This window comes from Saccostrea cucullata, unplaced genomic scaffold, assembly GCF_032062105.1.
Source record: "Saccostrea cucullata isolate Sc308-1 unplaced genomic scaffold, CSIRO_AGI_Scuc_v1 ctg1800, whole genome shotgun sequence".
NCBI classification, from domain to species: Eukaryota; Metazoa; Mollusca; class Bivalvia; order Ostreida; family Ostreidae; genus Saccostrea; species Saccostrea cuccullata.
Genome location: NW_026941139.1, coordinates 1 through 52,500, shown reverse-complemented (window position 1 = coordinate 52,500; position 52,500 = coordinate 1). Strand labels below are relative to the sequence as shown.

The 52,500-nt window shown below is 33.3% G+C and overlaps 2 protein-coding genes and 2 long non-coding RNA genes across 5 annotated transcripts; 1 reads left to right on the top strand and 3 right to left on the bottom strand.

The window, feature by feature from the left end:
- Positions 1–27,788: 27,788 nt before the first annotated feature.
- On the bottom strand, positions 27,789–47,591 carry LOC134257277 (uncharacterized). Its single transcript, XM_062739916.1, has 4 exons — positions 47,484–47,591; positions 29,338–29,473; positions 28,987–29,033; positions 27,789–28,399 (listed from the first exon to the last, which is right to left on the bottom strand). The coding sequence occupies exons 2-4, from the start codon at positions 29,418–29,420 to the stop codon at positions 27,789–27,791; spliced, it is 741 nt and encodes a 246-aa protein (XP_062595900.1). The 5' UTR covers positions 29,421–29,473; positions 47,484–47,591.
- On the bottom strand, positions 36,439–37,673 carry LOC134257274 (uncharacterized). The gene is made up of 3 exons (XR_009989889.1): positions 37,565–37,673; positions 37,179–37,240; positions 36,439–36,785 (listed from the first exon to the last, which is right to left on the bottom strand). It is a non-coding gene; the product is annotated as an uncharacterized LOC134257274 (long non-coding RNA).
- LOC134257275 (uncharacterized) lies at positions 40,959–44,718 on the top strand. 2 transcript variants are annotated; one of them, XM_062739915.1, is made up of 10 exons: positions 40,959–41,247; positions 41,603–41,695; positions 41,784–41,987; positions 42,173–42,280; positions 42,397–42,568; positions 42,652–42,737; positions 42,873–42,942; positions 43,209–43,930; positions 44,083–44,232; positions 44,377–44,718. In XM_062739915.1, the coding sequence occupies exons 1-8, from the start codon at positions 41,226–41,228 to the stop codon at positions 43,459–43,461; spliced, it is 1,008 nt and encodes a 335-aa protein (XP_062595899.1). In that variant the 5' UTR covers positions 40,959–41,225; the 3' UTR covers positions 43,462–43,930; positions 44,083–44,232; positions 44,377–44,718. The 2 variants fall into 2 exon arrangements, with proteins under 2 accessions (XP_062595899.1, XP_062595898.1); XM_062739914.1 differs by having other exon boundaries at positions 40,960–41,271.
- Positions 47,592–47,615: 24 nt separating the features above from the next.
- Positions 47,616–47,988, bottom strand: LOC134257276 (uncharacterized). The gene is made up of 3 exons (XR_009989890.1): positions 47,973–47,988; positions 47,720–47,781; positions 47,616–47,629 (listed from the first exon to the last, which is right to left on the bottom strand). It is a non-coding gene; the product is annotated as an uncharacterized LOC134257276 (long non-coding RNA).
- Between the last annotated feature and the right edge of the window lie 4,512 nt (positions 47,989–52,500).

Below are 52,500 nucleotides of genomic sequence, written 5' to 3'. Positions count from 1 at the left end.
ATCTTTTAAATCTCACTCAAATTGACCTCTGAGAAATCATTATTTTAGTATAAAAATCTCAATCAAAAACTTATCTCATTTGAACAGCAATTTAAACCCACTTTTTTGCAAAGAAATACATAATGTAGTTACATAGGTTTCTTTTCCATATTTTTATTAAGGTCTTCCGTCTTCAGCGGAAGACCTTTTTTGTTCTTAGGTTTCTTTTCCACTATTTTTGCTTTCCGCCTTCGCGGATGTATCATATATAATATTTTGGTTTCTTTTTCACTTTTATTACTAATGTCTTCAATTTAGCGGAAATGACCTTCTTGATTATAAGTGTGTAAACAAAACAAGTCCAAATTAGTCTTAATTACAGATTATAATAAATATAAATAAATAAATTGTCAAACTTTTGTTTTGACACTTTTATTATTATTAAGGTCTTCGCGTCTTCATCACGAGACCTTATACCGTTTTTCGTTTCCGTTTCTTTTCCACTATTTTTAAAAAAATGTCTTCAAATGGAAAAAAAAAATTATTCTTAAGTTTCTTTTCCACTATTTTTATTATTATTATTAAGGTCTTCCGTCTTCAGCGGAAAAGTCTTATTACGATTTTCTTAAGTTTCTTTTTACACTATTTTTATTATTGTTTTTTTTTCTTACCGATTTTGTGCGCGCGATTTCTCGAGAACGGCTCGATTGATTTTCATGAAACTTTCAGGTCTGATAGAACATAAAAAAATCTAGATATATATTTTTTTATTTTGATGACGTCACTTCCGGTCCGGAGATTTATGCGATTTAGTGATTTTTAAGTCACTTTGTTACAGTTTTCTCAAAAAGCACTTAACACAGAAGCATGAAATTTTCAGTGATGCTAGAGCAACCTTTGGAGATGTGCACTAAGTATATCACAACTACCGGAAGTACGAAGTGTCGACGTTCGCTATGGCCCGAAAATAGTCCTACCAAGAATTTCAAAATTTTAAACACCATTTCAACGATAACTTTTTACCTAGAAATATTTTATTAAAACATGTAGAACAAAAGAAGTGTAGAATTGCATGATCTTTCAAATGATATCCAAAAAAAGGGGCTGGCCCCTAAAAAGAAGGATCCAGAGGGGCCAAAACGTTTTATCTGATATCTCAAAAAGTGTTGACAATTTGTTATGCATCATAGAAGGGAAGTTGTTCAAAATAATAAATAGCAGAGGCAGAGATCATTTAAAGTCGTTAAAATACCGTCAAACTGTACGGTAAGGCCGGAAGGTAAATGGCTCGTTTTTTGCACTCATAACCGTAAATGTCTATCAATCTCGATATCTTCTTCTTCAGAATTAGACGGAAGACTTATTTGTTGCTTTGCAACAAGCTCGTCTAGTTCTTATTATTCTTTTTTTTTCCCTTTTCCTAGACGCCATTTTTGAGGCCTCGTATCTCACTCATTTCTCAACGGATTTTGCTCAAATTTTCAGACGTTATAGACATTAATAAACTCTATCAGAATGTTGTCTAACATTTAAAATATTTAACTTTTGAGTTATTCCCCTTTAAATATATCAAAATTTATAGCTTTCATTTCCAAACAAAGGCTCAGAAACCACAAAATTTTTAGCAGAAATTCTACTGATTTTAGATAACAGAAAAGTATTGAAATTTATATTTAAACCGGTTTTTGTTTTTCATTTCTTTTCAAAATTATAATATAAAGGTAAAAATTAGAACGCCTGGAAATGAGCGAAAATTTACACATATTTTTGTTTAATCTTCTAAATTAAAAATATTTTGTAAAAAAATAGAACAAAATTTGTGCAGAATTACCCTTCCCCTCTTTTCAATTGATATATTCAGGAAAAAGGACTTGACATAATCAACTAGGGTTTCTTGTTTTCGCTATGAAATATTTTTTATATCTGAAAAAGTATTGCGAATTTGTTATACATCAAAGAAGCAAAGTTGTTCAAAATCTCCAGTAGAATCTATTGAGATCATCAAGATACGTCCTGTGACGTGTTTGCGGCCAAACCGGAAGTTGTCAAAAATATATTTTTGCCGTTGGACAAGTTTTTGGGAAATATTATGTCACTGGAAACTAAAACTGTATGATTTACACTTGCATACGTTTTTTCCGGTGAAATGGTAGTAGCAAAAAATGGCTTACTTTTGGAATTTTCAACATAGATTTGGATGATTTAAATCATTGGAGACGTCATTTCTCTGTTTTTAAAAATAAAAGTTACTTCCGGTCTTCAGGACGGAAGACCTAGTATGCTTTGCAACGAAAATCAAAAGCTCTAAAAAAATTATTATTGTTTTTTTTTCTTACCGATTTTGTGCACGCGAGTTCTCGAAAACGGCTCATTCGATTTTCATGAAAGTTTCAGGACTGATAGACCATGGAAAAAACTAGATTTATATTTTTTTTGTTTTGATGACGTCACTTCCGGTTATGAGATTTCCGCGTTTTAGTGATTTTCAAACTTTGTCCGGCAGTTTTCTGAAAAACCACTCAACACAGAAGCTTGAAATTTTCAGTGATGCTAGAAAACCTTTGGAGAAGTGAATTTCTTATATCATAACCACCGGAAGTTAAGTCCAAGTTTTTTCTATGTGTTATAAAAATAGTATATTCAAGAATTTCAAAATTTTTAACACCTTTTCTATCATAACTTTTTACCTAGAAATATTTTGTTAAAACATTAGAACAAAAAAAGGTATGAATTTTTTTAAAAGTTTTCAAATGATACCTTGAATATAAATTTTACCCCTTAATAATATTTAAGGGGGCAAACGTTTATCCTTTATATCTCAAAAAGTATTTCTGGAATTTGTAATACATCAAAGAAGCAAAGTTGTTCAAAATGTCAAGCTTTATTTAATATGGTCGTCAAAGTACGTCTGGCGTCGTCGCTTCCGGCCAAACCGGAAGTAGTCGGAGAACACGTATTTTTGCCTTTCTAGACAAGTTTTTGTGTGTTACATTTGTCTCTGGCAGCATAAAAAGTAATTTTTCCGTGTGCATCACTTCCGGTGAAATTTTAGAAGTAGCAAAAATGACTTTTTTTGAAGGTTTTGATGCAAAATTGAAATTATAAAGTCACTGGAGACTACTTACAGTGGCTTTTAACGTTATTGTTGACAAACCAATTCTTTTTGAATTTTCAGCATCCCTGGTTATGTTGACATTTCCTCACAGAATTGCTCGCTTGATTGCGCATCAGGATGACTTTTTCCCTATATGCTGTTCAAATAAGGTTAATTACCATTCTCCGTGTTTCGCCGTGTAAGTATTTATACAGAGCTTTGGATGACGTTAATTTTTGACAAAAACAATGATATCACTTACAGATTTTTGTGACATGTTATTTGTAAAATAAGCATTTTTCTTGTTTGTTTTTCTTAATTTATTAATTAAAATTCAAATAAAATGAAAAAGCGCAATTTACATAAAAGAATGCAGAACGAACTAATTATCTCCCGTAAACAAGTTTAATATAGGAAATGTTTTCCAATATATAACACTCGTCAAAGCAATGCGATCAATATTGTGATAAAAACCGTACGAGATCTTTAAGGTCTTTTTGAAATATCTGATTTTAATTATTCATTACTTCTTATTGTGGTCAAGATAATCTTGAAATCAATTCATTGAAAAATAATGATTTTTTTTTCACAATCAGAAATATAAAGTATCTAAGTGCTGTAAATATAGTAATAAGGTATTATTATACATGGACACGGCATGATATTCGGGAGTTTTGATTCATCTGTGTTTATCTCTTGAGCCTATTTGTAATTAATTAATTTTAAATTTCTGCAAATAAAAGAGTTCTAATTGTAATAATCATAAATTGCGTCAAATTGTGGAATAATAACCTTGAGATAAGAATGATATGGTACATTTCATAATGGATAAACCTTTTTAGAGAGGTCATGTGTTTGAGTTTACTGTCAGGGGCCTCAAAACGGAAGCCATGGTGATAACACATGAATTAAATCTACGCATATGAAAGAGTGCAGAAATTGTTTAGATCAAAACATAAACATTCTGTATCAAACTGAAGAAAGTGATATGAACCTTTCTCTAACTCAAACTATTAAAGCATTTTGATAATTTAAAACTGAAAATAGTAAATGTAAATCACACTAGTAAACAAAGTATCCTGCGTATTATTATGACTGAATACGCATAATCCATTGTTTACTTCCGGAAAAAATATAAATTCGTACCCGATTAAATTCGGAGCAGTTAAGAAAGGTTTCCAGACTGGGCAATTGTTAAAATTTCTACTTCAAATCAAATTAAATGAAAAATGTGAATGTATATTATTCATAGTTTTGTTTTTAGTATGTTAATGAAAAAATAAAGTTGTTATTAAAACTCTTTAAAAAAAAATCATTTTAATTTTGTGAAATCTAGCATGAAGATTATTTTGACCCCGTCTTTCAGTACTGTCTCAGTACATTGATTGTTCAATCCTCCTTTCTGCATATCATGATATCCAATTCAATCAAATTATACGACCCACATACATGTACATCATCTAATAGAACGAACAAAATCCGTTTTTTTTATTTTTATCGGAGAAGTACCTTAGAAATAAATATTTTTAATCTAAAACATTAAGTCTTGCATATATTTAGTTACAGAAATATCATTTTCCGTTTTTTTCTTCAAAGTCTGTGAAATAATATTGATAATTCTTTGAAATCTTAAATAAGTATTAAGCCGTATTTCGTTTACAAAATATTGATTCCTAAATATTTTGAACTATTTTGAGTGAAGAATCGTGCGTTTGCGTTAACAATCGTGTAAGATCGTGTAACGTGTAGAATCGTGAACGATAAAGATCGTTCGTGTAACAGGTTTAATCGTGCGGAATCGTTCGTGTAACGTGATCGTTCGTGTAAGTTGTCAACAATAACGTTCCAGCCACTGTAGCTAATTGCTTTCTTTTGTTCCGTTACTTCCGGCACTTCCGGTCAAAACCGGACGGAAGACCTACTCGTTGCTTTGCAACGAGCTTTGCTCTAGTTCTTATTATTATTTTTTTTCTTACCGATTTTGTGCACGCGAGTTCTCGGAAACGGCTGGATGGATTTTCATGAAACTTTCAGGTCTGATAGAACATCAAAAAATCTAGAAATAAAATTTTTTATTTTGATGACGTCACTTCCGGTTCGGAGATTTTCGCGATTTTGTCATTTTAGAGGGTCACTTTGTCCGGCAATGTTCTCAAAAACCGTTGAAGATAGAAGTATGAAATTTTCAGTGATGATAGAGCAACCTTTGGAGATGTGAATTGAGTATATTATTATTACTGGAAGTAGGAAGCGCCGACGCTCCCTATGGCGCAAAAATAGTCCTATCAAGAATTTCAAAAATTTGACACCTTTTCAAAGATAACTTTTTACTTAGAAATATTTTGTTAAGACATGTAGAACAAAAGAAGTGTAAAATTACATGATCTTTCAAATGATATCTCGAAAAAAGGGCTGGCCCCTAAAATTAAGGGCCTAGAGGGGCCGAAACTATGTCCTTTATATCTTAAAAAGTATTGAGAATTTGTAATATGTGAAAGAAGCAAAGTTGTTCAAAATGTCAAGCTTTATCTAATGGGGTCGACAAAATACGTCCGGCGACGTCACTTCCGGTCAAACCGGAAGTAGTAAAAAATTGCATATTTTTGCTGTTCTTGACAGGTTTTTGGATATCATATGTCACTGGAAGCTTAAATCTTAATTTTCCGTCCGTCGACGGTACTTCCGGTCAAACCGGAAGTTGCCAAAAATTGCTTAATTTTGCAAAAATTAACATAAATTTGGAGGATTAAACCATTTTTGGACTTCATTTCTTTTTTTTTTAAGGAAAGTTACTTCCGGTCAAACAGGACGGAAGACCTACTCGTTGCTTTGCAACGAGCTCGGCTCTAGTTATTATTATTTTTTTCTTTACACATTTTTGTGCAGACGATTTCTCGTAGATGCTTGAGTAGATTGACTTGAAATTTTCAGGAATGATGTATCATGAACTAAACCTGATACCTTTTTTTTATTTTCCGAAAAATCACTTCCGGTCGGAAGTTATCGCCCTTTAATCGAATTTTTAGTGACCATTTTGTCCGGACAAAAACTCAAGAACGACAAAAGCTACAATGCTGTCATTTTCAGGCCTAATAGACAACATATTGTAGTTTTGTACCTATCCTTTCAAATCTTCCGGAAATGCTCAGTATAGAAGCTCGGTAGGGTCAAAATTTAGGACACGAATCATGACTGAAATTTTGAGACATTTTGCATCATATCTCTTAAAGTATAATTATTTTGTTAAAACATACTGAGCAATATTTGTGCAGAATGACGAGATCTTAAATATGATATCAAGAAAATAGTGCTGACTCATCACGTTAGGGGCCGAGAGGGGCCAAAAGTCTTTATTCGTTCACTCTGTAACAGTCAACATTTTGTTATACATTACTGAAGCAAAAATGTTTATCTCAACAATCTACAACTATATATTATAATTGTAATGTCGTATATTACATAACTAGGGGCCACAAGGGGCCAGAATGCTAAATCTTTGACGCTTTATATCTCAAAAGTGGGAAATATTTTGATAAGTAATATTGAACAAAAGATGTTCAAAATAATGTTCTTAACAATATGCAACCTTTCATTTTTTGCTAAACGTCCCCATTAGGGAGTTGAAGGGTTGGCCCCTAAATATTTCTTTTACAAATAACTCGAAAACGAAAGAGAATCTCTTAATTGTTGTTGAACAAAAAGTGTTCAAAATCTTAAGAGCTTTAAGATGAGATCAAGAAAAAGGGGCTGGGCACTCAAATTAAGGGCCGAGAAGGGCCAAAAGTCTTTATTCGATAACTCTTTAGCAGTCAATATTTTGTAATACATTACTGAAGCAAAAATGTTTATCTCAACAATCTACAACTATATATTATGATTTGAGTGTCCTATGGTGCATAATAAGGGGCAAGAAGGGGGCAGAATGCCAAATCTTTGACGCTTTATATCTAAGAAGTGGGAAATATTTTGATAAGTAATATTGAACTTAAGATGTTCAAAATAATGTTCTGAACAATATGCAACCTTTCATTTTTCGCTATACGTCCCCTTTAAGGAGTTGAAGGGTTGGCCCCTAAATATTTCTTTTGGAAATAACACGAAAACGAAAGTGAATCTCTGAATAGTTGTTGAAAAAAAAGTGTTCAAAAACATGAGAGCATTAAGATAAAATCCAGAAAAAGGGGCTGGGTACTCAAATTAGGGGCCGAGAGGGGCCAAAAGTCTTTAATTGATAACTCTTTATCAGTATATATTTTGTTATACAACACAGAAGCAAAAATGTTTGATTGAATTCTAGAATATTCTTTTCGTATTTGATGGAATTGACTTATGTAAAGTAATATTAGTGTGTTATATGAAATATTTTGTTTAGTATTTGAAGTTCCGTAGAATGTCTCCTTAATTTGTATGTATATGAAAATGGGACTTAAGTGTGTGTTGAGATGTGCCGTGAAAGTGTAATGAGAAGTGTTGTGTAGAGGTTATATATATGTTGGAAATAGTGCCGCGTAGTAATACACTGTTCTGATTGGTCAGTTGTTGTCATGGTAATGATGGCGTCACTTCCGGTGAGGAAGAATTTGAATCTATTAAATGTGTAATATTCGGTGTCTGTGTTTAGTGTGTTGTAGATTGGTTTTTTTGTATGTTTGAGTTGAATTTGTTGGTATTGATTGTTATATGATTTTAGAAAGTGTTTTGGTGCTTCAGAAATGTCATGAGAGCTTTAAGATGATATGAAGAAAAAAGGGCTGATCCCTAATATTAGGGTGCCTGAGGGGCCAAAAGTCGAATGTTCAATATCTGTTTACAGATTATGGAGGCAAAATCGTTCTTCTTCACAATCTTTATCATTATTTTAGAATGAAATTCTCAATCAAAATCTTATCTTATCTTATCAAGAATCGGACGGAAGATCCACTCGTTGCTCGCAACGAGATCGTATCTAGTTATGTCGCCCCGAACGAAGTCGGGGACGACATATTGATATTGTACGCATGTTTTTTTTATCCAGGCTGTTTCTCGGAGATGGCTGGGACAATCTTCCTGAAACTTTCCTCAAAGGACGATCACTGGTTGTAGTTGTGCAGTGAGGTCATTCAGTTCCAATATGTCTACCGTTGCCATGGAAACCTGTAAAAAGCGACAAATTTTGTCCGAGAGTGTTCTCTCTGGTCCCTTAAACACTCGTCATGAAACTTTTCTTATTTTAAGGATTAGTATCTGTAGTTGTGTACTACGCATTTAAAATTTTCAAATAATTGATTATTGCCATGGAAACCAGGTGAGAGTTAAAATTCTTTAATTTCGATTTTCTCAATAACTACTCAGGCAATCGTTTTGAAACTTTCAATGTTTATTTCTTGCAATGTGTCAAAGTGATTTCTACTTTCAAAATAATTGTAATGAGTCGCTCACAGTTGCCATAGAAACGAAACAGAAAAAAAGATTCAGATGTACACATGTGTTCTCCAAGGTCCAGGTCAAAGGGTCAAAGTTCGTCGTATCCAATAAAAGTTCTTTTCACAAGGATTACATATTTGAAATACGAAAGCCCTAGTACTTACCGTTCAAACGTTATGGCTATTTACTATGTTCAAGACGACCCCCCCCCCCTTTTGAAGCACACAGCCAGGTAGAATACACAGATATAACATATACAACTTACAAGTAACTTTTTAAAATCTTCATTCATAAAATTCAGTTCCCGTCATGTGATATTTTGCCATCATTCATTCTCCTCCTGTTTTGTCTCTTGAATTTATAAATATTTTATTTTATCTATATAAAAAAAAAATAACGATTGTCAGCTGCATTTATTATCATTTCGCGTTTTCTTGTATATCTATCACTTGTATATTATTCATTTCATTAGATAGTGCAAGTATAAATTAAAAAATTGGTACGTCATTTTCATAGTTTTTATTCATTCAAAAATCTTTTGATCCGCTCCTGAAGGTTCGCGAAGCCTTGATCACCACTGTATACAAAACATTCATCTCGCCGAAAATGTTCATGATTCCGCTAAACTGAGAAAGTTTACACATGATTTATCATCTCATAACATACATCAGCTCTCTGCAATGCAGAAATACTCGAACTGAAGGGGAAAATTCAGGAGTTATTGATGAGAAAAATTCAGGAGTTATTATGTCGCCCCGAACGAAGTCAGGGACGACATATTGATATTGTACGCATGTTTTTTTTATCCAGGCTGTTTCTTGGAGATGGCTGGGACAATCTTCCCGAAACTTTCCTCAAAGGACGATCACTGGTTGTAGTTGTGCAGTGAGGTCATTCAGTTCCAATATGTCTACCGTTGCCATGGAAACCTGTAAAAAGCGACAAATTTTGTCCGAGAGTGTTCTCTCTGGTCCCTTAAACACTCGTCATGAAACTTTTCTTATTTTAAGGATTAGTATCTGTAGTTGTGTACTACGCATTTAAAATTTTCAAATAATTGATTATTGCCATGGAAACCAGGTGAGAGTTAAAATTCTTTAATTTCGATTTTCTCAATAACTACTCAGGCAATCGTTTTGAAACTTTCAATGTTTATTTCTTGCAATGTGTCAAAGTGATTTCTACTTTCAAAATAATTGTAATGAGTCGCTCACAGTTGCCATAGAAACGAAACAGAAAAAAAGATTCAGATGTACACATGTGTTCTCCAAGGTCCAGGTCAAAGGGTCAAAGTTCGTCGTATCCAATAAAAGTTCTTTTCACAAGGATTACATATTTGAAATACGAAAGCCCTAGTACTTACCGTTCAAACGTTATGGCTATTTACTATGTTCAAGACGACCCCCCCCCCTTTTGAAGCACACAGCCAGGTAGAATACACAGATATAACATATACAACTTACAAGTAACTTTTTAAAATCTTCATTCATAAAATTCAGTTCCCGTCATGTGATATTTTGCCATCATTCATTCTCCTCCTGTTTTGTCTCTTGAATTTATAAATATTTTATTTTATCTATATAAAAAAAAAATAACGATTGTCAGCTGCATTTATTATCATTTCGCGTTTTCTTGTATATCTATCACTTGTATATTATTCATTTCATTAGATAGTGCAAGTATAAATTAAAAAATTGGTACGTCATTTTCATAGTTTTTATTCATTCAAAAATCTTTTGATCCGCTCCTGAAGGTTCGCGAAGCCTTGATCACCACTGTATACAAAACATTCATCTCGCCGAAAATGTTCATGATTCCGCTAAACTGAGAAAGTTTACACATGATTTATCATCTCATAACATACATCAGCTCTCTGCAATGCAGAAATACTCGAATTGATGGTGGCATGTCAGATTCGTTTTTCGGTAGAACCTCTAAAATGAAAGTGAAAGAGGGAAATTTCAGAGTTCTCACTGGCATTACTATACACAAAATAATTCGGCTGATCTTCTTCATAGATTACATTTCCCAAGCTTTTATGATAGGAAAGATACTGCCAATTAACAAGTATGAGGCTCAGTTCAGTACATCTGCCCAATTTCTTTTATGCAATTCTGCAAATTTAGGAACTTGTAATTTTCCTGCACTACTTTCTTCTCCTACCGATTCTAAAAATAAAATGGGATGTACCCAATTAAGGTCTTCCGTTTCCAACGGAAAGGACTAATACGACTCGATGGTTGTCCAAGCTTAGCTAATGGACCATTGTTTTAGTGATGATAGAAATGAAAGTCTTGTCCAGTACGGGGCGACATATGCTATTGCTTGCAATAGCAGACTTTCTAGTTCTTCTTCCTTTTTCTTTACAATTTTTGTGCAGAAGATTTCTCGGAGATGGCTCGACCGATTTACTTGAAAATTTCAGAGATGATATATCTTTATCTAAACCTTATACGTTTTTTTCATTTTTTTGAAAATCACTTCCGGTCGGAAGTTATCGCCCTTTCAGTGATTTTAGAGGGTCTCCTTGTCCGTGAGTAAACTCAAAAACGACATTAGCTAGAGAGCTGAAATTTTCAGCGATAATAGAGGACACATTGCTGAATTGCACAATGGATTTAAAATTTTTCATAAAGGTCAAATATGGAAGCTCTGTAGGGGTCAAAATCTAGGACACGAATCATGAGTGAATTTTCGAGACATTTTGTATCATATCTTTTAAAGTATAATTATTTTGTTCAGACATACTGAACAACATTTGTGTGGAATGCTAAGATCTTTAATATGACACCAAGAAAAAAGTGCTGACTCATCACATTAAGGGCAAAAAGGGGCCAAAAGTATTCATTTAATAACTGTTTAGCAATCAGTTTTTTGTTATACATTACTGAAGCAAAAATGTTTATCTCAACAATCTACAACTGTATATTATGATTTTAATGTCGTATTTTACATGATTAGGGGCCAAAAGGGGCCAGAATGCTAAATCTTTGACGCTTTATATCTCGAAAGTGAGAAATATTTTCAAAAGTAATGTTGAACGAAAGATGTTCAAAATCAAGTTCTATACAATATGCAACTTTTCATTTTTCGCTACACGTCCCCATTAGGGAGTTGAAGGGTTGGCCCCTAAATATTTCTTTTGCAAATAACTAGAAAACGAAAAAGAATCTCTGAATAGTTGCTGAACAAAAAGTGTTCAAAATCCTAAGAGCTTCAAGATGAAATCATGAAAAAGGGGCTGGGCAGACAAATTAGGGACCAAAAGGGGCTAAAAGTCTTTTTTCGATAACTCTTTAACAGTCAATATTTTGTTATACATTAGTGAAGCAAAAATGTTTATCTCGACAATCTACAACTGTATATTATGATTTTAATGTCGTATATTACATAATTAGGGCCCAAAAGGGGCCAGAATGCTAAATCTTTGATGCTTTATATCTCGAAAGTGAGAAATATTTTGACAAATAATATTGAACAAAAGATGTTCAAAATCAGGTTCTGAACAATATGCAACATTTCATTTTTCGCTAAACGTCCCCATTAGGGAGTTGAAGGGTTGGCCCCTAAATATTTTTTTTTGCAAATAACTAGAAAACGAAAATGAATCTCTGAATAGTTGTTGAACAAAAAGTGTTCAGAATCCTAAGAGCCTCAAGATGAAATCAAGAGAAAAGGGCTGGGAATTCAAATAAGGGGCCAAAAGGGGCTAAAAGTCTTCAATTAATAACTATTTAACAATCAATATTTTGTTATACATTACTGAAGCAAAAATGCTTATCTCATCAATCTACAACTGTATATTATGATTTTAATGTCGTAAAATACATGATTAGGGGCCAAAAGGGGCCAGAATGCTAAATCTTAGACGCTTTATATCTCGAAAATGAGAAATATTTTGACAAGTAATATTGAACAAAAGATGTTCAAAATCATGTTCTGAACAATATGCAATCTTTCATTTTTCGCTAAACGTCCCCATTAGGGAGTTGAAGGGTTGGCCCCTAAATATTTCTTTTGCAAATAACTAGAAAACGAAAAAGAATCTCTGAATAGTTATTGAACAAAAAGTGTTCAAAATCCTAAGAGCTTCAAGATGAAATCAAGAGAAAGGGGCTGGGCACTGAAATTAGGGGCCAAAAGGGGCTAAAAGTCTTCAATTGATAACTCCTTTACAGTCAATATTTTGTTATACATTACTGAAGCAAAGATGTTTATCTCAACCATTTTCAACTATATATCATGATTTTTATGTCGTATGGTACGTAATTAGGGGCCAAAAGGGGCCAGAATGCTAAATCTTCGACGCTTTATATCTCGAAAATGTGAAATATATTGATAAGTAATATTGAACTAAAGATGTTCAAAATCAGGTTCTGAACAATATGCCACCTTTTATTTTTCGCTAAGCGTCCCCATTAAGGAGTTAAAGGGTTGTCCCTTAAATATTTCTTATGCAAATAACTAGAAAACGAAAAAGAATCTCTGAATAGTCGTTGAACAAAAAGTCATCAAAATCATGAGAGCTTTCAGATGATATTAAGGAAAAGAGGGCTGATCCCTAGAGTGCGGGGCCATGAGGGGCCAAAAGTCGATTTTTTAAGTCTTTAATGTTCAATGTCTTTTTACAGATTATGGAAAATCATTATTTTAAAATGAAAATCTCAATCAAAATCTTATCTCATCTTATCGAGAATCGGACGGAAGACCCACTTGTTGCTCGGAACGAGATCGTATCTAGTTCTTATTATTTTTTTTCTTACCGATTTTGTGCACGCGATTTCTCGAAAACGGCTCGTTAGATTTTTATGAAACTTTCAGGTCTGATAGAACATTAAAAAATCTCGATACCCTTTTTTTTATTTTGATGACGTCACTTCCGGTTCGGAGATTTTCGCAGTTTTGTGATTTTTAAGGGTCAGTTTGTCCGTCGCTCTTCTTAAAAACCGCTCATCACAGGAAGATGAAACCTTCTCAAGAAGATAGAGCAACATATGTAGATTTGCATTGTGTTGTTAACTTTCACCGGAAGTACTGCACGTTAACGCTCGGCATGGACTGAAAAAAGTCATATTGAGTGTTTCAAAATTTCTAACACTTTTTCTATTATATCATTTTACTTGTAAATATTTTGTTAAAACATATAGAACAAAAGTTGTGAAGAATTCTGAGATCTTTCAATTGATATCTCGAAAAAAGGGCTGACCCCTAAAATAAGGGATCTAGAGGGGCCAAAAGTTTTTAATTGATATCTCAAAAAGTATTGAAAATTTGTAATACGTCAAAGAAGCAAAGTTGTTCAAAATGTCAAGCTTAATCTATTTGTGTCGTCAAAATACGTCCCGCGTCGTCACTTCCGGCCAAACCGGAAGTAGTCAAAAAACGCGTATTTTTGCCGTTTTTGTCAAGTTTTTGGGTAACATATGTCTCTGGGAGCATAAAAATTAATTTTCCGTCCGTCGTCGTCACTTCCGGTTAAACCGGAAGTAGCGAAAATTTGCATATTTTTGCATTAATTAACATAGCTTTAGAGGATTCAAACCATTTTTAGGCGTTATTTCTCATTTTTGTTAAAAATGAAAGCTACTTCCGGTCAAACAGGACGGAAGACCTACTCGTTGCTTTGCAACGAGCTCGGCTCTAGTTATTATTCTTTTTTCTCCTTACCGATTTTGTGCAGAAGATTTCTCGGAGATGGCTCGATCGATTTGGTTCAAATTTTCAGAGTTGATGTGTTTCTATATGAAGTTTGTACCGGCGCTTCGATTTTGAAAAAATCACTTCCGGTCGGAAGTTATCGCCCTTTTATCAAAATTTAGATGACCTCCATGTCTGTGATGGAACTCAAAAACGGCTCTAGCTAGAAAGCTGACATTTTCAGAGATGATAGAGGACATGTTGCCATATTGCACCTGGGTCACAATATTTTCCGGAAGTGCCTAGTATGGAAGCTCGGTAGGGGTCAAAAATTAGGACACGAATCATGACTGATCTTTTGAGACATTTCGCATCATATCTTTTAAAGTATAATTATTTTGTTAGAACATACTGAACATCATTTGTGCAGAACAATGAGATCTTTCATACGATACCAAGAAAAAAGCGCTGACTTATCACATTAGGGGCAGAAAGGGGCCAAAAGTCTTAATTTGATAACTCTTTATCAGTCAATATTTTGTTATACAATACTGAAGCAAAAATGTTTATCTCAACAATCTACAACTTTATATTATGATTTTTATGTTGTATGGTACATAATTAGGGGCCACAAGGGGCCAGAATGCTAAATCTTTGATGCTTTATATCTCGAAAGAGAGAAATATTTTGATAAGTAATATTGAACAAAATATGTTCAAAATCATGTTCTAAACAATATGCAACCTTTCATTTTTCGCTAAACGTCCCTTTTAGGGAGTTAAAGGGTTGGCCCCTAAATATTTCTTTTGCAAATAACTCGAATACAAAAAAGAATCTCTGAATAGTTGTTGAACAAAAACTGTTCAAAATCATAAGAGCTTTAAGACGAAATCAAGAAAAAGGGGCTGGGCACTCAAATTAGGGCCCAAGAGGGGCCAAAAGTCTTTAATCGATAACTCTTTATCAGTTAATATTTTGTAATACATTACTGAAGCAAAAATGTTTATCTCAACCATTTAAAACTATATATTATGATTTTTATGTCGTATAATACATAATAAGGGGTCAAAAGGGGCCAGAATGCTGAATCTTTGACGCTTTATATCTCGAAAAAGAGAAACATTTTGATAAGTAATATTGAACAGAAGATGTTCAAAATAATGTTCTGAACAATATGCAACCTTTCAATTTTCGCTAAATGCCCCCATTAAGGAGTTGAAGGGCTGGCCCCTAAATATTTCTTTTGCAAATAACTCGAAAACGAAAGAGAATCTCTGAATAGTTGTTGAACAAAAAGTGTTTAAAATCCTGAGAGCTTTAAGATGAGATCAAGAAAAAGGGGCTGAACACTCAACTTAGGGGTTGAGAAGGGCCACAAATCTTTAATCGATAACTTTTTAGCAGTCAATATTTTGTTATACATTATTGAAGCAAAAATGTTTATCTCAACAATCTACAACTATATATTACGTTTTGAATGTCGTATGGTGCATAAAAAGGGGCCACAAGGGGCCAAAATGCTAAATTTTTGATGCTGTATATCTCAAAAGTGGGAAATATTTTGATAAGTAATATTGAACAAAAGATGTTCAAAATAGTGTTCTGAACAATATGCAACCTTTCATTTTTCTCTAAACGCCCCCATTAAGGAGTTGAATGGTTGGCCCCCAATTATTTCTTTTGCAAATAACTCGAATACAAAAAAAGAATCTCTGAATAGTTGTTGAACAAAAAGTGTTCAAAATCATTAGAGCTTTAAGACGAAATCAAGAAAAAGGGGCTGGGCACTCAAATTAGGGCCCAAGAGGGGCCAAAAGTCTTGAATCGATAACTCTTTATCAGTTAATATTTTGTAATACATTACTGAAGCAAAAATGTTTATCTCAACCATTTAGAATTATATATTATGATTTTTATGTCGTATAATACATAATAAGGGGTCAAAAGAGGCCAGAATGCTGAATCTTTGACGCTTTATATCTCGAAAAAGAGAAACATTTTGATAAGTAATATTGAACAGAAGATGTTCAAAATAATGTTCTGAACAATATGCAACCTTTCAATTTTCGCTAAATGCCCCCATTAAGGAGTTGAAGGGCTGGCCCCTAAATATTTCTTTTGCAAATAACTCGAAAACGAAAGAGAATCTCTGAATAGTTGTTGAACAAAAAGTGTTCAAAATCCTGAGAGCTTTAAGATGATATGAAGAAAAAAGGGCTGATCCCTAATATTAGGGGGCGTGAGGGGCCAAAAGTCTAATTTTAAGTCTTTAATTACAGATTATGGAGGCAAAATCGTTCTTCTTCACAATCTTTATCATTATTTTAGAATGAAAATCTCAATCAAAATCTTATCTCATCTATTCAAGAATTGGACGGAAGACCCACTCGTTGCTCGCAACGAGATCGTATCTAGTTATTATTAAGGTCTTCCGTCTTCAGCGGAAGACCTTCTTGTTATTCTTAGGTTTCTTTTCCACTATTTTTATTATTATTAAGGTCTTGCGTCTTCAGCGGAAGACCTTCTTGTTATTCGTTTGTTTCTTTTCCACTGTTTTTCTTATTATTTTTTTTTCTTACCGATTTTGTGCACGCGATTTCTCGAAAACGGCTGGTTAGATTTTTATGAAACTTTCAGATCTGATAGAACATAAAAAAATCTTGATGCATTTTTTTTAATTTTGATGACGTCACTTCCGGTTCGAAGATTTTCGCAATTTTGTGATTTTTAAGGGTCAGTTTGTCCGTCGCTCTTCTTAAAAACCGCTCATCACAGGAAGATGAAACCTTTTCTGGAAGATAGAGCAACATATGTAGATTTGCATTGTGTTGTTAACTTTCACCGGAAGTACCGCACGTTAACGCTCGGTATGGTCTGAAAAAAGTCAAATTGAGCGTTTCAAAATTTCTAACACTTTTTCTATTATATCGTTTTACTTGTAAATATTTTGTTAAAACATATAGAACAAAAGTTGTAAAGAATTGTGAGATCTTTTAAATGATATCTCGAAAAAAGGGCTGACCCCTAAAATAAGGGATCTAGAGGGGCCAAATTTTTTTACTTGATATCTCAAAAAGTATTGAGAATTTGTAATACGTCAAAGAAGCAAAGTTGTTCAAAATGTCAAGCTTAAACTACTGAATTCGTCAAAATATGTCCGGCGTCGTCACTTCCGGCCAAACCGGAAGCAGTCAAAAAACGCGTATTTTTGCCGTTTTTGTCAAGTTTTTTGGTAACATATGTCTCTGGGAGCATAAAAATTAATTTTCCGTCCGTCGTCATCACTTCCGGTTAAACCGGAAGTAGCAAAAAATTGCTTATTTTTGCATAAATAAACACAGATTTAGAGGATTCAAACCATTTTTAGGCGTTATTTCTCATTTTTGTTGAAAATGAAAGCTGCTTCCAGTCAAATAGGACGGAAGACCTACTCGTTGCTTTGCAACGAGCTTTGCTCTAGTTATTGTTTTTTTTTCTTACTGATTTTGTACGCACGATTTCTCGAGAACGGCTCGATCGATTTTCATGAAACTTTCAGGTCTGATAGAACATCAAAAAATCTAGATATATATTTTTTTATTTTGATGACGTCACTTCCGGTTCGGAGTTTTCTGCAATTTAGTGATTTTTAGAGGGTCACTTTGTCCGGCAGTTTTCTCAAAAAGCACTTAACACAGAAGTTTGAAATTTTCAGTGATGCTAGAGCAACTTTTGGAGAAGTGCACAAAGTATATCACAACTACCGGAAGTACGAAGCGCCGACGCTCGCTATGGCCCAAAAATAGTCCTATCAAGAATTTCAAAATTTTAAGCACTTTTTCAACGATAACTTTTTACCTAGAAATATTTTGTTAAAGCATGTAGAACAAAAAAGGTGTAGAATTTCAAGATCTTTCAAATGACATCTCGAAAAAAGGGCTGGCCCCTTAAATCAGGGGCCTAGAGGAGCCGAAAGTTTTTCCTTTATATCTCAAAAAGTATTGAGAATTTGTGATACGTCAAAGAAGCAAAATTGTTCAAAATGTCAAGCGCAATCTATTGAAGTCGTCAAAATACGTCCGGCTTCATGACTTCCGGTCAAACCGGAAGTAGTTGGAAAACGCGTATTTTTGCCGTTCTTGACAAGTTTTCTGGTAACATATGTCTCTGGGAGCATTATAATTAATTTTCCGTCCGTCGTCGTCACTTCCGGTCAAACCGGAATTAACAGAAAATGGTTTATTTTTGCAATAATTAACATGGATTTAGAGGAATCAAACCATTTTTGGACGTTATTTCTCATTTCTGTTAAAAATGAAAGCCACTTCCGGTCAGACATGACGGAAGACCTACTCGTTGCTTTGCAACGAGCTTTGCTCTAGTTATTATTAAGGTCTTCCGTCTTCAGCGGAAGACCTTCTTGTTATTCTTCGGTTTCTTTTTCACTTTTTTTCTTCTATATTATTATTCTTTTTTTTCTTACCGATTTTGTGCACGCGATTTCTCGAAAACGGCTAGATGGATTTCAATGAAACTTTCAGGACTTATGTAACATTACTTGAACCTGATACATATTTTTTTGATTTGATGACGTCACTTCCGGTTCGGAGATATTGTCAATTTTACGATTTTTGAAGGGTCAGGTTGTCCGCAGAGTTTCTAACAAATGGCTCTAGATAGAAACATGAAACTTTCAGGTATGATAGACCTAAGTCTATAGATATGCGTAAGGTATTTCATTTTTATCGGAAGTGCCGCACATCGGCGCCAGCTATGGCCCGAAAAATGACACATCGCAAATTTCAAAATTTTTAACATGTTTTGTACGATATCTTTTTACCTGGAAATATTTTGTTAAAACATATAGAACAAAAGAAGTGTAGAATTTTAAGATCTTTCAAATGATATCTCGAAAAAAGGGCTGGACCCTAAATTTAAGGGCCTAGAGGGGCCAAAAGTTTTTCTTTTATATCTCAAAAAGTATTGAGAATTTGTAAGACTTCTAAGAAGCAAAGTTGTTTAAAATGTCAAGCTTAATCTACTGGGGTCGTCAAAATACGTCCGGCGACGTCACTTCCGGCCAAACCGGAAGTAGTCGGAAAACGCGTTCTTTTGCCATTCTTGACAAGTTATTGGGTAACATATGTCACTGGAAGCCTAAAACTTAATTTTCCGTCCGTCGACGTCACTTCCAGTCACACCGGAAGTAGCCTAAAATAGATTATTTTTAAGGTTTTTAACGATAAATTGAAAATATAACGTTACTGGAGACGACTTAGCTCATTGCTTTCTTTTGTTGACGTCACATCCGGCACTTCCGGTCAAAACAGGACGGAAGACCTACTCGTTGCTTTGCAACGAGCTTTGCTCTAGTTATTATTGTTTTTTTTTTCTTACCGATTTTGTGCACGCAATTTCTTCGAAAACAGCTGGATAGATTTTCATGAAACTTTCAGGACTGATAGAACATCAAACAAACCTGATATATAATTTTTTGTTTTGATGACGTCACTTCCGGTTTTGAGATTTCAGCGATTTAGTGATTTTCAGGGGGTCTCATTGTCCATCATTTTTCTCGAAAATGCCTTAAGACAGAAACATGAGATTTTCAGCGATGATAGAGCAATGTGTGCTCCTTTGTCACACACCACTCTCTTTCTCCGGAAGTGTCGCACGTCGGTGCTCGCTATGGCCCGAAAAAAGTCCTATCGCGAATTTCAAAATTTTTGACACCTTTCTACGATATCTTTTTACCTGGAAATATTTTGTTAAAACATGTAGAACAAAAAAAGTATAGAATTTCAAGATCTTTCAACTGATACCTTGGAAAAAGGGCTGGCCCCTTAAACTAGGGGCTGAGAGGGCCGAATTTTTTTTTTTATATCTCAAAAAGTATTTAGAATTTGTAATACGTCAAAAAAGCAAAGTTGTTCAAAATTTCAAGCTTAATCTATTGCATTCGTCAAAATACGTCCGGCGACGTCACTTCCGGCCAAACCGGAAGTAGTCAGAAAACGCGTTTTTTTGCCGTTCTTGACAAGATTTTGGGTTACATTTGTCTCCGGGAGCATAAAAAGTAATTTTTCCGTCCGTCGTCGTCACTTCCAGTCAAACCGGAAGTAGCACAAAATGGCTTTTTTAAGGTTTTGATGCAAAATTGACATTATAAAGTCACTGGAGACTACTTAGCTCATTGCTTTCTTTTCTTCCGGCACTTCCGGTCAAAACCGGACGGAAGACCTACTCGTTGCTTTGCAATGAGCTTTGCTCTAGTTATTATTATTATTGTTTTTTTTTCTTACCGATTTTGTGTACACGATTTCTCGGAAACGGCTGGATAGAATTTAATGAAACTTTCAGGACTGATAAAACATCAAACAAAGCTGATATATAATTTTTTGTTTTGATGACGTCACTTCCGGTTTTGAGATTTTCGCGATTTAGTGATTTTCAGGGGGTCTCATAGTCCATCATTTTTCTCGAAAATGCCTTTAGACTAAAACTTGAGATTTTCAGCGATTATAGAGCAATATGTGCTGATGTGACACACACCTCTCTTTTTCTCCGGAAGTGCCGCACATCGGCGCTCGCTATGGCCCAAAAATAGTCCTCTCGTGAATTTCAAAATTTTAAACACATTTTCCACGATATCTTTTTACCTGAAAATATTTTGTAAAAACATATAGAACAAAAGAAGTGTAGAATTTCAAGATCTTTCAAATAATATCTCCAAAAAAGGGCTGGCCCCTAAAATTAGGGGCCTAGAGGGGCCAAAAGCTTTTCCTTAATATCTCAAAAAGTATTGAGAATTTGTAATACATCAAAGAAGCAAATTTGTTCAAAATGTCAAGCTTAATCTATTGGGATCATCAAAATACGTCATATCGTCACTTCCGGTCAAACCGGAAGTAGTCGGAAAACGCGTATTTTTGCCGTTCTTGACAAGTTTTTGGGTAATATATATCTCTGGGAGCATTAAAATTAATTCTCCGTCCGTCGTCGTCACTTCCGGTCAAACCGGAAGTAGCAAAAAATGGCTTATTTTTGCATTAATTAACATGGATTTAGAGGATTCCATCCATTTTTACGCGTTATTTCTCATTTTTGTTAAAAATGAAAGCTTCTTCCGGTCAAACAGGACGGAAGACCTACTCGTTGCTTTGCAACGAGCTTTGCTCTAGTTCTTTCTATTTTTCTTGTAGGGACAATGTATTTTTTGTGTGTTTAAACCAATTAATGAAAATAATATTAATAATAAAATTGACCTTTTGTAAACTTGTAATAAAAAAAATAATTAGATTAGCTTGAAATATTATGAATTAATTTAAATTACCATTCAAATAAAAAAAAATGTTTGTCATTACAAGTTTCATCTTTTTTTGTTTTAATTTAAAGTACCTGATAATGTCTTTGCCTCTGATTTTAATTCATTAAACTTATATAGGTAAATCAATAAAACTGCTATTTTTAAAAATTGATTTCATGAATGAAAAAATTATATATTATACCTCTGTAACATTAACCTTCATTTATTAGTTACATGTAAATATTGGTTACAAAGCATCCATGCATTAAATATTGATATGTGAATAGATTAGTTATTGCTTAAGTTTTATTTGTAATATTGGTATTTTTTTCTTACTAAAATCTTAATTACATTGAATATGATAATTTTTATATTACTCGAAAAATATTTTTTTCAAAATCGCATGCTTGTTTCTTTCTTTTTACATTAATAAATTATTTCCTTCTTTCATATATAAAGAAAATCTTATGCAAATGTACATACACTGTACAAGTAAACCCCCGCCTTCCATAATTAAAGACAAAACGTTCATGCATAATATATATTTGTAGTATTTTAATTTTATCATTTATATTTTAATTGTAGAAGGCCTGGAAATGGTCCAAAACAATATCCTGTTACTGGAGCTGTTACTGGTTGGTATTGTAAGTGACGTGATGGAGCCAGAGTTGTTGGGGCATGTGGGGTATTGTGATTTCTTGGCTACGAAAGACACACAAACTTTGCATTTAGTCGTACATGTACTACAAGACTGGGCTGACTACCTTGAAGATGCAGCTGTGCTTCCTGCAGTAATGGATGGCTCATCAGAAAGTGAAATGAGTGCAATGGAAGAGTGACATGAATTGCGACATTAGTTTATTGAGAGTGGACATTCTGCAGGTTATGATATCCACTGCATCAGACTCCCATTTTTGTTTTCAACAATATGCATCACAAAATGTTTCTCAGATAATAGTAACTACAGTGGAGTTATGTTTATCCATATGCTTTGGTTCCTAGTTAATTTGTCCGGATATGTGAAGCTTCCAGATACCTGAATCACCAGTTAAACAAGACAAAATAACGTTTAAAAAATTCCGTTCTGATGAAAAATTGTCCAGATACTGAAGCATCCGGACATCTGGCGTCCGGATATCTAAAGGTCAACTGTACATGTATTAAAGTTTATTATGCAATGTGTTGATTCACATATTGAACTTAAGCTTGTCAATTTTACATGACTATATACAAGTACTTGTTATTTTTTGTAGTACAATGTAATTACAAAACCTTTTCAGACAAACATGTACTAGAATAACTAATTCTTTGATGTTTGATTCATTTTTATGACATTGTGAGGATGATAAACATTATCTTATTATGAGTAAATGCAGTGTATAAGGCATAAGTGGTGTGATGTTTAACTTCTATGATCTTTTTCGTACTAGTATAGGTAGGTGATCGGGCAGTTCTGGAATATGTTTATACAAACTGAAATCCCTTATTGTTTTTTTTGTCAAGTTTAATGAATTGTTATTAAAAATGTTAGTTGAATACATCACTTTGTGCATTCAATGTACTTTTTTGTTAAATACATATAATAGTACTTGTCTTTGAAAAATTAACATTTTTCTGCATGTGAATTCAAAATAATATAAAGGGTTTTTTCTCATTTATAGTTTTTGATAGAATTAATAGGGTTTTATTTAAAATATTTTTACCATAAAGTAAATATTGTAAGTGGAGTCTATTTAAAGACATGTTAAGTTCCCATGTATCTCTGATTTTGAACATAAAAACAACTGTTTTACATTAAAATTCAGGGTTTTTTCTTACCATTTTTAGCTAAAATAGTTTCTATTCACATGTTTAAGATCATTTCTATTGTATTTGTATTAAAAATCCATCATTTATTTCTTATGATTAAATTTACAGCAAAAAATTATTAAAAATTTCCAGAAATCAGTGAAAATTGTGTTATTTTTAAATTGCCCCCAAAATGTCTTAAAAATGGATTTTTCATCAAAATATATCTGAAAAGATGTGATTCAATCATAATTCTTTTAATATTTATAACAATTTGTCCATTATGGTTGGGGCATATTTAGGGTCTTAATGCCCCTGATTCTTTTTGCCACAGAGCTGACTTTATAATTTTTTTTATAAATCTTCAATAATTTGCATTAGCAAAACATTTCTTGACATTTTTAGTCGGTAGCGACAAATCTATGCATGTCGGATTTCGGTACCGTTTACTTATTAATTTAAAAATAATTTTAAGATGACAGAACATAGAACATACTTAAACGATCTTCAATAAAAACAAATCATGGAGGCCAATCAAAAATTAAGAACCTCAATAGATGAAAAAATCCGTGTACCCGTGATTGGTCACTCTACGTCCCTAATTATTGCATATACACAGCCACGGACGATAACAGCTGTTTTACAGGTTATGATATGGCACTCTAATTATCGTATGCACATTTAAGACATTTTGATAAGTTTTTGATAAATATATGTTCGAAAAAAGAAAAAAATATTCATCCGAGTAACCGAGTACAAGTTTTAGAATTCGATACTCGGATGTTCGATCGAGTACCCGAAAAACCGGGTAAACCGGATGCAACTTTAAGTGTTCAATTATGTATAAAACAAAGGTCTCACAACTGATATTTAACAAGATAGCCGAAATAAGAGCCACTGATAGGATATACAGGGTGTCCCAAAACATATGTTACACTTTTGAACTGTTATAAAAATTTTATGCCTCAAGTTACATCAATGAAATTCAAAATATATAAGAAAATTGTTATAAATTTTTTGTCAAGCATACATTTGGTACAATTTTATTATTTATCGTCTTTATTTTTTTCTTTAGAATTACACATGTCATTAAACCACATGTGCCAAATGACGTCACTTTGAATTAACATTGATTAAACACAATTTCTGAAGTTTATTTTTATCAAACTTTAAATGTTACATTCTAATAGTTAACAGATTTTTCCTCATTAAGATTTAGTTTTAACAAACAACAACTTTATCAATATTTCGGTTCGCCTGGCAAATGTTTTCTTTCATTGATGGAACACTTGCCGATGGAGAGCTGCAAATTTTGTCCTATACTCGGTACTTAGTAACATTGAGCAGTGAGGGATCTTTTTCGTGCCAATACCTAAACTGCAAGAGGGGACCTTAGTTTATAGGGTCTCATTCGAAGGACCGATCTTGCACATTGGGATTCAAACCCTTGACGTAAGGATCAACTCCTTACTCTGTGACTCTAAAGCAGACGCTTAAGCCACTGCCCCATGCGAGCGACCAAATTAATAGACAGCACATAAATGAAGATACATGTAGTAGGGAATCCTAAGTGCTTATCTAGTTATGAGGGGCTTTTGTACAGAACACTAAGCTATAAGTAATGACACGGTCATCTATCATACAATAAACAATAGAGTATAATTATACAACGTTTTGGTGAAATTCCACCATACAATAATATTTACATTCAGTGTAATTTTCTTTATGAAATCCATTTGAAATCCACGACGTTCAAATTTCTATAACACACGCGAAACCTTGTCACCGCGCGTTAGAATACACAGTAGGAACTACATGCATTTTCAATATTTAGGAACAACAAAATGTATATTGTTTAGACTCAATTTCATTTAAAAAAACTACCCTTTTAAAATTCACATAAAATCACAACAAATGTGCATTAAAATTTAATTTTTCATTTTTTTCCTCGCAATGTTTATTTGCGTTATTTAACTTTCCAACGTCACAAACGGCTTTCCAACGTCATGAACGGCTATTACGTTTATTAAGCACACCAATAACGAAGGGTGCTAAATTCACATTAAACCTGAACGAAATAAACAATTATGATAAAGGAAAATAAGAGAATATAAATATAAGCATTGAATTCATATTTTGGGATGTCTTCGGTCCTATAACACACCTGGCCGTGCCGACAAATTATCATACCGCGCTAACGCGCGGTATTCAATTTGTCGGCACGGCCAGGTGTGTTATAGGACCGAAGACATCCCAAAATATGAATTCAATGCTTAAATAAACAAAATATGGAGTTAATTATATTTGTACTTAAATATACAAATTCATCTTGAAATTTTTAAATCACTATAAATATTTTAAGAAGCTTCAGCAAATCCATACTTGGATACATCTACAAAATAGGGCTAGTTTTAGTTATTTTGGATGTTTCACGGCTTTTAAAACCATCCCGAATGATAGAAGATAATATTTTGGTTTCAAATTGTTAGTTAATTTAACCTTGCCTTTAATAACTAGATGCTGTGAATATTATATATATTCCAAATGAGAAAAAACTGGCAAGGCAAGAAAAAAATAACTGTCAAAAGGCGTTAAAAAAATACTAAGGTGGGTACTCTAAGGAACTAAAAATTAAGTGCATATATAACCGTCATAAGGCAGTTACCTGTAGGTATGTTCCTCTATATATTTTTAGCATGTCATTGGAAAAGAAACCGCTATGCATGTATTCCAACGATTTAACAAAAGTCGTTTCTCAACCCCCTAATCGCCCTCAGGCTGAAAGTCAGAATTCTGAGACTGGAATGCAAATTTCCAGGACACACCCAAACTTATTCCAGAACATGAACTGGAGACTGTAAATAAGTGTAAGAAGCGTTCACAGAACATGATATGCTCCATAGAGTAATGTTCACATGATCGCATCTATTTTCTAAATCTCCTGAAACAGGTTAGTTTTTGTAATGAAAATAACTACTATGGAATTACTTTAATTCGTTGTGTTCCATGTTCTAGGGTAAGCAAACTTTTCTTGGATCGTAGGGACGTAATTTAATGGGAAATTTGTATATTTAGAGATTATAAATAATACATATATTTACAAAACATTTTTTGTTGGGTTTTTACTTCGAGGATAAGCGTAACACACGAGAATGTATGATTCCACTGTTATTTATCAAAAGAAAAACCCATTCATGAATAGAATGGTGTTCATCACAACCCGACCCCTTTTGTTTTAAGTCGTATATCCACTATGGATCAAGCACTTTTTATCACTTCTGATCTATTAAAAGTCTAAAATGCCGGAATTCTTAAAGAATTAAGAATTATTTTATTGTTAGATATCCTTAATCAGCTTATGAAGCTGTGCGATATCAACTATTCGGAAATCATTAATAGAGGATATATATATTGTGTAATTTGATATTGGCTTTATCCAACGAGTTGAAATGGTGTATAAATTCGCGAGGCTTGCCATTTCAACGAGTATGAGATAAAAGTCTTTCCTGGAAATGATAAATAAATAATCAAACCTGCAGCGAAAAAGTGTATGCATTATACCATCATATATATCAAGGAAATATCTCTGCGGAACTATTCCCATCAAAAGTAAAAAAAAAAATCCATCTAAGCCTTCTTATTGCGTGGACCCTGCGGTCCCATAATAATTCGCCCCATTTGAATGAAAATTTTGCCATTCATTGGCAAATCGCGCTTTTAAATCTGCATATCGCATTTACATATTCATTGCCAGATCCGTTTTCTCTCTTTTACATAAACTCTTATATACAAACTAAACATTGATTCTATGGTACAAGCACTTTCAGAAGTTACGGTATATAGATACATGTAACTTAACAACTTGAATGAAAAACGTCACTCAACGAATAGAGATAGCTTTTAAAATATAGAGCAAGTTTTCACCGGCGATTAGTTTTGTGCATCAAGGCTCGCAAAATAATTTAATATTTCAGCAATCTAACTATCGTTTGGTAAAGGTCTGTAGCAACGGCTTTTAATGTGTTTGTGTGTGTGTGTGTGGGGGGGGGGGGGGGGGGGGTTGACCAAAAAATTCTGCGTACTACAGCTGTGCTACTCGTGAACCATCAGATCTCCATTTTTCCCATGATGAATTTCCTCCGTATTAATCCAGAACAGTGTGAATTACACGTATCAAAATAACTCGATTTTTTAAACTGACAAAAACTATATAAAGGTCGCTAATCGCAGATAAAATTTCACAATTTTGCTTTGAGACTACAATCAGTTTTAAGTGCTAGGTAGATCATTGTAGTAAAAGTGAAAAAACCTACACGAATATTCCCTACACCTACAAATTTTCTTAATTGAATATCAGTTAGAAAAAACATGCATATGGTCCACGTATTGCAGTCCTTTTTTAAAGGACAGCAACTTGTATACTTGTAATTTATATAGACACTCAACGCAGTTTTAAGATTTTAATATTTTTTTTTTTAACATTTTATGATATTTATTTGATAATTTTCATATTTATTAATTCTTTTGCTTCAACAACAAAGTACAAATCATGTATTTATGATTGAACTGTTTCAGTTTTTCACATATTATCCTTGGCAAAATCTAATCTTTTTCATTCAACTCCAAGTTACAATATGCAGAATCAAGTGACTCCCTTTGTATGTCAATCTTACTATTACTAGTGTCAGAGCAAGTTTCATCTATATTGGTGTATGTTGGTAGGTCTGCATTACTTTGATCTTCATTACTTATGCTTTCATTTTCAGTTTTAATACAGTCAAGCTCCCTTTGTTTATCCATTTTTCCTTGTCCTATTTGTATTGAGTTTGAACCTGAAACTAACAGTGTGTCCTCTAGAACAAGGGAAACATAGCTACTTTCTTCTTCAAAGTCCTCATGGTTGGTATTTGCGCATCGATGTGGTGCCATTATATCTAACTTGCTGTAGTTTTCATTGGTATTAAGCCTTTGGGGTGACTTGAACTTTTTATGAAAATCTAAATGATTGTAATCGTCTGAGTATCTGTCGCATCGGCTATTTCCATCCAAAAGTGACTGAGACCTTCGAAGCTTTCTTCTTGAGATTTGTTGTGACTTTGTTGATGGCCGAGTGTTTCTCTCCATTCGACGGAAGTCCGTGGACGTTGTAGGAAGTTGATTATCTGGCTCAATATACAATAGTTCCATGAAACTATAACCAGTATGCCCGTGTTCTGAATTATGAAATGTTTCTGAATAAATAAACACATCCTTTTACCATATATTTTTTATTATTCCAGAGGATATTTATTATCAGTTTCTTTCAAATTATTTACAGATATAGTACATAAATGGATTATTTTTTGCATCCCTAAATTCAGAACTGTGGTCTTAACAATAGACACTTACATCTTTTAAACAAGCGTTGACTTGTTATTAAATATGTCTTGTCTTTATTTTCTTATATTGAAAGCTAGATGCAGTTTTACTTTATTATTTAGAAAAATATTATGCCTAGAGACACATAAAAGTAGCATATTTGAACAGATTTAATAATCTTTTAATATATAGATGATCCTATTGTCGCAGTGGTTTTAAAGGCGGAAAGTAATCAGGTACAGCAAGCAAACTTTAAAGAATGATCGCTCTAATAGATCAAGCTAAGTTCGAAGACATTACCACTCTTTACAGGTTTGTAAAATTCTTGTTATAAACCCATCTTGAGCCATTTTCCATCTTTGCAAATATTGAAATCTGTTTTAACAATTTATATTCTTTTAATTGGAGATATTTTCATCTTTTCGTCCACTATCTACTTTACCTTCAGCGTTCCTGTTTCCCTTGCCATTAGCGTCTCGACATATATACCTAATAATTATGTAAATATGCGAATATCTTTTAATTCATTTATTTCCAAATAACAAAGGGACAAATAAATAATTCACTGAAACATATCAATATTAAAGTAGGTAGGTTGCCGTTTTAAATTATAAATTTTGCATTTGACCATTTCTTCATCCTTAGAATTTTTTTTTTTTTTTTTTTTTTTAAATTTAACATACATTTATACTTATTTTGCATTGTTAACTAAGCATTGATTTAAACCTAATGCACATTATCTATGGATGTACATATACCTTTTTGTAAACTGCTAACGTAGAATACAACATACCGTTTACACAAGAAACCCAAAATAATCCAAATAGCTGATGTCACGCCTATGGATCCGGCTGCTATTAGAACTAATTGGTGCATTCCAAACGCGTTATTGTTTTCACATGTATCAATGTATCCATCTTCCTGGTTATCTAGTTATTAATTACGCTAGTTCTTTTAACCGTGAAATAAAATATGCTAGCTATTCAAAATTATTCCACAGTCTGTGTATGACAATGATATAGAGCATATCATATCATGATAAGTATTTTGTGAAAATTATACATGCAATTATATTTCAATATCAATGCTTAAAAGAGTTTTTTTTTTCTCAAACGTTATAGATAAATCTTTCATTTATTTTAGTGTTAAAGTGTCATTTCAATGTCACTTACATGTATCCTTTCCCTTAAATATTTGAAACCCTGGTGTTGTTTTCAATGATTATTTCAAGGTAAATTCTTTTCTCTGCCCTCTTTTAAATAAGATTGATGAAGTTTTGAGTCTTGTTTCTCAGTTTTGAAAATTAAAATACAATAGTAATTATTGCAAATAATTTCATTTATGTGACATGTTCTTGTTTTATTATGTTATTATAAAACAGTGTCTGTATTGGACTTAGTTTTATACTAAGTAGCTATTCGGTTCCTTTTTTGAACTAATTTTACCCTTTTCCACGTGATCATTATTGATCCGTTTACCAAACGAGAAAGCATGGTTTATTGAACTGCTGAATTTTTCGAATTTATACCATATTTCCCAAAGAAAATCCTACAACTTTTGTTGTGATGCCTTTTGGAGATTTCGGACGATGTGATCTGCTTGTTATTTGCAGAAAAACGTCTGTAAAGTGAGTTTTTGTTGCGAAATCGGCCTTGTAAAATTTACATGCGGGCATTAAGCATGCTGAGGAAGTCGCAATTCAGGACGACCAAAATACTTTACATGCGATTCTTACATGGATATTCTATTACTACGAGTCGTCTGGGGAATTATATGGTCAACTGAAGTAAATTTGGTAAACGATCGATAAACAGTGTCAGTGTATGTACAGTGGTGTAAAATATGTAGTAAATAATGTCGGGCTCGAGATCCCGAAAACTCTTACATGAACTATGTCAGCTGTAAACATAGACCCTTCGCTGTAGGTCTCTGCTATAAACAATAATATACAATTACATTATAGACCTGACAGTGTATAGACTTTTTCCCGGGAGGTTTTTGCAACTGGTCGTCAGTGATTCACCTACATCGTTAATCCTAACACCGTGATCAGGCCTGGAGATTTTATCAATCACACCGGTAACTTCATTCCTTTAGGAACTTTGCCTATTTACGGTGATTTGCAATTTGCTGAGCTTAGAAAATGCGCATCTATGTAATAACATCATTTTTATTAACTGTCCATCCAAAATATCACAAGACAGTTTGCTTCTTACATTCACCTTAGCCGGGGAATAAGAACCTGTTTGTTACAGTGGAAACCTTTCACTTCTTCAAGGACTTGAATGTCAGAATCATCTACACAAACCAGATATTGATGAGTGAATATAAACAGCTCAGCAGTGACGAGTGTTACCTTTTTACAAGTTTAATATGAGATCTCCATTGATGCTGATGTAGTATTCACTTTACACTCCTGCATTCCCAGTATAAAACAGGCCAGTATAGTATAGTACTTCTGATGAAGTCATGTGTTATCCATTAACATTAAGTTAATTAGCTCATAATTAAAGGCTTAAGTTTTTTGGTTCCTTATATAATTTTGCAATATTTTTACCAATACAGGTATTATACTTGGTAACAAATTCTGCTTTTCCTTTTAAGAGTTTGAACAATGAATGATCTTACTCAAGTTTACTCAAGTTGTTCATGGAGCCAAAAATATTGTTTGGAGTTAGTTGCCTATATGATGTTGGTAAAATATTGTCATTATATGGGTACACAAATCGTGTATGATTCAAACTTTCAATTGTTGAATCAAGATATAGTGTACGTGGGACCACATACACATTTATCACATAAACTGCAGGTCATAGGCACAGCTTGTATATAGGTAGAACGATTTACATGATTTAATGCTGATATAGTATTGTTGCTAAGGGTGCACACCATAGTTTCAGGTGACCTTTTACTGAGAATTAGTGTAGAGTGAGGTCCACATACACTACTTATGTTTACCATGCAAACCCACCACTGATTTACACGTTATGTTGTATTTTATGATTGTGAAGGACCATATTCACATTCATTTCACTGACACATTTGGTTGACTCTTGTAGGAACATGTACGCATATTTTGTGGACATGTGCAGAACAATATGCATATGTATTTTGTTGACATGGACAAGACCATGTGCACATGTATTACCTTTTGACTCATGAAAGATTATATGCACATGCATTTTGTTGATCTGGGCAGAATTATATTCACATGTATTTTGTCGACTCATGCAGAACCATACATAATAATGCCAAATTGACATACATTTTGTTTTGTTGACTTGTACGCAACCATATGCACATGTATTTTGTTGACTTAGTCACTTGTGCAGGACCATATGCATATGTATTTTGTTGACTTAGTAACTTCTGCAGGACAATATATGCACATGCAAGTTGTTGACTCATGGAGGTCCCTATGCACACATTTTTGATGACTTGTGTAGGACCATATACACATGAATTTTGTTGAACTTTGCAGGGAAAAATGTGCAGGATCAGATGCACTTGTGTTTGTTGACTTGTGTAGGACCATATGCACATGTATTTTATTGGATTGTGCAGGACCATATGCAGAGTAATGCACTTGTGTTTGTTGATTTGTGTAGGACCATATACACATGTATTTTATTGGATTGTGCAGGACCATATGCACAATAATGCACTTGTGTTTGTTGATTTGTGCAAGACCTGCATGGTAGTATATTATGACATGCAAATTTTGAAGTGCTTTTTTGGTAATATAATGTTATAATGAGAATAATTTATGCTGCATATATGTAGACATATTCTCATGTTGGAATTTACATAACCTGTTATTCCCTGTTGATTTATTGCAGCTGTGCAATACCCAAAGTAAAATAATTATGTCATTCTCTAAGAATTTATCTTGCATGTTCTGATTGTTCAGTTGTATAGGACATGGCTTAAAATATTGATTTAGATCAGAGCACTTGATTAAAAAAAAAATGAATATCATATACTGGATAGTAGTTTACACTTTTATTTTTCCAGAGTTACCTATCCCACCAAATTAGAAACAGACACTATCCACACTGGGTAACACTTGCAGAAACTATATGGGCCATGTGGAAACAACAGTCAGAAATCAGATATGCATGCACAGACAACACAACAGTGGACAAACAAGTGCCCATTACCAAGGACATTGCCTCAACATAGCAAAGTATTGTGGCAACAGCCACTTTAAGTTTGGGTGATGTATTGGTTCATGTTTCTGGGGACTGCTCTGTCAACAAGTCCATTGAGTAAGATAATATCAGGATAAAATGGTTTTTCACTGAATTCAATAGTTTCTGTAAAAAAAAAAAATATATATATATATATATATATCCTAATTTTGAAATAATGATTTTTATACACTTCATGTCTTTTATCAGTACATGAAGCAAACTTTAGTCAATTCTTCTGAAACAGGGGTTAGAGATATGCAGCAGGGCCCAAAATTATGAATTCCAATCACTTTAACTCAATTGACCGATGCATAAAAAAAAACACACACACACACACACATAAAAAAAAAACTTTAATCTAAAAACTAACCTTATTCAGGATAAAGAGATTCATTTGAATATTTCAAAGCTTTGATCAAGATCTAGTAAACTGAAAGTCATATCAGAGGGATATTTACAAGTTTTATGTCAGATAGTACTAAACTACCTAAAATAAAACTTTCTAGAAATCAAAGAAGACTTAGGGTGATCATAGGATCATTAATATATATATTTTTAGATGGAAAAAGAAAGAAAATGGTAAAATCACAGGTCCTTTAAAAGAAACACATTTTGTGAAATCATATCTTCTATAATAGTTGTTCTACAAAATATGAAACAAAGGGTGAACACAGTTCATGGATCATCTCTATAATCAATCTCTGCAGAGCTCAGTAGCCGTCGAGCGGGACCATACGTTTGACAAATGCAAATTACTGTAGCATAATGGTATCCTAATGAGGATTTACTGTCATGCAGGAAAAAATACATGCTTATTAACCCTGCAATTTCTATTGATGATGCTTTTAAGCTTATGCATTCGATTGTTGTATGCAATGTTGTTTCACTATACATGGGGCCATACATGTTAAGAAAGTTGCATCACTTGGTATATGGAATATCTCAGTTAACACAGGACCATATGTGTTAAGTTGTTGCATCATGTTGTATATAAAAATATTTCTCTAAACACGGGACCATACGTGTTTAGAAAGAAGATGTTTAGTACATGAAATGTTTGACTAAACACAGGCCCATATACATGTTTAGTATGTTACATCATGTAATAGATATTGGCTAAACACAGGACCATATGTATTTGAATAATTAGATCATCTTGTACATGGAATGTTTCACTAATACGTGTTTAGTGGGTCACATGTTGTAAATGGTAGATTTTCTAAACACGGGACCATACGTGTTTAGTGATTCACATGTTGTAAATGGAAGATTTTCTAAACACGGGACCATACGTGTTTAGTGATTCACATGTTGTAAATGGAAGATTTTCTAAACACGGGACCATACGTGTTTAGTGGGTCACATGTTGTAAATGGAAGACTTTCTAAACACGGGACCATACGTGTTTAATGGGTCACATGTTGTAAATGGAAGATTTTCTAAACATGGGACCATACGTGTTTAGTGATTCACATGTTGTAAATGGAAGATTTTCTAAACACGGGACCATATGTGTTTAGTGGGTCACATGTTGTAAATGGAAGACTTTCTAAACACGGGACCATACGTGTTTAATGGGTCACATGCTGTAAATGGAAGATTTTCTAAACACGGGACCATACGTGTTAAGGAATTTATACCACTTTGTTTATGCTATATGTCACTGAGCACGGGGCCATACGTGTTGAGGCAGTTTCATTACTTTAAATATACACAGTATTTATTAATTTATTTGAAATGTCTCTTGTTGACATCAGTTACCAATAGTATATCAGAGCGTTATACCATATGTATGACATTATCTGTATTGTTTGATTCCGCCAAGCCAAGCCAGAAGTTGTCTGTTGGTTCCTTATACCTATCCTCACAAATTTAAACCTTCAGTTTGGTAATCTGTTTTTCCTCTCGAGTGGTCAGAAGTTTTCTGCAGTTAAGAGGAACATTTTTATAAGTTTGACATCTCGGTTGACTGGTCAGAAGTTGTCTGCAGTCATGTGACACATTTTATGCAGCATGGTGTATGTTTGACACCTTTGTTGACTGCTTCAGAAGTTAACTGTCTGCAGTCACGAGGCATATTTTTATGTCTATGCAGCATGGTGTATGTTTAGCAACTTTGTTGACTGAACAAAAGTTGCCTGCAGTTAAGAGGCACTTTAAGGCTGCATGGTGTTTGTTTGATACCTTTGTTGACTGGTTAGAAGTTGTCTGCAGTAAATAGGCACATTTTGATGCAGAATGGTGTAAGTTTAACAACTCTGTTGACTGCAGCATGGTGTATGTTTGATACCTTTGTTGACTGGTCAGAAGTTGTCTGCAGTCAAGAGGCATATTTGATGCAGAATGGTGTAAGTTTAACAACTTTGTTGACTGCAGCATGGTGTATGTTTGATACCTTTGTTGACTGTTCAGAAGTTGTCTGCAGTCAAGAGGCACATTTTGATGCAGAATGATGTAAGTTTAACAACTTTGTTGACTGGTCAGAAGTTGTCTGCAGTTGACAAGGTCATTGTCCATGATTATAAATTCCCATTTTGCTGTCTGGTTAATATTTACTACAGACAGGTGTTTTGTACACTTTTAAAAATTATTTGATGTTTTGCCCTTTTATAAGGGGGTCAACTTAAAATGCATGTATATTGTACCTTGTGAAAGATTACAGGGTTGGAATTATTATTCTAGTCTGGTTGACCCCCCTTTTGCCTATGTACATCATGTTACAATGTCATTATGGTCCTGGGGGTCAGATTGTGTAATATTTTGACTAAGATGTGTAATACTCTATATTTGAGTCCTCCTTTTTCTGACCCCCAATTTGTTAAATGTGTTTTACTTTTCCGTTATTTACTTTAATAAATGACATATTTCACTTCAGCATGATGTTATTTGTTTTTGCCTGTTTATCAAAAAACAAGCTCAGTCGTTTGGCAGGAGAACTAAGGAACATAAATGTATTTTATTTTTGTATCAAAATACGTTATCAGACTGTATTTGATACAGAGTTATATGATGAGTGATCTGAGATGCAACAGCCGGGAATAAAGGCTGAGCGTGCATGGTTCTTTCTACTGTAGATCACTTAATTTTCGCGACACCTTATTTTCGCGAGAGATTCATTGACTCTTTATAAGCGAGACAAAATTTTCACGAATTGTGGTCATTGCTCTATATAATCTTAAGAAATTGTATTTTACGCGAGATTGAAATTTTCGCGAGCATACCCTCTCGCGTAATTACGCGAAAATAAAGTTCTCGCGAATAAAAAGTGATTTACAGTATTTCAAAAACATTTTTATCATCATTTAGCCAAGACCATGTAGTTTCGAGGGTTGTTCGAAAAGTACGTGGTTGATGCCAGTCTTCATAATACTACTTTAGGAAATTTACCAGCTGTACGACTCGCCTGTGAATTTTTTAATTGTTCCACTTAACCTTCTTAGAGTTTATTCAGGACTTTTTCCCCAAGTATATCATAAAATTGCGACACGAACTTCTGCTCCGTGGGGTTATACAACATCATCCTTTTGTTGTTAACTGTGGGGGCTACCTATCTTCTCTAATTGATTTCCTTTTAATGAAGCAAAATATTAAGCCATAATTTTGAATATGAATAAATGCAACACTTCTTTCTTTAAAACTTGAAGGTTTTTTTTTGTTAAATTTTACATAGAATATGACTACAGACATTATTTAGAGTACTGTTTGTAAATTATTTGATTTGACCTGCATTGCGATCCCATTTTTGCAGACTTTAATTCTGGATAAGTTTGAAAATCATGAAATTGAAAAAAAAAATAGTAAAAATGATTTCATTTTCTACAAATTTGGATAACATGTGACGTTTTATAAAATAAAAATTATGACAGAAAACGAGCATCTATCAGAAAAATCCACTTACGTATCTGATTACTATATCTTTCGATACATCCTAACTTGGCGTCACACAAATGTGTATCACTAGTGCAATTACACCTTTTGCGACAGCCATGACCATAAAATCCAATAAAACACGGTGTAGAACAGTTTTTTCCAAAATATCCAATGCAAGCTGAAATTATACAACGAGTATTAGTTGAAAACGAAAATGTTTTGATCTATGGTCGATATAATGACTTGGTCATCAAATACAATTTATCATTGAGTCAAATGCTAACTAATGTTTTTTGATACTTATTTATACTATTGTTAGTCCATTATTTATACACTATATTGACAACGGATTCTTCTGTTGTTTTCCTGATGATGACAAGGAGCACACGGCAAGTGTGAACGGTCGTTAGGGGATGCTTAGTCATCCATGGCACCTGATCCTACCGATCTGTTTTTGCTCTGCAACTATTTTTGTGTTGTTTAATGGACTTTGATATTGAATACTATTCGTTATCTCCATATCCTTCATTAAATAATTAAATTTAATAAGATGTAAAAGATATCTACTTACGTTTGCATAAACCTGATATTGTTCTTTTATAATCTGCACAGCACTCAGGTGTTCCAGTTGAACTAAAATTAATAATTAATGAGATAATTATAAGCGATATCACGATTTTTTAAGTTTCTGATAAAGTTGTTAAGAATTTTTTTCTGTATCTGTAAAATTTCCATTGTTTATATGACGTCAAAACAACCGATCAAAACAAATCGCTGATTTTCTAGGAAAGTTGAAAAATAATAAAAATCGGTCTGCATTTTCTGTGGAAAGAGAAAGTGGGAAACTACACAGCATAACCTTTTGTCAAATTGTCATTTAATGTTTAGCAGGTTTCAGAAAGATAAATCAATAAAATCAAGAAAGATGAAGAACATACGGTAGTTGAAAAATCTTACTCGTTAATACATGTGTCCTCATCTGCATAAGAAAAAGAGATGAAGCACAAAACAAAAATGACAGCAACGCACATTGTGTTGGACAACATCTGCAAATATGCAAATAAATTCTAATGTTGAATCACACCGACTGTGTACTTAATTTATATATATGCGGAAATTCATAACTTTATACTTTGGACGATATAATCCTCTTGAAATTTAAGCAACAAGAAGATACTGAAACATGAATTTAGATCACTATTCCATTATATTGAACATTTTTATTTAATTATCAAAAATGAAAGAGGATGGCTCCGTATTTATCATCATTTATAATCATTAAGTATAATATATCACATTTTGTGATCAAAAATGTAAACACACCTGCTACAGTTTTTCAAATCTGCAATCTGCGCTGCCACAAAGTTCATGAATAAAATTGTACTTTGAATATCCACCATTAAATTAACAAATTATAAATTGATTAGGTAAACATAACATTCTGTGATATTATTTTTGTATTTAAAAAAATACAAAGGGTCTAGCATTTCGTATGTAGCCTTCAGTTTAACGACCAAATAAAAAATATATATGAAATTCAGAAAACCCATCATTGTCTGTCAGAATTCTATCAATTTGGACGAAGACCTAGATACAATGAAGCGTTGTTTTGTTGTTTCATGGTCTTTTGGGCTCGAATTTTGTATTTTATCTTCCTTCATGTTTCGTGAAATCGCAAACTTGCCGTTGACCTATAATAGGTACCAAGGGCCATTGAGCAGTGAGAGATGTTTTTATGCCAGCGTCTAATACGACAGAGGACCTCGGTTTTTACGGTTTGTTCAAAGGAATATCTTCCACGCTCCACGCACCTTAGTTGGATTCGATCCCAAGTCTTAAGAATTAACTCCATACACCTCAACTCTAGAGCAGACGCTCTCCCGATTCACCAAACAGACGTCGACTCTATTTTGTCTCTTATTTCACTGGAATTGACATATGAAAGTTGGTATAATTGTTAAAGATAAAACACCGTCAATAAATCAACATGTCAAGATTAAGGCCTTTTCACAATTGGCGCACGAGCAGAAGCGACCGAAAAATTTTGTCTAGGATCGTAAACTGTTGCCAAAATAATCGCATATGAAAAAGTGTTCGTACGAAATGCGCACGATTTAAAGTGACTGTTGTGCATTAAATCTTGCGATATATCTTGCGTCTATACGCGACTGTTGTAGAATGAAAGCGAGTGTTGTAAGAGCATGCGATAGGATTGCACGACTGATCAGGTAATCGGACGATTGAACGTGCGACAATACTATTGGACGTGCGGTGCTCGTGCGCTCATGCATTCCATCGTACGAATGTTCGTGCGAATCAGAGGGCCGGGTATATATACCACCCGTTTCCGACGCTCTTCAATTGACATAGTTAAGATGCTTATAATTATACATGGTATAAATACATGTTGCAAAGAATGGCAATTGAAGGTGATAAATCAAGCAATGATAGTAAAACGTTGCAGGATTACATGAGACATGTTGAGCAACAGTCTCATGGTCGCAAAACACACGCAAAGACAGCTGCGATTCATCTTACGATCTTTAAAAATCGTACATCACTCTTACGAGTACATAAAATGTTGTAAAACATTCGCACTAACTTTCGTGCGTTGAATTGCGATAATTTGGATCGCATTTGGTCGCGTCTGAATAGTGTGCATGTTGACTATTTTGAAGAGACTTGATGCGACCACTAAAACACATGCAATGAATGCGAGACATCGTGCAACGTATGCAAGAGCTCGTGCGAAGCTAAACTTTTCCGATCGCAAAGTGTTGTAAAGTGCTCGTGCGCCAATTGTGAAAGGGCCTTTAGGGTCACAGCAAGTGTTTTCTCCAGTTAGTCAGCATTTTACTTAATTTCTATTTCAAAAATATAAGCAACGGAATAAAATTATACCCAGGCTAGATATTTAAAATGTTTTATTATTTGGGTAGTTATAAATTTCATAGTTTTTTGTGAAGTCGATGTACAAATCATAAGATTGATTTATATGCTTTATTTTGATACATCGGATTACTTTTTTAATTTGAATTCATATCGCCATCTGTGGAATCAAGTGAATCACATTTCATATACGGCAAACTATTGCTAGTGTTGGTACAGATTTCATCCACATATGATATGTCCACACATTTTTGCTTGTGTGCGTAAGGTCAGACCATGAAACAAGCCTTATCTCGTTCAAAACAAGTGAAACATACCTATTCTCTTCTATAATTTTTTCCAAACTTGGTGTTCTTGCAGGGATGTGATGTCGTTGCATTCAATTTGTTGTAGTTGCCATCGGTAACAAACCTCTTAGGTATTGTTGAATTGCTATAAAACTCTAATTATATAAGAGATTACAGTCGTCAGAGTACCTTTCAAATCGTCTGCTTCCATCTAAAAGCGACTGGGACCTTGGAAGCTTCGTTCTCAAGGTCTGTTGTAATTTAGCGGACGGTAAGATCTAGTCGGATTAGTACTTCTCTCGATTTGATCACTATCTAAAGAATTTATGGATGATTCTCTTTCTGGTCGGACGTGCTGTGATTTATTTAAACTGTTTCCAGAATGCTAATTCTTTAAAACATGGATTTATGCCACAAACAAAGCTGCGAAAGTACAAGATATCAGATTCTTATCATTGACAAACATACTGAACTGATCTGTTTCTTGATTCTAAAAAACTGAGGGCATTAGAAGTCATAAACCCAGGAACGTATAGGTCTGAAACAAATTTTTGCATCATACTGAGGTCGTTAAAGAGAATGATTAACTAAAAAAAATATTCTTGAAAAATCTTTTTTCATAATTTTACAATCTCGGTAAAGGTCATTGTAAACAGATTAATGTTTGAGTTAAATTTCCTTACTTTCGATGGTCGCATTAAGGCCAGATGATACAAAAATGGATGTCTGGATTGGTATATATTTTTGGCTTAATTTTATTGCAAACATTTTATTTGGGATTTTTTATATATTCTTAAAACATTTTTTTCCTTTACTAATTCAGATTCCCTTGTCACTTTCCTGTCCACTTCTATAGGTGTACCTGAAAGAGAATTTTCATTTATTTTACTTTGAAGAAATTTCAAATCGGGTGGAATCGAATGAATTTTTTCATTTGATTCTACTTTGTTTTTAAAAAGAAATGTATGGAATTTCCTGAATGTGATGTCAAAAAATTTCTATTAAACACATTATTGATATACCTAGTTTCATAAATAATATAGACATAAATCTTCGGTAGAATGCTGACGTAAAATTTAACATACCATCGGCATCTGCAAAAAAACCCCAAAGTAATCCTATGGATCCAACTGCTAGAAGATTTAAGGAGGCTCGATACACCACTTTTTGATGACGTAGTACACAAAAAAATACACCTCCATTGATTCGGTCTTTTTTGTAGTGGGGGCGAATTGTATATGCACTGCTCTTTTAAAAAGGAGGCAAAAAGCTTCCATCGTGATCTGAATCTTTAAAGCGTTTCATAAACACGGTTTCTATTATGCTTCACAAAAGAAAAAAAATACACAGAGAACGAAAACAAACTGGTTTGTGATCTGCGCGATCAGCTGATGCAGTGCCAGTGATGGTCTAAATTGGTGATCGTGTGGTTCTTAAATACCATGGACGAGCCAGACCATATAAGTAATGACCACTGTTATAGCAAAGGTATGACATTCATTTCATTAAAGCTAATTTCAGTGCAAATTATTGATTGTATTGTTACAGTACACTGTACATTGTACATGAATATATGTTTTAACATGATAGTTCGCGTGATAGCAAGGCTAAAGTGCTTGTTTTAACTAAATGTATATACCGAGATGTGTAAAATATTGACATAAAGGCCTATATATTAAAACGTTATTAAACCGTTATCTTAAGAAAAATATAGGTTCTTTGCCAAGTTTGCTTTGATGAAAATAAAAATATCCAAGCAGGTACACATTTCACTGTTTAAAGGGACCAAATAATTATATAAGAAGTTTTTTTTCTGTAGGTCTAAAGCGTAGATATTTATTAGATAATGATGCTGATGCTGCTGTTGCTGATGATGTTGACAATACAGAGCATTACCAGCCCTTGTCACCTGGTAATATAAAATATAATGATTTGCAATCATTCTTTTTTTCATCATGAGGTTTATTACAAGTAATAAAAAAACTAATAATTTCATACAGATAATTGTTTTGAAAATGCTGATGAAGAATCAGACATTGAGAGTGATGAGGATGAGGTAGAGCTGGATGAAGGAGAGGGGATTCTGGCAGGCCGCAGAATAGTTGAGCTGAGTTATCTAGCTGAAAAATTAGATGAAGGTTGTTGTAAATGTTCAGCAGAACTTAAACTTTCTTGTTGTGTTGGAGAGCTCAGATATGGTCTAGGTAAATATATTTTAAAAAGTTTTCTTCTATCTCTTTCCATTTCCTATACAAGTAGTGCTAATCCAAGTATATATATATATCAATTAATTAAATGTTATTTTATTTTAAAATGAATAATTTTCAATCAGAAAAATATATTATATAATTACGGTATTCCTTCAAGATTTTAGCAATAATTTTTCTAGGTTGCCTCTTAAAAATTCAGTGCAAGGAGTGTGGAGAAATTAATAATGTTCCTACTGGAAAAAGGCATTGTCAAAATGCATGGGATATAAACACAAAATTGGGTGCAGGTATTGGATTAATTTGGAACAATTTATTATTCAAGTCAAAAAGATGAAATTTTGTAAATTTGGATATATATTTTGATTGTTTCAAAATCAAACCCCAGCCTTTGAATTTTTTCCAGCTGTACTATTTTGTGGCCAAGGAGAGATGGTGATAAATAATTTTCTTGCCACTCTTAATATCCCAACTGTTACATCTGTGACTTTAAAGCGACGAGAGAGAGAGGTTGGCAGTGTTTTTGAAGCCATAGCCAACGAAACATGCAATGATGCTCTAATCGAGGAAAAGAATAAGTAAGAGGGCTATATAAATGAATTATGTATAAAATAAAAATGTTTTCTTAAGCATAGAGTTAATTATTTTCATATAAATTTAGATCACAAGATCCTGAAAATTACTCTGTGTCCTTTGATGCTGGATGGCAGACCAGAGGTAGTGGACGAAACTATGCAAGTTTATCAGGTAACATATGTCTCACTGCTTCTGATATTATCAAACAACATCCAATATGCTTATGTCGAACACACAATATCTGATAACCTTTTAAAACATTTTTGCAATGAAATTTGTAATTCTTTCTTTGTTTCATTTTTCAAGGACGTGCAAGTATGATAGGAAAAAACACAGGAAAAATTCTTTCATATGCCGTTCGTTGTAAGAAATGCAGGTATTGGCTAAATGTTATTTTATGCTATAATGTTTTTAAATTTATTTGTATATTTATTGCGTACTTATCAACTATTTCTTGTGCTCCTGTAATCAGGGATTTAAAGCAAAATCATACTGTACGTGTACGCAAACATTTCGACTTTGCCTATGACTTCTGATAATTTTGTGGTTTCACATTACACATAGTGTATTCCTTGTGGAAAGATCTGTCTTGGGTGCCAGTGTATAATAAGCACATCTTAATATTCTTTTTTTTTCAAACAGATTTTGTGATAATGCTACAGATGCAGAAGTTACAGGACATGATTGCCGAAAAAATTGGGAAAAGTCTTCCAAAGCGATGGAGTGTGATATGGCCTCAGAAATGCTGCATGACTTAAAAGCACGTAATTTCCAAGTAAAAAATCTCATCATGGATAATGACTCAACAACCTTAGCAAAGGCAAAAGCATCATTCGATCCAAATATTCAAAAAATTTCGGATTCTAATCATACAAAAAAAAAACCTTGCAAGTAAATTATATGACATGAAGAAAGAGAAGAAGTATCCTCTGCTAGGCCCTAAAGCAATTCAACATTTATTGAAATGTTTCTCATATGCAGTAAAATCCAACAAGGACACAAGCACTTTGCAGAGAAATTTAGAATCTATTCCTTCACATGTGTTTGGAGACCATAAGACCTGTGAAAGTGAATGGTGCAAGTATCTCCAGGACCCAGACAACTACAAACCAGTACACTTACCATATGGGAAGTATTTGTCTGGTGCGGATTTGTACAAAGACTTGAAGAAAGTGTTTACAGATTTGGCTAAAAATGCAAGCAAACTTTCAAACCTTGGAAGCACGCAGGCAAATGAAAATTTCAATAGAATTGTGGCTTGCAAGAACCCAAAGAATATATATTATAGTGGCTCTGAAAGTACAGCATTTAGAGTAGCAGCTGCTGTAGCCCATAAGAATATTGGACACCTGACCATTGAAAAGGTGTAACTTCTTTTAAAGATAGATATTTTATTAAAGATTACATGTCAGCATATATAATTATTTTTCCATATACATGTACTATAGATTTCTAGGAAATACATGTACACAACTTAGTATTTCTGCACATTTAAATTATTTTGACTTTGTTTTAGGTATATGATACTTTGATGCTTTCACCAGGACTGCATACAAAGGTACATGAGAAGAGAATGGCTAATAGGAGGGATAAAGATCAATCAAGAAAAAGCAGTGCTGATTACAAGAAACGTCGCCATGTACTAAAGAAAATGAAATCAAGCCATGTAAGTTTAAATTTTGATATTTTTGCCTTTCAACATGTAATTTTGTATATCAAAATATAAATTATAATTTAATGTTTTAAAGTTGGTCACATGAATTATGTAAATCTATTTTGTCAAGTTTTATTTGTAATTTTTTATTGAAAGATATCCACCTGTGAAGTAAAAGAGGGGACCACGTATGAATCCGGTATTGGTCTATCAAATAATGAACCTCAAGAAGAAATACCAGACTGTGTACCACATCTGAAACCTAATACTCTGGAAACAGACACAGACTCCAGCTTTGTTTATTTTGACTTGGAAACAACTGGGTTAGGTTTGTATAAACAAGAAAATTGAATAAATTTTCTGAATATTGAGCTAAAAAAATTTCATAGAAATAAAATATAACCTGGAATTTATTAATTTTTAAAATGTATTAATGCTTTATATATGTCCTTATGCATGAATTTTTCTTTCATATCAAAATGTGTATTGTATGCTAACTTCATTGGTGCATCAGCAGAAATAACACAGCTCGCCTGTATATTTGGAGAAGAAACTTTCAATAGGTATGTTCTTCCTTCATCACCTATAAGTGCCAAAGCATCAGCAGTGACTGGGCTTCATGTTGCCAGTGGACAGTTGTTTTATCAGAAAACAAAAGTAGACTCAGTTGATATTCAGACTTGTTTAAAAGACTTTAACATCTGGTTGAAAAAAATTACAAAACCACTTCTAGTGTGTCACAATGGAAAAATGTTTGATTCTGTTGTTTTGATGAGAAGTATCATGCAATATCCAGAAAGTGGGTTAAAAACAACAATAGCTGGGTTTGTAGATAGTCTTCATGTTTTTAAAGAAGTGTTACCAGAAAGACATTCACACAAACTGCAGTCGCTGGTTCTCGATTCCATGGGAATGAATTATAATGCCCATTCAGCACTGGAAGATGTCAAGGCCTTGCAGTCATTGGTTTTATACCACCAGGTATCCAGTGAAGTCATGATCAAGCACAGTTTTAGTGTAGATTTTGTACTTTCATCTATTGAAAACAAGACTAAATCTGATGAATTAATCTCTACACTTGCTCCCCTCTCCTTATGTATCTCAGACTACATGCTAAAAAAAATTGCTAAATCTGGATTGTCTTATGATCATCTTAGACTGGCTAAAGAAAGGGGAGGTTTTGAAGGTTTAGCAAATGTTTTGGGACAAAAAACAGAGACTGGTAGTGTAAGAGTTACAAAGAACAAAACTATTCTTGGGAAGATTTATGACCACTTCTGCTAAATTGTATTTTAATTTTTTTTAGACCAGAACCAGTTTTTTAATTCATTCAAAGTAAAATAATATTTGATAGTTTTATATTTTATTATTAGTATTATATGTTTTAAAGTATATTGTACAATTGCAGATTTTATATTTACCGACTTCATTGAGGAATAGTTCACTGTTTGTGAGTATATTATTTTGAGAAGCCAGGTAGGGTATACTAAATTTCCGAACCTTCTGATATACATCACGTAAGTATTATGTGTGGCGTAATGCTTGTGCCTGCTTTGTCAAATTTTTTTTTGTTTGTTAGTTCTTCTGTGTTTGTTGTACATTTTCTTTTTCTTTTTTTTCTTTTTTTTTTGCAGAATTTGTCTGTTGTAGTTGTTTGTGTCAGTGTATGTATTTGTAGTACATGTAGTTTGTGTATGTGCTTGTAGTACATGTAGTTGCATGCAATTAGCTTTCTAATATTTCATCTTTATATATCACATCAATCATATTCTATTTCATGTTCAACTGTAAATCTAAAAATTACAAAGAACATGGCTTCTGTACATACATTGTGCTTTTTGTATTATTGGGCACTGTAAGTATAATGTGTGTATTTTTTTAAAGAAAGCATATGTGTACTCTGATTGTGTACATACATGTATATAATTTTTTAAAATGTTTTATAACCCTATATTTATCATTTCACAATCCTGCAACTTTTCTCAATTTCATTTTTTTTTTTTGCAGTTCTCTTACAGGTTATACAAATACAGTATGTGATTGGGTTAAATTTATCAAATTATGGCAAAAATACATTTTCTTAATTAATATCTTCAAATTATTTCTTATTCTGAATATAAGATGATTAAAAGTTCCCCAGTGTTTTGAGTCTGGGTGAATTAGGAAAGATAACTCTTACAAGTGGAATTTTCATACCAGCTTTTTTTTTAATTGTAATTTTTCTTTAATTTTAAAATTTTTCATTCAATTTCTCTCTTTCTAATAATTGATATATATTTATTGTCTATTTACAACAGATTTTTCCATTCATTCATGCACAGATAAAGAAGATGGGTACATTATTTGTTTTTGGGATAAAAAAATATTTTTCTAATAAAAATACCATGGCATTTTATGAAGTGTTTTGCTTTTCTTTTCATAACTGAGGAAGATACCCATAGATTGACACCGAAATTTCTGCAATTTTACTGATGAGAAACTTCAAATAACTTATTTTGCTATAATCAGAAAAAAAATTGAAAAATTCATAAAAAATATTTAAAGTACAATAACCTTTATTTGGATATTTGAAATGTACATTATTAATGGTTCTCTAATGAAATATAAAATAAACTGTGGGTGTAATGAGCCACCTTAACCAGAAGCTCATCAACGCGTTATGGTTAACACATGTATTAATGTTTCCATCTCCCTGGTTATCTAGTTATTAATTACGCTAGTACTATCAGCCATGTAAAAAATATGCTAGCTATCAAAGATTATTCCACAGTCTGCGTATGGCAATGATAGAGAGCATATCATATCAGATTAGAAAAATAGTACACAATGTATTTTCTGAAAATTATACATGTACAATATTTCATTGATTATTTTCCGAAAAAAGGGTACTTGACTATTTAAATATTTATACCCAAAAGGAATATTTCTCAAACGTTAGACTCAAACTCCGTTTGTATTTTCAATTATTTATATAATTAGTGTTAAAGTTTAATTTCAGCGTCACTTATCCATTTCTTTTAATACCCGGATGTTTGAAACTCTGGCGTTGTTTTCAATGAATACTTCAATGAAAATCCTTTTTCCACTTCTGTTATAAAGACCAATGAACATTTTTTTTAATCTTGCTTTTCATTTTTTGAAATGAAATATAGAATTTTATGATGGGTGTAAAATGCAGCTTGGACGTTAGAAGTAGTATGTGTACGTCTTACTTTCTCAAAGTTTTTTTTTCATCATTTGACCGAGATCATGTAGTTACTCACGTGTTTGGCTAAAATATCTTTTAATACATCCTTCATTGGCGTCACAGTAATGTGTATCTCTGCTGCATATACACCTTTTGCGACAACCATGACCATAATAACCAAAAGAACACGGGGTTGAACAGTTTCAAAGTATCCAATGCAAGCTGAAATTACACAAGATGTCTAAATTAAAAGAGTTTAATTAAGTTATGTTTATTTTTAAATTCAATAAGATTCATTAGACATATGCTTACGTTTGCATGAATCTGATTTTGTTCTATAATAATCTGTACAGCATTCAGTCATTCCAGTTTCACTAAAATTAACAAATTGGATAATTATATTATAATTTTCACTTAATCGATCGTCATGTAATGCTTATTCCATCATGACACCTGATCCAATGATGATTTTGAGCCCATGTTTGCTATGGTTCTATAGATAAATTGAAAATCAGTTATTCATAAAAACAAGTAAGTGGAACATACTGTAGTTGTACAACCTTACATGATAAAACATTTGCCATCGTCTGCTAAGAAAAAAAAGAGATGAAGCCCGGTACAAAAGTGACGGCAGCATACATTTTAATGGACAAAGTATCCTAAATCAATATATAAACTAGATGCTGTCATGAGACAGTAATACCCGCACTATGGTGTTTGCCTCTAAATGCACACTTCTTCATATTGGGCTTTACCAAGGAAAAAGTCAATATAATTCAATAATTTACATAATACATGTATTCATCAAATTGAACATAATATGCTCAGGTGACCATGTAGCGGCAGATCTGCAGCGTTATGGTTTTATATATTTGTCTTTGACCATAACGCTACAGATCCCCATATGCAAAAAAGGTGCAATTTACGGCGCAATATTTTTTGCGCCCTTTTGGGCAGTTTTTCTCCACTTTCTAGCATTGGTCAATCAACTACCTTTCACTCCCTAATTTTAGACACATTCTGTAGCCAATATGTATATTTTGTCCACCCCCAGCCATGTATAGTCATCTCTACAGGCAATAAACTCGCTTGATGTGAATTTTCAGCAATCTAATAAATAATTTTAATCAAGCGAGTTTATCACGTGTAGAGACGACTATAAAAGGACTGGAGATGGATAAAATATACAGATTAGTTAAACAATGTGCCTAGAATTAGGGAGTGAAAGGTAGTAAATTAACTGATGCTGGAAAGTGGAGAATTTCTCCCCAGAAGTGCGCAAAAATATTGCGCCGTAAATTGCACCTTTTTTGCATTACAGGATCTGTAGCTTTATGGTCAAAGACTAATATATAAAACCATAACGCTACAGATTTGCAGCTAGTGACCATGTGACCCATGGGACTCCATCTTATTGGTATTGCATATTCATAATTGATTACCAGTCGGAAATAAAACAACAGAATTAAATTAATAATGTAAATTAGGTTTGATAAAGGGGGGGCGGGTGTATAAATTTTTGGCACATACTGTATAAGTGGAAATTTTAGCAAAACGCAAATTTAGCGATTTCTTCCTAAAATCTGGTATTTTATTTTTAGCGAGAAGTAATTTTAGCGATTTTAAAATGCTAATTCAAGAAGCTTTTACAAATAATAACCAATTAATTTTCAGCGGTATTCAATTTTAGCGATGTCAGCACCCTCGCTAATAATGCCAAAATTAAATCCTCGCTAAAAATTCTACTTGTACGTAATTGGAACTTTTTAAATCTATTTTCTAATATAGATTAACAAAAAATAATATTATTCAAACTAGTGTAAAGCGTTTTTGATGAATTTTTTCAAAATGTGCAAAGTTTATTTATATTTGATTAGGCAGAAACTTCTTGAAAGCTGCCATATACACAATCAAAATAGTCAACCCGCACCCCTCTCCCATCAACACACACACACAAACACACCTTATTTGCCTGTTTTGGAAATAGGCCTAGATGGCAAAGTTAAAATAAAACATCTTTTGTAAATGATAATTTTCAATTTGTTCTTGCTCTATACATGTATCTGAACACCTGCATCACATTGGGCTTGCGTCACGTACCCAACTTAAGTACTAGTTTTACCATTGGCATTATCATTTTAGATTTCACTGCACGTGCAGTAGGCTACTAATGTGCATCATTGCATATATGTCAGTAGGAATTATTTCATTTTGTGTTTTAACTGGATTATATTTCATGAAGATGACAAGGCCTAAATAATGACAATCGGTAAGTACAAGTTTTGGTATAGATTTGGGTAAAATAGTCTGAAATGCAAACGGTTAGCTTCAAGTTGAAAGGATCAAAGGTCATCCGATGCTACAATAGACGAATTTCACATTCTGAAGAGTTATCCCCCGTTATCAGCGTTACATTCAGTTACAAGATCCGGAATTTTTTTCTGGGAGGGAGGTGGGGGGGGGGTTCCAGACCAGAATTTCCTGAGAAGCAAAAAAAAAAAGTTATGGTTGGGTCTGTTTTCTAGGGTGGAGGGACACTGGCATCCAAAGTCATTTTTATTGACAAATGATCATGTGACTCCTAAATAGTAGGAAACTTTTTTCATTTGACTATATATAATTTTGTTACTTGTGTTTTTATGTTATGTAAATTTAATGGTATAAAGGTTATGAACCCCTAGAGGTCATCCCCACTCTCCTAATGAGCTGGAAATGTTCACAATTTAAATATGACTGCATTAAATTAAATAAAAGTGCATCAATGATAAGATTACTTGACATTTTATTCATGAATTTGTGTCAACCTATGTTCCTAAAATTAGGAATGAAAATCATTCAGAGATGGACCACATTAAACTATTTGTATAAACATTTTTTTAAATGTAAAAACAAGTAGTAGTTTGCATACATGAACAAACAGGGGTCTGGGAATGGGTGAGGGGAATAATCGAGTTAATATTTCTTTACGTCTTAATGATTGAAAACTCCAAAAATGAATGTTGACCTCAAATCTAATTTGTCTTCATTATTTTTCAAGAGGTGGTGTCTCCATATGAGTGAAAAATTCCTGAGAGGGATGTTTAACAACAAACAAAATGACATGAAAACACAATATTGATTTGCGTTAAGAAATATGCAGGGAATTTTTCCATCATAAATCTTCTTCTCAAGAACAGCAAGGGCATTATTGTCCCCCATTTTGGGGAAAGGGAGGGGACATTAAATCTCATTTGTCTGTCAGTCTGTCCATCTTATTGACAGCTAGTATGTGCATCTGTCACAATAAATTTAACCTTGGTCATAACTTTTGAATAATAAGAGATAGTGCTTTCATATTTCACATGTACATTACCACAAAACTTTCTAAATATACTATGATTTTTTAACCCAAGTAAGACCTTGTCCTTTAAGTTTTACCTACTTTCCAAAACATAACATTTTAAATTGATTATTTTGAAAGAGAAAAGAAAGGGCATTCAAATTATACATGTTTATTACATGTGAAAAGACTTTTCTAAATATATTATGACTTTTGACTCTGTGACCTTGACCTAGAAGTTTAACCTACTTTTCAAAAATATTATATTGTATGTATAACTTTTGAATCAAAAGAGATAGGACTTTCATATTTGACATGTACATTACCTGCAATAAAATGTTTGAGAGCATGCTATGATTTTTCCCCTTTGACCCAATTTTCAAAAATTGATCTATGATAGGGGTGCACATTTGACACACAATCTGCCATAAATTATGGCATCCCATTCACTAAAACACAGAAAGCAGAGGACCACAATTCTTTGAATTTGCTTGTATAATCTTGATAGATGGAAACATCCTCATATAATGTAGATTCAAGTTTTTTATGCCACACCATGATTAGGAATACATGTATAGTTTTGTCATGTCCGTCCTCCACCCTTCAATCTGTCTTCACATGATGATACATACTGATGTAAGCTTTACAATGCTTCACTCTTTTTTACCTTGACCTTTCCTGTGACCTTGACCTCACTTTTCTAAAATTAATGTCTAGATCAGTTTTGAATAAACAATTCAAGATATATTTATCAAACTCCATATGCTGATACATACTGCTGAGAGGTATTAATACATCAACTTATTTTGACCTTGAATTTTCCTTTGACCTTGACCTCACTTTTTAAAATATGTGTTTATCTAAGTTTTAAATAAACCATTAATTATAGTTTTATCAAACTTCATATGCTAATAGTAAATTCATACTGATGTAAGCTTGTCAACTGCAACAACATTTTGGCCCCAACCTTTCCTTTGACCTCTCTTTTTTTAGAAAAACTGTTAAGCTCAGTTTCATTAAATAATTCAAGATATTTTTATCAAACATAATATGCTGATATGTATTAGTGAAGCTACTAAATTGCATCAAAAACTTCACCTTGCACATTCCTGTGACCTTGACCTCTATCCTTTTTTATTTGTATTTCGCTTAGTTTTAAAGAAATCATTTAAGACATTTTTAAAACATCATTTTTCAACCCCCATTAGTCCCCCCGGGGCAAAATCAACATTCCAAAACCTTACTGCACATCTACATGACACCACCAACCATCTCCTAAAAGATGATTAGCCTACTGTGTAAAATGTAAGATAAGTTCAGGGAAGACGGGGCTTTTTGAATAAAAAACGTCATTTTTCGACCCCCATTTGCCCCCCCCCGGGGCAAAATCAAAATTCCGAAACCTTACTGCACATCTACATGACACCACCAACCATCTCCCAAAAGATGATTAGGCTACTGTATAAAATGTAAGAGGAGTTCAGGGAAGACGGGGCTTTTTGCATAAAAAAACGTTATTTTTCGACCCCCATTTGACCCCCCGAGGCAAAATTAAAATTCCGAAACCTTACTGCACATCTACATGACACTACAAATCATCTCCCAAAAGATGATTAGCCTACTGTGTAAAATGTAAGAGGAGTTCAGGGAAGACGGGGCTTTTCGCATAGAAAATGTCATTTTTCGACCCCCATTTGACCCCCCGGGGCAAAATCAAAATTCCTAAACCTTACTGCACATCTACATGACACCACCAACTATCTCCAAAAAGATG

Excerpts from the sequence above, each read along its gene's own strand:
- LOC134257277 (XM_062739916.1), bottom strand. The coding sequence starts at position 29,420 with ATGCACCAATTAGTTCTAATAGCAGCCGGATCCATAGGCGTGACATCA. Across the intron at positions 29,034-29,337 it reads TTGGGTTTCTTGTGTAAACG|GTATATATGTCGAGACGCTA; the intron begins GTATGTTGTATT and ends CATAATTATTAG. Across the intron at positions 28,400-28,986 it reads GGGAAACAGGAACGCTGAAG|AACACGGGCATACTGGTTAT; the intron begins GTAAAGTAGATA and ends TTCATAATTCAG.
- LOC134257275 (XM_062739914.1), top strand. The coding sequence starts at position 41,226 with ATGGACGAGCCAGACCATATAAGTAATGACCACTGTTATAGCAAAG. Across the intron at positions 42,281-42,396 it reads AAACACAAAATTGGGTGCAG|CTGTACTATTTTGTGGCCAA; the intron begins GTATTGGATTAA and ends AATTTTTTCCAG. Across the intron at positions 42,738-42,872 it reads AAACTATGCAAGTTTATCAG|GACGTGCAAGTATGATAGGA; the intron begins GTAACATATGTC and ends TCATTTTTCAAG.